The following is a 61,057-nucleotide window of genomic DNA, read 5'->3' as shown; positions in this document are numbered from 1 at the left end:
GCAGAAAGGATGGAAAGTGTTCAGTTTGTTGGCTTCAGTGGAATGTCACACATTCTGTTGCTTTCAGACTGAAGCTGATCATTTCTATGCTTATGTAATCGGTTTTATAAGTCGTTTCTAAGAGACACAAGCTGCTCAAAGATTTCGACCTACTTTCCTCTGAATTAAAGTCTCGCACACGCACCAACCGGCCGCTGTTTGATTGACTGGTCTGGTTGAAACATGAGAAAGAAGCTTCCTTGTACATAAGTTGAATCTACATGTTAGATAGCAGCCTTCTAAAGCCTGAAGGCAGAGGAAATGGATGCATAGTAAACTCATCAAAGCCAGATGGATCAGTGTGTGATCATAAATGCTTCAGTTCTTCTCTGTGATAAATTGGCTAAATAACACCAACTTTTACCGTTTAGTACTTTTAAAATGTTCTAAAACATCCGTACTTTTTTCTTTCCTCTTCTCACTGCTCAGTACGAAATGATGTCACATCCTGTTGGTCTCTGATGATTAAACACATTTTACCCTTGGGGTCAGTCTGACCCCAGGGATAAGATATTGTGTCTGCTACTCTCATTCTCCGCTACGTGACTTTCACTGTGAAAGAGCTGTTCCAAAACCTCATTGACAGTAAATCTTTTCCTGATGGACATTTTCAAAAAAAATAAAGCAATTTTTATTTTTTGAATGATAAACAGTAAATGGGGTCAAATTGATTCCAAGGATAAAAGGGGGGTTAAGAACACTTTGATGAAATACCCCCCAGGTTTAAACTGACGTAGACAGACCGGCCTCGGTTATATCTATTATTACAAATATTTTAACTTACATAAAGGCATACATGACTTTATCGTCATTTCCAAAACTACTGAATGACTTGTGTGTGTTAAAAATGAAAATACATGCACACACACACACGCTCCCGTGCGCGCACACACACTCACGCACACTGAACTTTAACAATCCGCCAGTAAAACACTTTCCCTCAGCACAGATTGTCTTTAGTCGAGATTTGTTTCACTCTGATCTCTCTCTCCATCTGTCCTCCTCTTCTTCTTCCTCCTCCTCTTCCGTGGAGTGAACATCTTGTGTGGAGGTGTGAAACCTTGACACTCAAAAACATTAGAGTAGACTTCTTCTTCCTCTGGGAACACTTTCCTTCCAGTTTATTCACTGGATCGGTTCCCTATTTCTGTGTGTTCCTCCAATCTTTACCAGTAGTTGTTTCTCAATCTTTTAAAACCAAATAAACTCCCACAATCAATAAATGTGTAACAACACGGCAGTAAAAACATGGAAGCATTAACTTAATAGAGATTTGCAGCTAACAGTGCAATCACATTAATATTGTTTACCATTCAATTCCTGGAAATATTGACTTTGATGGGTTTTATGACTTGAGCAGGAAAGTCGAGAATAACTCAGAGTCTCAATAAATTACCAGTCAGTCAGTTTCTACTGGTGACACTCCAATGCAGGTTTTTTCTTTTTTTTTTACAACCAATACCATAATTGATTTGTTTTTTTCTCCTGAGGCCAACAACCAATAAAAAAAAAATGAAAATGAGCTTTAAAAATGTAAAAAAAAAAAAAAAAAAAGAAGCTTTTAAAAGCTAAAAAATAATAGTGATTTTGTGGGTTTTTGGATTGGACAACATTTATCATGCACCCATGGTTTTTTTTTTTTTTTCACTGGGAGCTTAACATTGTTTAACATGAAACGAACACAATCAATAAGATGGAAAATAGAAGACACAACGTCTAATTTTCAAGGCTTCTTCAGATAAAATCAGGTGAATAATCCTGCAGTTACTGCTCAGGAAAACTGGTTTGAGATACCTTAAACTCTCTAAACACCAACTTGGTGAGTCAATCTGACCTTCACGTGACCTCCCAGCTGCAGAAATCCAGCATACAATTTTATTACTTAATTTAAAATACATTTGAAATCTTTTTGACACCTTTTGTTCATTTTCACACCGTTATGAAAGAAGCATGTTCTTCACAGAGAACAACAGACTTTCTAACCAAAAGACTGATCTAAATATGTAGGATTGCTTTTAAGTTAAGGTTTTTATCAATTAAAAACAGCTTTATTATTCACAATGGGCCTGCACTACAAAGATGCCTTTCCTCTTATCACGCTGACTTCCAGGATTTCATCGGTGTGTGTTACACTACAAAGCTGGCTTACGTTTTAAGGGGTTAAATCACCATGGTAACTTAGACTGAACATCTAACCTGGTCAGGAGTAGGTTTTGTTTTGGATAAGATCTGAGTGATTACTAAAGCCCCGCCTCCTGACCAATCAGTTCTCTTGGAAAATGACCTATCCACTGTTGGAAGATCCTTGTTGGTGCAGATCTGACAGCTGCAATGAGGAAATAAAGAATATTAACGAATGAATGAAATCCTTTAATTTACTGATGACATCATTTAGGAAAGATATAAATTTACATCTGATGGACTGATCTACTGTCAGCTGATGAAGCCTGTGTCGGAAACTCTCCGTATATGGGGACAAATTAACTCATTCATTCCTACATGTGCTATAGTGACGCTGACATCATCATCAGGAACATACTACAGTGAAACAATGTGCTCTCATCCCAGTGTGTGTGTGTGATAAATTGAGGAGGTCTACCTGAATAGAAACACATCTGTGTTGTAATAAAGTGAAACTGATCTGAGCGCTGTCCGTTTATCATCCCATGGATTAATATTGTAGAATCTCATTCATTTACGCATCAACAGTGTCAGCTCCTTCCTGCATGCATTCTTTCCTTCCTGCTTTTTCTGCAGCAACATTGTTGTTTTTGGCCTGAATTGTGGATTTTAATGATTCCTATTTTTTGAAGAGTTATTTCTCAATTGTAACATAAGTTGCCCTATAGTTTCTCCATGAATGTGATTGGTCTGACGCTGTAATCTCCCCCTGTCACAGGAGCGCGCACGTAGCCAGGCTGAAATCACCTCACTTAAGTCAACATGTTTACATCCTGCTTTGTAGTACAAGGGCTCATCTGACGGAGAATGTTTGATTAGGTAAAGCTAATGGAGAGATATTCCGGATCCACGTATCCGGCTTTGTAGTACAGGCCCCAAATGCAACAATGATAACAAAAACAGGAATGTAAAGAATACCAACGAGTTTAACATAAAACAAGATGAATATGAAGGAAAAACAAGGACAATAATAAACAGTAATAACGGTGACAAAGTGAGGTGGTTTTGGAGCGCTTTGTGTGTACTGCACAGCTGCAGTGAAAGCCTCTCCTCACGGAACATGATTAATACGTTTGCTTTCTGCTTGTCGTGATGCCACTCGGAGACATTCATCTTGTGTTGGCCGGGGATCTGCTGCCTTTCCTTTCCCTCCACACCTCTCTGTTGTTTCAGCATGAATGAGCTTTTCATTGACAGCTCAGTTGATCCCTGGAGGCAGATCTGCACCTGTAACCAAAGCCTAATTACAGCTTTCAGCTGGCACCTTCTTATCCTCACACGAACCGGAGCAGTACACCATCAGTTTTGATACATACCAACCTATTCAGGAAATAAATTAATACTAAAGAAGTGATAATAATAGTGGAAAGGGAGTTATTTAAAAACAGGCTGTCAATGAATGAAAAGGTTACCTGTCGTGAGTTATCTCAAAAGATTATATATAATACTAAAGCAGCGATTTCCAACCTAGGGTTCACGTCCCCTGCACATTGCAGAAGTCACTGGAACACATTTATCAATTCATTTTAAAATATGAGGAAAAAGTTCCTGGTTCCTTTTTAGACATTTTTTGGTGACATTTACCTCGAACTAACACAACTATTGCTCAATAACATGCCAACTTTACTTGTAATTTACTGAAACACTATCACTTAATGCTCTAGAAGCTACATTTAATCCCACTTTTGACAATAGGAGAAAAGAATTATTTACCTATGTTTTTTTTTTTTTGGTTTTTAAATTACACTTATTGTTTTGAGTTTGTGGATTCTTAGGAAACCAGTATTTGAGACAAAATAAAAAGTTTGGGAGAGCTAGCTGATGCACAAATTAAATTTCAATTTATAGCAAAACAATTCATAAATTGAAGTGATGATCAGAAACAAAACAAGAGCAAAATCTTAAGGGGTAATCGGCCGAATCTAAATACATTTTAACAACAGTAACAACAACAATCGAAATGTAAAAATAAAAAATAAAATGTTTTTTTTAATTCTTCATCTGATGGAAAATGATCAGCAATGAACTGATGTTGATGTTGAAACTTCCTTCCAATGAAGATGATTATTCATTCCTTCATTGTGGCATCTGTAGCAACTGCTGTTTGAAAATGGAGGTTGTGGAGTTCACTGTGAATCTTTGAATTGAATGAGCATTCAGCCTTGGCTGCTTAAATAAAGCTCCCATCCACAATATATCCCATGAATATTTCTGCTCCGAGTGAACACATTGAACTGCAGCAGATGACGCACTCTGCAGAGGTGCACATTGTAATATTTACAGTCAGTGAAGGACAGACTTTCATTAATTCTGCTCCGCTTTCTGCTGAATTCATATGTAAATCTCGATCTTTGTGTGAATAAAAGAGCTTTTTTCTTTTTCTTTCATTTTTTTCTACATAAAATGTCTTGCTTTAGACTTTATTTTATTACCTCCTGTCAAATCTGAACATGAAATCAAAGATACAAGTACAACGAAAGGCTTTCTCTTTTATATCTGAACTCATTTTGGTCAGGGTAATGTTAATGTAAGATTGGTTGTTCTAAGTTTTGCACGTTTAAAAAAAAAAAAAAAAAAGATTTTATTTCATAAATGATTATTTGTTGCACAAAAAGAAGTCACTAGAATGTGTATGGCTCTCTTTAACCAGTGGAGATACTGTAGGTGAAAACAGAAGTTTGCTTATTTTCAATTTTTTTTGCTATTCATGTAATCTATTTGATTTATACAATTTTAAGAAAAAGGTGTCTGAAAAATTTTTTTTGTAAAATGTTTGGAAAAAGTCAATTTTTTTGGAAAGAAATTAAGAAAAGATGAATGGCTCATTTCTGACTTTGATTCTTTGGCTAAAAACACATTTAAATTGTAATTATTCTTGTACCAATGATATTACATGATGTAATATTAAATTGAAATATAATAACTATTAGGATGTAGTACTTAGATTATGTATATCTGACTTTACAAATTCATTCTTAGAAAGAAAATAAGCTATCTGTATTACCTTTAATTTCTTGTTGAATAAAACAACAACCCCAATCTGAATATTCATGATTTGGGGCTTTATCACCCCAAAAAAAAAAAAAAAACAAGAATCCTCCTTAAACATCTATTTCACATCAGTCTTTTCAGGACTCGGCTCATCCTGGTAAATCTATACATCATGTAAACGAGAGGAGCTGCTTTAAAATGACCCTCATTGTAACATAATGCTGTGAAAAAAACAAATACGTCATTTAGTAGCATGAAAACACCAACATGAACGTGTTGAACCTGAAAGTTAAAACCAAAGGAGCAGCAGATGCTAATCCTGGAAGCATCACGTCACCTTGTCCACGTTTAGAAATCACAGCTGAGACTATAACAACAACAGTCTGTCTCCACCACTGTTTCCACTTTGATGATGTTACGTTAGAGACCAAGTCACCGTCACAACTAGTAGAGTTCGTCCCAGTCTTGGGCCGGATTTACAATTTTTTTTTTTTTGTTTTAGTTTCAGTTGGCTTAGCAGTGCTATCAATTTGGTTTCTGTGTTGTTTATCTGAGGTTGTGATTAAAACATTTCTATAGTGGGGTTTGGTTCACCTTCATTCTAGCAGCAGAAACAAGGAGCCCGTCAGCCCCCTGGCTGACATCTTCTAACAGCATCGTCTGATATCCGCTCTAGGATTGACTCGTCTTCCTATACGGCTGACTCTTTTTCATCTGCGGTTGACTCGTCTTCCTCTGAGGCCAACTTTTCCCAATGTGCAATTGACTCCTGACATCCGCAATCTTCTTTTGACACTCACGTGTCTCCGTCTTTGATTAACGTGTCTTCTTCTGAGACTGGCTTTTCTTCTTCTGAGTTCAACTCAACTCAACTCTATCTAAGAGTGAATCGTCTTTGTCCACGGTCAACCCATTTTTCTCTGCGGTGGACTTGTCTTCCTCTGTGGCCGACCTGTCTCCATCTGCGATCAACTCATCTGCTACTGACTCGTCGTCATTTAAGAATAACTCGTCTTTGTCCACAGTCAACTTGTTTTTCTCTGCGATGGACTTGTTTTCCTCAGTGGCCGACTTATCCCCATCTGCGATCAACTCGTCTTCCTCTGAGACTGACTCATCTTCTTCTGAGGCCGACTCGTCTCCATCTAAGACTGAATCGTCTTTGTCTACGGTCAACTCGTTTTTCTCTGCGGTCGCCTCGTCGTCTTCCATCACCGACTTGTCCCCATTTGTGATTGACTCTTTTTTCACAGGAGCTGCTTTTGGAAGGTTTACGCAAAATTTACAGCTACAGGGAAGTCGGATGAAGAGCCCACAAGAGGCTGCACGGGCTGGCCCCCCCAGCTTCTGACAATCTCTTCCTCTTCTCCGCCCCGGACGCCGCCCTCACCCCCTTCCCCCAGATTGACTTGTCTTCGTCTGCGATCAGCTTGTCTTCTTCTGAGGTCAACTCGTCTCCATCGACGGTCACTTAATCATCCTCTGCGGACGACTTGTCTTTGTCTGCGGTAGACTCGACTCATTCTGCGGCCAATGCTCGACCTCCTGATGCCTCTTTGCCAGCAGTCGATTTCTCTTCTTAGCTTTGCTCGTTCTTGTCTGAACCCGGAACAACTCTTCTCCACCGTGCCCATAACACGGCAGGTCCACAAAACTCTGCCCATCGGATCCAAAGTTTCCTGAAAATTTTAACTGTAGAGATTATTTGGTGGAAATTTTAGTGGCAGGTGGAGAGAAAGTTCACTTCTATTATTCAATGTTAAACGGTATTACAATAAAGTTGAACAGTTTGTGCCGTCCTAGTTTGAAACAAAGTTTAAAACCAACGGCTCGCTGATGGTTTCCTAAAACGTTTTTTTTCTCCCAAAGCTTACATAAGTGGCTTTTTGTGCTGGTTATTCACTCAGAAAGCTTTGAATGAGTGTTAATTCTTCAGCAGGAACATTAGCAGCATTAACAGTTGTTTCCCAAAGAACAGCACGTTCTGCTCGCTCACATATTTCATAACATGTTTTATGTGTTTTTAAAAGAAACCCTCTTGTCTTGCTGCCTGATTAGACAGGAGAAACCAGGGATGGAAAGATAATAGATAGACAAAAACAAAGAAAAAAACAAACACATAATAAAATATAATAATAAAATCATGAAAATATATGCGTGTAAAGTAAACACAACCAAAATGAAAAGATGAACACGTTTATATATGTAAATAAATAAATGAAAGGACTTGGATGCTGTGAAGTTACTTGACTAAAAGACGATAAAAATAAATCATGAAAAGATGACATTTGTATTTTTTTTTTTATTATTATTAGAAACAATGTGAAAGCAAAGCAATGAATCAAATCAAATTAGAATAAATAAAAACATATATATTATTCAAAGCAAAACTACAGACTACAATTAAGTTTGACTCTTCATCAAATAAGAAGCTCATTTTTGAATTTTTTACTACAATTCATAGAAATTTTAATTTTGCAGTAAAATAATTAGCTCTAACGCATGTCGGTGTGAAACATTTTTGAAAAAACTATTTAACTTCAAAAACTGTTTGTTAAGTGTCAGAACTCAGGAACTCATTAAGGCTTAAGCAGCTCAGGAAACTAAGAATGAAGAATCAGGCCCAGGCTTCACAATAAAAGCTTAAGTCTGCGTGAGAAAAAACTTTATTTTTAAAGTCTAAACTTTGTGAGATATTCTGAATTTTAAGATTAAAGTCAGAGTTCTTACCAAAAAAAGTCAAAGCTTTGAGAAAAAAGTCAAAATTCTGTGGAAAAACAGTCAGCATAATGAGAAAAATCATTATGAGATTAAAGTTTGGAATTATGAAAATTATTTTGGGTTCAAGAGATTAAATTTAGCATTCTGAGATTTAAGTTTGAATTTTAAGATTAAACGCAAAATTCTAAAAAAAATAAATAGATATAGATTTATTGGATTAAATTTACATTTTTTTTTAGATTATTGTCAGAACTCTGAGATGAAAGCCATATTTCTTCTGAAATTAAAATGTGTGTTTTGAGACTAAAATCTAATAATGAAAACAAAGACAGAATTCTAACATTAAAAGTTGAATTCTGATAATAAAGTCAGAATTTTTCGAATTTAAAGTCTTATTTCTGGAATTGAAGTTATAAAACTGAGATTAAAGTCAGCATTATGAGTTTAAAAAAAAAAAAAAAAATTGAACAGTAAACTCAGGCGGAATTCTGAGATTAAAGTCAGAATTCTGAGAAAAAAAGTCCTTCTATTTAAATTCAATTTGAACTCTGAGATTTAAGTCACAATTTTGATATTAAAATTCAACTTTTGAGATTAAAATATGAATAATTCTTTGATTAAAAGGTAGAACGGTGTCTTCAATTTGGTCTATGCATGTTTATTCCCTAGATTTTGGTATTGTACCATACTTTTTTCAGGTGGACAATTTTTATGAAACAATTTATTAATGGTATTGCAGTACAAACAAATTCGACGTCACACCCTTGAACCAAGCAGCAGCCATGTTGAAAGTCTCAGGTCAGTCTGATCCTGATCTGCAGAGGAACACACAGACAGACAGACAGACAGACAGAGAGAGATTCCTTGCTTTTATAGAGAGATAATGCTAAATATAAGTAACATATTAAAGAGAATCTACTAAAGTGTGAAACATTTTCTCACAAACGTCGATCTGAACTCAATATTCAAAGTATTTCCTTTAACCTTTCAGAATGAAAGCCTCTTAGGAAGGATGGTTCTAAAACCAGCAGTTCACCACAGAACAGGTGACTCAGCTTCCAGTTTTATCCCCCCACTTTGTGACCTTTGACCTGCTAATGGTTTAGCAGTGCTTATGCTGGGAGATCTGCTCCAGGCTATTAGAGAGATTAGTGTCACGCAGGTTTGGTGAAGAGCCAGGCCCTTTATCTGTGCTTCGTGGTATTCTCCGCATTTAACCGAATACGTGATCGTTCCACAGCAGCATGAGGTTGCAATAGATAAATATGTTACATTTAGGGCCTATTTATAAATTCAAGCCTAAGACATCATTGTAGAAACAGTGATCATAGAAAGAGAATGGTTTCAATCAAAAATTACACAAAAATGTAAACCGTTTCCTTGGTGAAGAGGGGACTATTTCAAAACAAAAGGGAGAACTCTGCAAACAGTGATGGGATTTCACTCAAAAATCAAACCGCCTCTCACTGGTGTTAAAAACAAGCACACCTCCTTCAACAAGAACAGGCGCCTGCTCCCAAAGAAGCTGCAACAAAGTAGCGTCAGTGAGCACAGGCTGGAACGGATGCTCAACTGTCCTGACGCCGAATTAAAAGCACAGAAATGACCATAATTAGAAAATATGAGAAGGAAGCAAAACAAACCAAGCAGTGATTATTATCCTACTCCAAAAAAAAAAAAAAAAAAAAAAAAAAAAAAAAAAACAGTCGTTTTTGTTGATATATTTATATCCGATCAAAGTTGGATTTTATTTTTTATTTTTTTAATTAATCTTTCCCCAAGTTTCGCTTCGTTGTTCAATCTGAAATTCTCCAAATTTATCTATCCATGTTTGATTTTTTTTCCTATTCTGTGGAATAATCAGGATTATTTTTTTTATTATTCGGTTCGTCGTACACAGGTTGGGTTTTATTTTGAAAGTCCCCTATACAATCTCTCCCTCCCTCTGCTCATGATCGGGTTGCCGTGACGCCATCTTGAGATCGTCCCGACCGGAGCGGACGGACTCAGGAGAACCTGCTTGTCCATAACTCGACACCTTTCTCTGCTTCGGGGATTAATAACAGCGTTTTCGGCGCTGTGCTGCAATTGCATCGTGTTTTTACGCTGGCCTGTGAGGCTCTGTACTCGAGGGCGTCGTTTATCGGTTGTTTCTGGAGCGGCTGGAGCCGTGTTTGTGGCCAGGAGGCTGGAGCTCCGGACCGACGGGCAAATCCTAAACCTCTACACGGGAATAAGCAACAAATATAATTACTCGAATCCGGCGTGTGTTTACTGTATAACAGCTGGAATGATATTGTTATATATGAAAATATAAATATCCTGAAGCTACGAGATCGAGCTGTAACTGGAGAAGTTTGATCAAACAGCGGAGTGGCCTGGATTTTTAATCCGATGGATGCGCGCATTTCCCGGCTAAAGCAGTGCTCTGCGCCTCGCTTCTGTGGCTCCGGAGGTGCGTTGTGGTTGTAGCGATATAACAGAGCTGGAAGTGGATCTACAATCCCGGCTTTGGTGCCAGCCTGTCGGCCTCCATTCTGTCTTTAACATCGGGAAAACCAGCAGCCTCCCTGTCTGTTTTGGCTCCTTTAATCTGGAATATTTTGGATTTTAAACCTAAAATGCTAATTTTGCAAGGACTGAGCTCCTTGGAGCTGCAGGACGTTTTATAGACTTTTGAGTTTTTTGCATTTTGGAGGTGATTTTTGTGCTGTTTTTTATTGATTTTTAATTGGAGGACCAGCCTCGGATGGAAAATGGGGGGCGCCACCAAACTGGCCTTCGCAGTTTTCCTCATCTCCTGCTCTTCAGGTGGGTGTGAAGGGTCGTCGGTGGGAATCCCATCGTGACCTCTAAGGAGTGCAATGCGTTGTTGATTTGCAGTGTAATGTAATGCAATGCGAGCCTAAAGGGGAGGCGGGGCATCCCATAATGCCGCTGTGCCTCATTAGTGCTGCTGATGTTTGCATGTTGCAGATGTTGGGAAATCTTCCACATCTTTCTTCTTTATTCTGTCCCTAGTTTGTGCTAATTTTATGCTAGTATTTCCAAATATTAACGCAAATTACACCTAACAGATCAAAGGTGGGGCCATCTCTTATAGCTTCCCTGCTCGTTAGTGATGTAGATGTATAAGCAACATAAGGTCTGGTGACTTTTCAGGGTCCATTAGTGAGCTGCTGCCTGGACCCAACAATGCAAACATGCCCAGTTTAACCAGTTTGATGGAAAACATATTTAGCTTATAATCAATATAATGATAATAAACATCTCAATAGACAGTGGCTGATTTATATTCCCACCAAATGCTGTCATTACTTTGGGTTTTGTGGATGTTTTCCACTGGTTTTTGGTAGTTGTATAGAAGTTTTTGATGCTCAATACAACCGACACATAATAGGAGGCTCTGTGCCTATTTAGAAGTTAGGAAATCTGAGGTCTTGGGACTTTGAAAGGGTCCGTCTGTGAGCTTAGCTACCTTCATGTTTAACTGTAAAGAGTTATGTTACTAAATCTGAAAGAAACTGCTTTTCCATTGCACTTTTCTATCTCAAGCTTGTGCCATTTGTAGTCCCCTTTTTTTCCATCTTTTGGTAAATATACAGGGAAGCGTGTTACAAGTGTATTTTGTGGTCTAAATAAACATAAACGGGTCAAATTTGAGGTAGGTTGTTGGAAATGTGTTATTTTTAGGTCGTTTACTTTGATAATACCAGTGAATTTAGCCTTAAATTAATTTTTAACCATACTTTTATAAAACAAGGATGGTATGGTTTCAAACAAGTTTGTGTCAAACTAATTTGTTATTTTAAGACCCGTTTGTACCTTTAAAACACAAGGTAGAAAGATCAAAGTTAAGTTTAAGAAGTAAAAATGTATTTTAATTTATAATATATGTACATTTTAAGCTTGTATCTGTTTGGTTTTGTCTTTTCTTATAAAAGCAAGCTTTAAACTCCTGCTTTTTATCCTTAGATAGTTATAAGTATGTTATTTTCAGTAACTTGCAGCTAAAATAGTGAAATCTTTTTGTATGTCAGTTTTTCTACTCCTTTACTGTCGCGTCCCTTCTGTGTTCACAGGTTTTTGGTAATAATATGAACTAATGTGACACCTTCAAAATAAAAGCTCTAGCTCCTGTTTATCGTTTTGACTTAAAGCCGAATGGAATTTTGCTTTCACTGCTGTGACTTTGTTTTCAACACACGAAAAGGTTGTCCTCTGCAGACAATTGTTGTTTCAGGTTGGGTTGCTTTTTTTTTTTTTTTTTTGTCAGATTAATTCACCATTGAGTTATTTTAAAGGACGAAATCTGTTTGTAGCTCTTGGCTCGATCCTTCGCGGTTAAAAGATTTTCTGGGTGATATGTTCTCCAGATGTCTTCAATGTCAACTAATCCTCGAAGACTGTAAAGGGATTAGGATGCTTACGTTTTAACCACATAAACAGATAAATGGATTTAAAAGCTAAACACATTGTTTAACAGAAGAAGAAAACTGTTTTAAGTTAGGTCGTTTTTAAAGGATTTTATTAAGGCAAAAAAAAAAAAACGGATTAATGATTTAAGCATAAGAATTTAAAATGGCTACATATTGAAACTCAGTTTTTTGCTGATAATGAAAAACTGATCAAATAATGTCAGTTTTGGAACGTCATGACGTGAGCTATAGTTAGCTTGAGCGGGAAAAGGCCTGCGTTTACCATTTCATGACAGTGTACATTTAAAAATAAAAATAAGAAATTCTTGGATTGCTCACAAACACAAGATTGTATATTAGAGACGCACAATATTGTATTTTCTGATTTTTACCGATTTTTTATTTTCTTTCCCCGTGACATCAGTTATTATTCCTTGTAGAAAGTAATAATAATAAAAAAAAACTGCAACTTGCTTTATGTAAAACATGTCATATTTATCCATGATAATCATTTTTAAACAAAGCATTTACTGGTACTATCTACTTACATTCTCTATTTGAGTGGTAAAATTACAAGATCCAAGCATTCTGTCTCTACGTTAGGAAAAAAATCAAACCGCTTTTAAAACTAGTAAATCCAAAAAAATTTGAGATTGTTGATTACGGCTGGGCGATACAAACCAAAACTCATATTTTGATATTTTTTCTCACAACGGCAATATAAGATATTAATCTTGATGTTTTTAATTCAAATGAAGTATTACCAGCAAGACAATTGTTAGGTAAATGTGTTGATGCAAAATTCCACACAGGTACATTTATTAACAAACAGCTGCACAATATGTACCACTTTTGTTTTTTTCTCCTCTAAGGGACAGCACGTGTGAGTGAGTTCTGTAGTGTGGCTTGTTTAGGGTTAGGACACACTCAGTGATCTATCTAACTGTGCTTTTCATGCTGTTACGAGAAGTAGCGAAAGCAGTGACTCCGAAAATTAGTATTCTAATGTAAAATAAGCTATAAAATAAAATATATGTTGATACAGGGCGATATTGTAATTTTCTATATCCCCAAAATAAAATGTTCATATATCTTTAATCTCGATTTAACGACTATATATCTATGCAATGTTCGGTATTTAGCATTTTTGACGTGAATGTACGAGTTTCAAAATTATACATTTTCTTTGCTTGTGACACTTAAATTCGTACGAAGAAAAATTGAGTTTTATCGCAGTCGAATTCTATTTTCGCTCCCCGTCTCCTGCTAGCTTAAAAAGGCCGACGTGTACATTTTGATACATTCAAGCAGCATCTCCTTTGTGCTTTTCACACGTCATGTGACGGTCACATTTGCTTCTAATGAACTCAAATGGGTTAGAGTGGGAACAATAGGAACTCGCCTTGTTCCCTCTGCAGTAAATGTGTCACTTATGTAAGAAGCAGCTGCTGTGCAGGTGACTCGGGGATAGCGTTTAACTTTCTGCAGCCGATGGAGTCTCACTTTGGTGTGTTTGGTCGGTCCACTGCAGCAAGATTCACACAGACATCGATCCTCCCGCTCGGCCGTGTAAGGTTACATCCATGTAAGATGCTCCTCCAGCACATCTGATGATTCAGTTTCAGCTCTGCTACACATCAAACTCCACCTGAAACCCGAGCCGAGGCCCAGAGGTTCTGCGCCGTGAACTGAACACAAATGTTGAAATAATGACAATTGACATTCACGTTTCCACGGCATTCACCTGTTTCCGTTTCATTGGCTCTCCCTAATTTGATGTCATTACTGGCTATTCAATTTCCCCATAATTATGCCATACATTAAAATTAGGGGTGCAACAATTGCAATTTTTTAATCGATTGCTGATTTTTTTTTTTTAAATTTTTTTTTTTCTTCTTTAAAAGCCTGACTTGCCGATCCTGATTTTTTATTTTTTATAGCAGAGCATACACCTTGAATGTTCCTATCCTTTTTTTTTATTGTAAATATTGTACAATATCCACGAAACAGTACAAACTTATTGTTTTTAACTGCTAAATATATATATCTCAAATATAACATTACGTAGCGTGAGATTCTGCGCGCAATTTGACATGTGCTTCACTTTACCTTTTAACGACAAAAAATATCATGGAAATGCGTGACATGTAGGTGAGGGTTAGTCCAGAGTTTCTCCACTTTGGGGTTGTGGCCATATGTGTGGTCGCCTAAAATTTAAGTGGGGTCCCCTGGAATGTTTAAACAAAAAAACAGTTACTTATGAAAAGTTTTAATTAGGGCTGGGCGATATATCGAATATACTCGATATATCGCAGCTTGTAGTCTGTGCGGTGTTGAAAATGACCATACCGTTAAACTCGCGGACTTTTTTTTTTTTTGAAATGTCATCTTAATGACAACATGCACAAAAGGGCACTATTTGTTTTAAAATATTGTAGTGGCATTATGTACAAAAAGTGCACTTTAATTTTGTGTTTTGAAATGCCATGTGAGTTGCATCCTGCACTAATGTCTTGTTTTGAAATGTCTCTGTGACAATTTTGCACAGAACGTGCACTTTCTGTTGACAATTTTATGTTTGAGCCACTCACTGTTTAATAAATACAGTTATGTCAACTTTGACTTAGTTGTGATATCCCCTTTTTTGCATGAAAGTTTAAAATTGGCATATATTAATGCAGTATGATCAAGAATGTTTTAATGTAGACATATAGAATCATCATACTGGTGTGATTTTGTGCATCAAAGTGTTAATTCAAGGGTAATGCAAAATATCGAGATATATATCGTGTATCGTGACATGGCCTAAAAATATCGCGGTATTTATAAAAGGCCATATCGCCCAGCCCTAGTTTTAATTGTTTTTTGTTTTTCAAATGAAAACTCGACACACAATCTTAAAGAACTATATTATATACTTTAACTTTGTCAAATGTTAGTCTTGTTCAAATAAAATGCAGAAAAAAGAAAAAAAGAATACAGTATGTCACTTTGTGTGCTAATCCTGGCTAATCTGTATTTGTTACAAATGTGATCAAAAACGAATTATAGAAAGTAAGAAAAAATTGGCGTCGCCAGAAATTTGTGATATGCAAATGGGGTTGCGATCCAAAAGAGGTTGGGAACCACTGGTTTAGTCGGTGTCAAATTGCGATTTCTGCTTGATTTCATTTTAAAATAAATACATTAAATATAACTATATTATGTTTCCGTTTCGTAAGTAGATTACATAATTTCCGTCAGTTTTCTGCGGTCACTGGAAATCCAAGGCTCTGCTTCCAGATCATAGTGGAGTATTTTATGTTCTAATTAAAACATCTTGTTAAAGATCTCAGTGATTTGACGTCAACAAACAACAAACGTCTGTTTGGAAATCCTGAAGTGAATTGTTTAGTCAGAGCATGCAAACAAAATTGGGAGCATTTAAGGCTGTAAAACCGGCTTACAACCAGTATGAAAACATTAGATTAGTAAAACAAAACAAAAAGAAATCTACTGTTAGAAACAAGTCCAGTTAATAACTTAAGGTTAATGTAAATAATATAATGAATACAACACTTGAAGTCAGACGGACATAGCGATACCAGTGAAATAATATCAGTGGGTGTAACTTTAATTGTACAACCATTTTTTTTGATTGAATGAAAGAAAAACAATACTATCAGTACATAGAGGCGGGATCATAACCAGAGGAAAAGTAAATAACACAATAAACTGTCATTGTAGATGATAGGGAAGAAATGTATTCATTTGCCAATATTTAATTAATAATGATAATAGTAATTTATCATTTCAAAAAGGTGGACCTAAAATTAAAAAAATGAAATATTGAAAACAAAAAAAACTTAAACGTTATTGTAGAATAAAAGGAAATTCATTGAACAATGATACACGTGGTTATTGTTTTTGAAGGACGGAGATTCAAACTGAACTTTTTGTGTTACTGTAGCGTTGGAGGATGCTTCAGACTTCTAGTACTCTGAAGGCTGCGCCGTGCGAACGCTCTCAACACTCAACTGTTACAAAAGAACCATTTTTTTGCGTGCCTACTGCCTAATAAAGAAAGCAGGCTCTTGTTTGACTGTAGGGGAGTTAATATGAATAACCATGACCTTTCTGCAAACAGAAAACTTGCTACACTCGGTAAACCACACTCGGTAAGAATTTGCTTATTATTAAACTTCGCACATGTGACTGAACGGTTCTCCCTAACCGGCTGTAACATCCTGCTGCAAAGTGTCGGTTGTCCCACTTTTCCCTCTTTCCATCCCTAATACTCTCGTTTGAATTATGCATCAGGCTCCAGAAGCACAGGTGTATTTGTTAAAGCCAGATGTAGCCCCGCGTTCCCACTGGGACTAACTAGCCAGACACTCCGTGCGCTAACTCGGTGAAAATGAGGTAAAGCCTCGACCCCTTAAGCACGCGGGGGGGGGGGTGGAATTACAGCCCTCAAGTGACCAGAGTGCTTGTTAAATGTAGCCTGATTTCAGGTGTTTGGCGCCTCGTGCAACAAGAAAGGAGGATTTAACAAGCTAGTAAAGTAAGACCCACGCGTAAAATTGAGCTACAAAGGAAATCGTACAAAAAAGACGAGTCTTTGGGGAGTTTAAAACTTGGATTATGACAAACTGAAGCCTTTTGTTAGGGAGACACAATAAGAATCAGTCAGATAACTTAAAAGCCAATGATGGTATATTTTTAAATATTTCTTCAGCCTTTTTACCTTATTTACTTTTTTAACCCTTTTTTTATCCAATGAGCCTGCTCAGCCAGCGTAGCTACATGCTAAGCTAACCAAAGCATGTAAAGGACCAGTTCCTTTACAGTCTCAGAGGAAGACGGCACATTTACAGTCTGCAATACATGGAATGCAAAGATTCCTCTAAGTTTCCTTATCCTTCACTTTTATTTTGAAGGAATATTAAACAGCCGCTGCACAGACTGACAAAAAAAGCTCTGTTTTATATTTGTCTTGATAAGGTGGCAGTACATTGGTATTTTTACTGAATTACTGTACTTGTGAGTAGGTTCTTCCCATGTAACTATTTAGTTAGATATATTTACTAAAATTCGTTAAGTTACAAAATACACATAGGCCCTCTAAATTTCAGATTTTCCATTTCCAATTTTTTAAAATTCAGTATATTTCCGTTATACTGTTATATTCAATGTATCAAAAATTATGTAAAAAAAAAAAAAAGGTTAAATGGATAGAGGTTTTTGAATGTTGTCATTTCCAATTCTGTTGGAGATTTATTTGCGTTAGCTAATCAGATGTGAATTTTGGCTTTGAAACGTCCTGAAATTGTGTCATATTTCTCTGTTGTATTTGCGCCGAATGCACACAAGATTTGACGTCTGCTCATTTGCTAACACTTGAAAAAATGTGTTCATTAATTCAATATATTTGTCCATGTCATATAGCTATTTCCATTTTAGGAGATAAACTCATATTTTGTGTAAGATTTGAATTGTCTCTTTTCCCCACCCGTTTACGGTGGTAAAGTTTGTATTATATTATATAAATTATATTGTTTTTTAAATTTGTTCTCAGCCATAAAAGAAGGAAATGATCTGTTGGGGAAAAATCCTTCGCTCTAGACCAGATCAAAACCCATAACTCTGTTTATCTAATTCGTGAATGGCCTTAAAGATCACACAGATTATTTAAAGTCCAAAAACAAACCAACCACATTAGTAACTCTCTCAACTTTCACTGTGAACCAAAGCCTGTCATTATCCGAAGCTTTGGAGATCTGTTCCAACCTGCCCCCATTGGACGGGGTGTTCAGGTTAAGTGATTACAGGAAGTTGTTGGTTTATTTCCCAACTGCAGTAAATATTATGTCATGCTGACAGGAGTGAGACATGTCAAACCATGCAAAGGTAGTTGTTCATTTTATTAATTCAAGATTCTTTAAGTTTCTGTACTAAAGTCACATTTTTTTGTTTTTCTTTTATGCAATAGTAAGGCTGATTTTCTGTTATTGCATAAAACCGTAATTGCAAGAAATTCACGGCCTGAAACGAAAATGTCAATATTGTTGTTGTAGTTTAAAAAGAAACTACTAAATTCAGAGAAAATCGCACTTTTCCCATTGAACAGGTGGGCGACGTGATGAAAATTCAAATCAAATGACATGGAAAAGTGTAAATTCTAACGGAATTGGGGGAAATTATAAAACGGAGAATCGGAGGTTCTACTTTCACGGATTTAATGTAAATATTGGCTGTCTTTTGATTGTTTTAACACTATTTAAGTATTACAACGGTAGTTAGTGATTACATAATATCAGAGGTCCTAACTCGTGGTTGTGGACATGCATTTTTTCTGGATAGAAGATTTTTGCATCGGCTAAAAATGTTATGCAAATATTTTTCAATAGTTTGCCTATTTTCAACAGTAGGTCTGATACGTTGACAAAGTACTTTTCTTACACGGAACAGTTTGAACCACTAAAATGGTACCCAGTGGTCGGCCTATGGCTTACTTTGTGCATGTGACTAACCGTCCTTGTTCCAAAGCCTGCTGGGCTCATTGTAAGTCAGGCGGTGCCTTGAGTTAAAAGTTAAAAGCCCAAACGCAGACCAAGCGTAGATCTATAATGGGAAGTGGATGAATCGCTCCTGTAACCATTACCGACTCAAATTAAAACAAATGAGAGGGAGGAAGGTGGAGCGTAGACAACATCACCTCTGGAGAGGAGCCAGGGTTTCCCTTAGTAGATTTTTTCAAGAGTTTTAAGATGTAGATTATCGAAGGACCTCCATTCATAGTTATAACCCAAAAGGGAATTGCAGTATTGGTGATATGGATTGTTTACAAAATCGATCAGAATTGTATGTTACATCCAAACAGTTAATAGATTTTCACATAACAAACAAAATAAATGCTTTAGTCGCCTTAAAAAAAGACTTTCCTTAATGCTAACAGACAGATAAGGAATATATGTTCCTGTCAAGGTAATAATCACAATTACTGAGCCTTTAATAAAAAAGCCCATTAAATGTAACCTTCCTCTTGTGTTAGCTTTCTGTTAGCATCTCTTATGATAACAGGTTGTTGTTTTGCATCTCATTTGATTCTCACCTCTTGGTTTCCTTGTTCGGCTTCCTAATCATTGAAATTATTGGTATTAATATTGTTGATGTGGGCGTCTGAGCCTTTTTTCTGTCAGTATACCATCACCCCTAGATTTCAACTTTTTTTTTTTTAAATGGTATAATAAACGGGTAAACTTGATATGAAACACATTTTAATAATGGTTTACTACATAAGTCTATGTTTAAACCATATAACTATAACAGGGTTCCCTAGGTTTGCATTTAATTACATGTTCATGCCAATTACAAACTACAAATTAGTCAATTATCTGAACTCCATTACGATTTCAACAGCAATAGATTTTTTTTCAGTTACAATTTCAAATATTCTTATGTCATAATTGTAATTAATTACCAACTACACAATTACAATTATAGTTGACTCCAACCCTGGCAGTGGCCGCTTCATATTTCATATTTAATGGGGTCTTCTCAGGTGACCGATAGGGAAGAAGTTTTCGATCCTCTGGGAATCTTTGGCCTCATTTTGTAGTCAATACAACAACGTCCATCCCTATTCTATATAATATAGCTCTTATTTTGAAGTGTTTCTCAATTTCTTAGCCTTAATGGAAATACGCTGCCATGCCAAAATTGAGCTGTTCTTCGCTAGCTTTTAAGATTCAAGTTTTCCTCCTTTTAGTGTTTTTTTTTTTTTGTTTTGTTTGAGTCTAGACCACTTGATGTGTTGGTAGCTCTGAGATGGTCCAGAATGGTGCTTTGCTGTAATTAATGCATCCTGCAGATGCTGCTTTATGTGCTAGGGAGGGTTGGAGTCTAGACAGGCTGGCTGCTGAGACGGAGAGGCCGGGCTTTGATCCTTGATTAAAAACTATGAGCTGTACATTCATCTTGCTCTTGTTTCAGACTATCTCAAGGGTCCCAGCCTTTTTCCTTTCCTTCTACATCCTCATCCATCTTCTGCTCAGATTCCTCACTTTCACTAAGGTCGTTGCAACCTCTTATCACGAAAAATCCCTTATGGGCATTGGCGTGTGGTCAGGAGAGCTAGATATCAATGGGAATTTTTTTTTTTAAATTATGATTTCAACGGCATTTTTCCACTTATCGATTTATTTTTCACAAAATTCCCACAATTTTGATTGGTCCTACCTTCCTCTGTCACAAACTCGTTCCACTACCTGCCTCCTCTCATGCTACATGTATGAATAAAGAAGGATTGTACAGTAAACATGTCAGTTTTTGCTAAAAGAAGCAAAGATTAGAGCCCCCCTATTTTTGTGTCTATTTTACCATTTCAGTTTAATTTTCATTGCACTGGCTTTCTTGAAATAAATGTCATTACTTGCTTTTAAACTTTCCGAAATCATGCCAAACATGCTTCATGCAGTTAATTATTGTTATTGATTTTATATTTTTGCTAAATCACATGAGATTTTGCTGGAGATTTGATGGGTCCATCTGGCCACCCATTTTACAGTGAAAAAATAATCATTGAAATGCACAATATTGTCCCAAAACATGGAGGTAAGGCTCTAGTCTGTCTCATATAGCTATTTCCATTTCAGGAGTTGACGTCCATTATATTAGGAGGTTTCATAGCAAGATTTGTGCACATTTGACTACCCGTTAATGGGGGAAAGTTCTGTGTAAATGTGGGATGTTTTTACAAAAAAGTTGAGGGTTTAGTCCATGTAATGATGATATTTCTCCTTAATTTTGTAAACAATTAAATTCTAAACATTATTTAAAATACATTAATGATTAAAAAAAAACATTGGCTTTTCTGTTTCAGGAAATTAACTGTAAGTCAGAGGCCCTACATAGTGCGCACATCAAACTGATATGTCGTTGTATTGGCTCAGTAGACCATGAGTGATTAATTTTTATTTCCAAAACAACAACAACAGATGCCCAGTGGGAAAGGATTTCACATTGACACGCTCCCAATATATACAGTAAATTAAAAAAAAAAACCCAACATATTTTAGACATTTCGGACTTTTTCTTTGTTTTTTGTAGCTTTACCAATAAATCAAGTTCACAGATTTAGGCAACAACGTGCAGAGTTCATATATTATTAAATCTTAAGGTCACTGCTTTAGGGTAACGCTGTCCCAAATAATGGATTGGTTTAATGAAAGCCAATCATTGGCTTGTCAATCCACCAATACCTTGACTGTCACTTTCGCCCCGCTGTCTAATAAAGCTTAAATGTCATTCAGTATGCACCGAGCTGTAGAAACACCACCATTCATTCATCAGTAATGAACACAAAAACACAGCAGCGTAAATCGAAAGCAATAAGTTAAGAAAGCAGAGCGGAGATCCATCAGGAATGCCTGTTCGATACTTGCCCTGACACGCCGCTTTCTTCTTCATCTTCTTCATCCTCCTAAGATTGTTTGAACTTGATCTGTGCTTTGATACCATAGCATCAATGACAGATTGGTGTTTGTTTGCAAAGATAGTGCTTCTCGGACACTTTCTGTAAATGTGCTCATGCTTGTGTTAGTTACCGACATCCAGGAAACCTGCTCCTACGTCACCCATTTCAGAATGGCAAATTTAAAAAAAAAAGGTTTTTACTAAACAAAAATTTCACATAGCATAAGAGACTTCATTATATTATAATGTATATATAAAGAAAACTATAGTTTATATACTTTTTTCTTTACTTTTTTTTTCAATTTAAAGTTTACTTTTTTTTAGAAAATATAATGCAATACAGAACAAAGTGCATTAGATCGATTGATCTTGTGACATTTGGCTTAATTTCAGTGTATTGTTTTGTTACGCTGATGAAGCATAGAAAAATAAAATTCTTAACATGAGTTTTCTCAATTATTTGCTATACATCTTATGCCATATTTTGGGAAGTTTAGTACATCAGTAATGACATCAAGATTTGGGAAAGTCGATAAAATGTGAAAGAATCGGGATTGGGGAAAATTATCATCATCATTCTCCGCTTGCACTGAAATCATGCGAGGTTACGTAGCACGATTCTTTATATCTCAATTGTTCTTACACTTACTAGACATCAGGCCACCCAATTTACAGCAAAAAATATTGTGGAAATTAGAGGTCGATCAATGATATTAAGGGCTTTTAATATCTGACATATTAGTTGATAACCGATAGATTGGCCGATATATGACAGGAGAACATTGACATGCACAGGATATATACTGTACATGGCACACATTCTTATAATACCGAAAATGTAATTCAAGACAAAGAAGAAGCAGAACGTGCTTCCCATACCATGCATATAAGGGTATATTCCATATCAGTGATGCATTGAAAATTCGGCCACCAAAAAATAGCCCAAATGTGCGTTTTTGGCCGAAACACTTTTTTCATCAAAACAACGCGGCAAAACCAGGATGTTGTGATGTCGCAACAACACCGTATTTCAACACATTTGAGCCCTAAAGCCTCCTTTAAGCAGAGGTTGAGAAGGAGTGAAAACAATGAAAAGTTCATCAACAACTTAAATGCACTTTGTGTTTTCATGAGAGAACATACAGTATTTATTTTTTTCATCTTTCAGCAGCCCAGTCAGTTAAAGGCCTCTACAGTATTATTTAATGTATACATGAATGGGGTCAAGTTAAACATTTTATTTTATATTGTACATTGTTGGAACCTCAGTGCTAAATATACATTTTGATATTTTTTTAAATGGATTTATTCTTTGAAGCAATAATAATTAATGCAATTGCAATGCTTTAATTTTAATGAGGTTAGTACATATCTATAGCCATAAATGCAATGGTACTAATTAATGGCATGATAATTTTATTCGGTGTTTTCTTTTTTGGCCTTGGTTTTCTTATTTTCTGTTTTTGGTTTCGGCCAAGAATTTTCATTTCAGATCATCCCTATTCCATTTGTTATTGCAAAAAAAATATGGCCAGTTCCGTTTCTGGAGGTGACCCCCATAACTTTGTCAGTTTTCCGCTACAATAGAAAATCTGAGGCCCTGAAACACTAAAGGTTGACCCGTATGAACAACTGTGGTGTTTCTATTCATTTCTGATGCAGAACCTACACATTAAAGTACTTTAGACTGCACAAGGCTGCTTCCCTCGATCAGCTCCACTTTGTGATTCGTGCATAAAGCACACAGAGTAGCTTCACAGCAGTGCATTATGGGTAACGTCTCCTACCGAGATGGCCAGGCTTCACAAAGAAGTGGTCCCCTCATGTATAATGGCTTGTCTACAGCCAACTTCCCTCTTTTATTCTGCTCTCATTGATTGCCTGTTTTATAGAAATGAATTGAAACGGTGGTGCTGCAGTGAAGCACACACTTCACATAAATCCACAGAGTGCACGGTAGGGGGAGGGGGCTCTGCATGAGATAACAAGGCACTTTAAGCTGCTCGTCCTGCAAGGAATGTACGGTATGCAGCGGGCTGGCCGGTACGCACTCCTTGTACAGTCGGAGCGGATCGGATCGGAGCCAGGTGCTCCCTGACCTGTCCGACAACTGGTCCCATCAGCACTAATTGAGGCGGAGACCAGTGGGCTCGGACATTCCAGCTGGGATTAAAAGGATTGGATTCAGTTGCTGAGTGCGGTGGTTTTTAAAGTCCCCTCCCCTCCCTGACAGGAAAAAGAGTACAGCCTTTGTGAGGGCCTAACACGAGCCAAGCTAACCAGCCCGTCTCTGTCATGCATCTTCTGATGGAGCGTTAACGTAGATTTGTGTAAAACATTGCATCAGGTCAGACTGTGACGATATTTAGAATTTCTACACCACAACAGAGAACTTAGTTCTTGTTCTCCAAGCGGAAAACACAAGAATTAGGCCTCAACAGTAAATACTTTAAGACCGCCAGCACTAATCTTGCCGTGTAGGGCCTCAAAGTTTTATTATTATTCATTTATTATAAGTTAGAGTAATTAAACCCCAAACCCACTTTTTTCTGCTCAATACATATGTATTTGGATTTTGGCGGCAAGTTTTAGTGTTTTTCTTTTGTTTGTTTTTTAAAAGAATTGTGTATTTTTGTTATCTTTTAGAGTGTGTTGGTCATTTTCTGTGTGCATGTTTGTTTTTATGCTGCTTTTTGTGTATTTTTGTAGTCTCTTTGTGTGTTTTTGGGGTTGCACAAAACCAGTTGCCCGTGTCTGCTTTTGCCAGTGCTGTGCAGTTTGGAAACATAGTGAAACCAGTTTAAAAAAGAACCCAAAAAAGTGGGTAGGCGGTCTGGTAGGTGGCTGGAAATTCTATGAAACATCTGTTATTACAGTCACGAGTAGAAACATAATCCAAACTCAAGCATCCTTTCTCTGTAGTCAATTTTTGAGTCGTTTTGATGACTGTTTCGGATCACGTCGTTCATTCACCTCGCGCACACAGCCTATATTCATTGTTTATTAAAGCAACAACAACCAGTTTGACTTCCCACTTATCAATCCAAACCAGCATCTGTGGGATATGCAGGAAAAAAGGGTTCGACACGGGACTTGAAGGATCTGCTGATAACGTTTTGGAGCAGATACCACAGCTTCTCACATCAGAGACCTCAGTGTTTCCTCACACTCTGCAGTACAATTCAGTACTCGCCGCCAGGCTTTAAAACAGTAGGAACTCCACACACACTCTCAGGCAGTAACCTCTGCGAGCTTCCCTGAGTGTCTCCGATGCTCTCAGCGCTATAAACGGTGGAGAACGTTTTTATCTGAGCTGCGCTCCAGGCAGGCGGTGGGAGGCATTTCCAACTCACCGCGCCCACCATCAGGAGGTGGGAGTTGAGCTGCATACAGTGGTTGTTTTTTCAAATCGTGAGACTTTATCATGAGTGTTGATTTCCCGTACCGTAGAATCATTGAGGGTTCACCCAGTCGCAGCGCGTCAACACACTTAACCTCCAGTTAAGTCTTTGTTTTAACCGGCTTTCTCTAAGAATGAAGGAATCTCATACCAGCCAATATTCCCACATGTTTGGGTTAGCTTAGCATGTAGCGGTGCAGGGTCAAATTATCTTTACCTTAAATGTAAATTCAGTACAGAAAAACATATTTGGATGCTGGACTTGGATAAACTCACTTGTTTCTCATTTTTTTTCTTCTTTATTTTCATTTGTAGTTTTTAAAAAAATCTTATTTCAAAAGTAAATCTTGTGTTTTGCATTTACAGATTTTTTTCTCCCCTATATACATTGTCAAACTTTAAGAACAGCTATTTGTTTTTAATTTTATAATAAAATGGGACAGAATTGACACACATACACCATGAAGAATGTTGCCTTTAAGGTCTGTTGGAGTTTTCACAATCTCAGATAAACCTTTCTCACTTCATACTAAGAGATACGTGTTAATTTTCCAAACGTGAGCTGTAAATAGTCACATCCAGTGTTGGATATTTGACAGAGTAGTATTGAATTGTGTCAGTGGGAATAAATAACCGTGCACTCACAGCCTGAAGCCTGACTCCTTTATTGTAAAGATCGCAGCTCGTAAAGTTTCCCACACCAACCAACGCCTCTTTCAGCCATACATCACCGCAAGCTCCGTTTTATCTCGGCCCCGGAAGCTGATGATTAGTTGATCCTTAGCACAAATTCCATCATAACGAACAATCCCCTCTGCTGGCAGCCTCACAAAAAGCCCTGATGAATGGCTTGTTTACCTACTTCAGTGCACGCAGCACTCGGTTCAGGCGCCAAAACACCACTTCATTAGCAATCTGCCGATCACGGTGAGATCACTGATGGGGAAATGAGTTATTTGCTTTTTGTTTCTGATGAAACATTTCCAGTTGCATTCATTCTATTAAAAATAAGGACTATAATGGCATCTATGACACTATATTGAACATCTCAAATCCAAACTGTCACAGGTTTGTCCAAAGGGAAACAAACAAATAAACACAAACTTAATGATATTTTGGATTAAAATACAGGTGTTTGAAATGATCATGTATGGAATCACCACCAGTCAATGCCCAAAATAATGTAAAAACTCTGAATGTCAGAGTGGATTTAAAGGCTTAGAGTGAAGGATCAGGGAGGGGGAGAAGGTTTATCTTGAAGCTCGAGTGAATTGAGAAATGGGTCAAGAGTTTAGACGCCTTGCAGCGGGAAACGTTGCCAAAAAGTCCTCTGATGTAGGTCACTGTTATCCTCAAAACTGTGCTCCAGAGCTGGGCTGCCTTGTTTTCCTGGCTTTAGGTGATGCATGGACTCCATATACGCTTAAAATCAATATTTTTTTTCTCTTTCCATTTACCCCCCGCGTGAGCTTGGCTATTTAACTGAAGCATATCCTCTCGCTCTGCCATTATTATCAATTAACCAGACATGTTGATTAGGCCTTAATAGCGTGCCGCTGCTTTTAGCGTCTTTATTTTCCCTTCCTCCTTCATTACTTTACTTTTACTTTTTTGTTCCCTTTGTTTTACTCTATTTATTTTGACAGTGACGCTTTCATTCTGTGCGAGATGAATCAAATGTATGTGCATTTCAGTGAGTCCATGACCTCGCGAGTGCTGTTTCTTTCTTGGCTTTAGTTTTTCCATGAAAGCTTTACTACAATCGAAAAAGTTTAACATCAGAGTGAAAAACTAACTCTTTTTCTACTCAAATTGGTTCCTGTAGGCATTTCTATTTGTAATCGTGCAATTGACAATTAATTACAATGATGACGTGATTATAGTTGTAATTGTAATTGAAAAAAATATGTTGCTCTTTGTATTGTAATTAAATTGTAATTGAGTTCAGATATAATTATACACAATTATAATTGTGTAATTGATTAATAATTCCAATTATGGTGTAAATATGATCATAATTGTAATTTTAAGAATCTGTCGCAGTTGTAATCGTAATTGAATTAAGATGATTGACTTTGTAATTGTAATGACCATGTACAATTTAATTAAACACAAAACAGGCCTATGGCTTACACATAAGTAATTAATAAATCTTAAGATATGTTTCATAGGACATAATAGAAGATAGAATGATGTACAGAGTTTATATTTATTGCTAAATTCCAACTCAAATTTAAATGTAAAGATGCTTATAAATGACATTGTGCACACAATCATCACAATGCTATGTGAATAAAAGTTAGTAAAATTGAAATTGAACTTTAGTAATTGAGAATGTAATTGTAATTGACTCCAACCCTGGTGTTGACTCTGCATTTGGTGACATTATCCGCTTTGGTGAACTCTAAACCGGTGCTTTGTCACTAGATTGATTTCTTTACTTTCTATCCGCTTTGCAGCACCTTTTCCGTCTCAGGTCACAGCAGTGATTGATTTGAACTTAACTTACACCTGAGTGCCATTTCTGCAGTTTCCTTTGGAGATTTCCACCTGAATCGTGGATCTGTCGGGGCCACGTCTTAGTCTCAGAGCAAATATTAAAGGCATCCAGACCTGTCATTACTGTAGAATAAAATTTGAGCTGTTGACATTTGTTCTTTCTGAACAAATTCTTAGCAAAAGGAGGATTCTGGGTCAAAGTCGCTGATGAGGAGAATTGTGAAATAGTAGACTGTTGGATGAAACCTTGAAAGATGTGGAGGACACATTTTTCAGTTCTTCATTGCTTTTTTCATCATTACCACTATCTATTACTATCTCATTTTGATCATTTATCGTAGTTTGATGAAAGTGCAGCTAAAGATTCATCAAATGAGCTTCGTCACTGAAAACCATTCTCTTCTCCAACATTTTTTTTCCCTCGTTTAATCACTAAAGGCTCAAACGTACTCAGGTATACTCCACGCACAACGGACTCCACGCGGATTGCCTGCGCTCCTCCGACCTTATATACTCTAGCGCAGTGATTCTCAACTGGTAGGTACCTGTACTGGTTGGGTCACGGACAGCTAGTCAAAAATAAATAAATACTTAACATGCCTTTTATTTTTAAAGAAACTTTTCTTTTGACAGGCATGCTGTAAAATGCATGTTGCACAGGAAAATGTATAGATTTATGTTTTAAAAAAGATTATATATTTGTGTTTTCAACAGCGTTTTTAAAAAAACATTAGGTTGGTTGAATTCTAAAAAAAAATTGGGTCGGGATTTAATGACCGTGGCAAAATGTGGGTCCCAGAGTAAGACCAGTTGAGATCCCCTGCTCTAGCGGACTTTAAGCGGAACGTCACAGTGGTTTTCTGTGAAATCTCCTTAAAATCATACATTTACCAGAATCCTTTCCCCACAAACCTACAGTTCCCACAATCCTTTGCGAGCCATTAACATTTTCAGTCATGGCGTCCTACACTTGTTGCTTGCTTTACAAAAGAGACAAATTCTTACTAATTCTACTTTCAGTCCTCTTTGGCCAGTCTCTCGTCTAAGCTCATCTCCATTTCTCATGTTCTGTTTCTCCACACAGCTTCAATACAAGTCGCTGTTACATTTAATACAGGTCGATACATGCCGAGCATTGTTTTGTGTGACACCAGGTACGCGGACAACTTCCGCGCGGCAGTGAAATCTGATTTGAAAAAGATTTTTCAAATCATGTTTTTTTAACAAAAGAAAAAAAAACATTTCATTGCACTAATGTATGCATAGCACGTAAACGCCCGGTCGTTAGGTGTCAGTGAACCACATCAGACATATCATATTGTGTGGTATCGGGATATGTCTTGTATCGTTATATTCATTACACTGCACACCCTATTAATCAGCAGCTCAGACTGTTTCTCTCTTTCTTTCTTTCTTTCTCTGTATGTGTCCTTGCTCGGCCATTTGCTCTTAGCCATTTGGTCGCCGGCGAACACTCGCACCTGTTGCTGTGAAATAGTTTGAGGCTGGGGTGGGAAATGGATTTGACGAGAGAGAAAAGCTGCTGCTGACCTTGGCTGCCCGTGAGGTTCGCCTCTCTCCGCTCTCACTTCCATCCACAGCTGTTGGCGTCTCTGTAAATGGACCAGTAGCACTTCCATAGCAGATGCAGACGTGAACCAGCTTCACCCGAGCAGCCGTTTTTTAATTTTTTTAACTGAAAATTGCATGATGTCTAAAGTTAACCTCTGTTACTTAAAGTGAGACCTGCTTTCTGCAAGCTCCTTAGACTCCAGACCAAACACGCTGTGTGAAGTCAATGGCTGTGCTGTCTCAGAGTCTTTTTGTTCTTGCAGTCAGGACTGAATAAAAGGGACATGAACCTCAAATGTTAACACACTTTCTTCAGGGTAAAGACGAGGGCAGCTGGCAGTCCTCGGTCTAATTTTATGTAGCCCCCGAAAGTAAACGTACAAAATCACAAAAAAAAAATCGAATTACAACATTGCAGGAAAATGCAATAAAGGACAAGAAAAAACACAGAAAATACTCCAAAAACACACAGAACTGCTAAAAAAAATTGAACAAAACGACAACGGTAATTTACAAAATGACTCCAAAATAACACAAAACAACAAAAATATACAAAATGTCTCAAAAAATAAACAAAATTACAGAAAATTACCACAAAAGTACACAAAAACACAATAAATGACCCTGCAAACCCACAGAACTAACAGACAAGCAAAACAACAACAGAAATACACAATATGACTCCAAAGTATAAAATTAGTACTCAAATACAATTTGTATGTATAGGACCTCCGATTTAGTTGGAAAGTTTCCCAAATACTGTTGAGGTTTTGCCAATTTTTTGCATTATTTCCATTTCATTGTCTTTTCATGATTTTATGTATTTATTGATGTATTAAAGTCCCAAACTCATGGCAAAAAAAGCTTCATAGGGAATGATTAAGTTAAATCTAGTAAATAATTTTATTTCTCAAAGCTTCAGGTTTTATAATGGTTCGTTCAAAATCTAGCGAGATTGAGTGAGTAGCTACACTTAAAAGTGTGAAAAAACGTGTGATATCCTCCCAAAACATGTTGGCGAGGATATTGATTTCATACAGTTATTTCCGTTTTTGGAAGGTAATTCCATTATTTCTGACCATTTTACTTTATCTCGCAATATCTGTATATACGATATGTAATTACAGAACTCTCTCCTGGTCAGACTGCCCTAAACAGGCCAGATACCATCATACACTAATAGCACACACCAAGGCCTCTGCCTGGGGAGGTTCCGCTATGTTTTGACTACTGCTAGCATCATCATACGCAATTGTCCGAATCTGACTGGTCTCTTTTCCTAAAACCCTTTGAAGTAATAAACCCTGTGTCCGCATCTGACCAGCAACCCTAAAGCTTGAATCCGTCTCATTCACTAAAACTGCCACAACAGTATATATATATATATATATATATATATATGATTAAAACTATGACTAAATCCAATGTGGCAGTCCAAATATAAACTGTTCTGGCCACGATAAAAAAATGTGGACAATATTTGGAGACCAAAGTAATGCTTTTGTTGTTCGATGTAATTTAAAACCATTTAGTGGAGCTTCAGCTGCCTTTAAAGTGTGACTGCTCACAGTCTAAACGCTGTGACAGCCGATGAGAGCAGCATCAGTGCTAAACTGACAAGCTGTCATTTCCCAGGACACCACGATGTGAAAACCCAGCTGCTTGTGAAACTGAGACCCTTTTATTTTGGCGGGGACAAAATTCGGCTGCTCGCCCTAAGGATTGGAGTTCCTCCCTTTTTTTCTTTTTTTTTTTTTTCCCTGCGACCTTCTATTTTCACTTTTATATTGCCTTATTGACTCTGAAGCACTTTCGAAAGGCGCTGGAGTGGCTTTTGTTATTACAAAATGTTTTACGGCTCCAGTAAAGAAACGTCCTTCCAACAGTTATTGATAACAAACTAAATTATCTCCTTTGTCAGAAGCCAGGGTGAAAAGAAGAAAAAAAAAACCTTTTCATCTGCGCCCTGCTCTGCTTCTGAATTTCTTTTCAAACGCTGCTTTTTTTAAGCTTTACATTGAAACAAGGTTGTTTATCAACCTCGGGAAAAGTCAACGCTTTATCAAATCTTTCAAAGTACAAAAAAACATAAAGCAGTATATCTCGACTTTTCTGATAACCAGCTTTCACTGATAACAATCGCGTTTTCTGCTGACAGACCCTCATTTTAGGAATGCCGTCTTTTTCAGGTGCCATCCTAGGACGCTCGGAGACGCAGCAGTGTGCGTACTACAACTCCAGCTGGGAGAAGGAGCGGACGAACCGCAGCGGCATCGAGCCATGCCAAGGCGAGAAGGATAAGCGGCGACACTGCTTCGCCACGTGGAAGAACACTTCGGGCACGGTGGAGATCTTCAAGCAGGGCTGCTGGCTGGACGACATCAACTGCCACGACAAGTGGGTGACACACGAATGTCCATAAAAACACACAGATTAGTCTTTATTTTGTAGCAGCTAGATTTCTGTCATTTCCTTTGTAAACTAAAACTAAGGTTTTCCCTCCCTTTTTATTTCTCATTTTTTGTCTGAAATTCCATATATATGGAATTTTACTTTCGCTTAATAAAACAGTAGGTGCTGACACTTTTTTTTAGATCCAGGCATTTCAGTTGGCAAGAAAAGTGAACTATTAATGTTCTCTACCCAACAGTAGATGCTAGGTATATTACGTAAGCGGATTAGGGCCAATTTTGATAGAGAAAATAATTTAAGGCAAATCAAGAATATGATATGTCGAGGAAAAAAGTCCAAATGTCTAGATTAAAGTCAAAATACAATATCGTGATAAAAGTCAAACGTTTGCCAATTAAGACAAATTTACGGAAGCTGACTAGGGCCAATTCACCATATACGACAATCTCCATTAAAACTGGCCCTAATCTGTTTCCGTACAGCTCCACAGGCGGGACTTAATGCTCCACCTCTTTCAAACTTGACTAGTTTTTCCTTCTGAACAGATGACGTTTATGGAAATTTATCTCTTCAAAGTCCTTCAACGCTGTGTTTATGAGCTAAAAAAGAAAGAATCTCTGTTATTAAACCTAACTTTGAAGTATAGTTAAACGCAATCATCAATGCACAGTATTTTACAGACGGCCACGAGCTTCTGTTTGTCTTACGGTGAATTAGCCCTCGTCAGCTTCCGTAGATCAGATTTCATCAGCAGACCTGCAACTTTTGTCACGATATTGTATATTGAGTTCATTTTCGAAATTTCGACTTTAATTTTGTTTTTTGACTTTTAATCTCGACATTAAATTTCTAATTTATTTACGACATTTCGACTTTATTCTTGATTTGCCCAAAATTATTTTATCTATATAGTATTTTTTTCTTTTAAGCAACCATTTTTACCTAATAATTCCCAATAATGGTTTAAAAGACAAAGATTCAGTGAAACGTTTACGTAAAAAAAATAGATTTGAAGACTAAATTTTTTTATTTTTTTATTCTTCTTTTTCACTAAAAACCGTCTCCTGGACATCCGTCGCGACTATTTTTGACGACCTGTGAAGCAGCCGTTTCGAAATGAAAATGAGAAAACAAAGGCCGAACACTGAAACACCCAAAGACATTATCATGCCAATTATTATTACCATTGCATTTATGGCTATGAATGTGTACTAACCTGACTAAAATTAATAAATTGCAATTGTATAAATTAATAATAATGTTGGGCCATTTCCGTACAGAAATTTTGGGTGGCCAAAAGTCCCCTCTCCATCTGTCGCTGCTATTTAGTTTTTTTGACAGTCAGTGCAGTGGCTGGTTCATATTTCCTCCAAACGCCATCACTTTGATGGCTTTTTTTTTTTTCTTCAGGGAACGGATGAGGAACGTTTGAGTGCCCTGATTTTGAGCGACCCAGCCTTTGAAAAGATAGGAGAAAACGATCAGTGTGTTTTGAGCTCCACTGGTTTAAATTTACAGCCTCAGTTTGGGCAGGTCAGCTCAGACGGCGCCGCCTGGCCTCCCCGGAGAGTCCGCTGCACGTCGAGGGCGGCTGCCACTTCCTCTTGCTTTTATCTGATGGCTATGCTAGTTAGTGTGTGTGTATGTGTGCGCGTGTGCGTAGGAGGTGTTTTATAATGTATTGTTTTCATGTCATGAAGGGGAAAGGGTGAAATGTCTGCGAAGAGCACGCGTTTTAACACTAAATTTCTTCCCTGTGCTGTTTGTGTGTGCGTGTGTGTGTGCGTGTTCCACCTCGTGTCCTTCACAGTAACGAGTGTGTAGAGAAAAAGGAGAGCCCCGACATCTTCTTCTGCTGCTGTGATGGAAACATGTGCAACGAGAAGTTTTTCTTCGCTCCGGAGACGCAGCCGCAGAGCGACCAGCACCATTCCACCGCCTACAGTGAGCATGTGCACACACACATGCACACGCAACTTTAGTCCTCTGGGAATCTCTCAAGGATTTTCTTTGGCTCTCCGACTTAATTTTATATTTGGCCCATTTAGTAGACATAAGGCAACACAAAATGTAAAATAAATGTAAAACCACATGCTTAGTATTTAGAAAATAGAATAAAATTAAACATTTTCCTGAAAATTAAATATTGATGAATCAAAACATATTGGTTAAAACGTAAATTTTAGTATGGGGAAAAGATTTGTGTATCAAAAAACAATAAATCACGACAGAAGAAAATCATCTGTCGGTAGATTTAAATATAGGTATTTTTTTAAATAGCCAAAATCGTCTTTTTTTAATCAAATTAATTCAAAATTACATTTTTGCATTTTATTTTCCTAAATAAGCATATTCTTATGAATTAAAATATCCCCAATAATACATCCCTAAAATATATAATAATATTTTAAATCATTATTACATTTTTACCATATAGTACTGATGTGTATATATATATAAAAAGCAGCAAAACATATTCAGACATAAATAGATATAAATGTAGATAATTTCCTATGTTTTTTATTATATCTTTTGTTTATGTAGTTAGATCATGTTTTGTTTACATAGATATCAATATTGCTTTAGTAGTGCCGGTGTGTCTCTAAAGGAGTAAACATGAGCTCCTGCCTTTTAAATGGTCCGTGCAAAGCAGCATTCTTTGACAGATGGCTCCTCCCCATTGGCTCTTATCTCTGTCAATCCCTGCCTCTAGCACGTCAGTGGCCGGTCAGCGTGGCTCGGTGATTGGAGGCCGGCTCCTCCCGTGTGGGTCGGACACAGTTCAGCGCTCCGTTATTTCTGGCAGGAGGATTACGTTATGTCACGAGATGGATTTGTTAATCCCGCTGGGGGTGCATGTGTGCTGGTGTGTGTGTGTGTGTGCTGGTGTGTGCGTGCACTGATGTGATCTCTCTCCCTGTGCTGCTAAGTAGTGACGCACTGATGGGGACTTAATGTTTTCACATGATACGGTATTTTTATAGCTCTGTCAGATCAATGATTCAAAGAAAATTGTCATTTTTAAAGCCACGTAGTCTGTTGTCACAAAACATTTTTACACAACAAACAGATTTATAAAGACTAGATTGGTAGCTTTCCTTTAATACAGATGTATATGTAATAGAGCTGTTCTTGTCCTCTGTTGACAGACGTTATAAAGAATAGATCTGTGCCTGTCCTTTGTTGCAAACGTAGAAAAACAGATTTGTTCCTGTCCTCTATATTGAAAATAGATCTGTTTCTGTCCTCTTTTACAGACCTATGAAGATTAGATCTGTTCCTGTCCTTTATTTCAGACAAATGGATAGCAGATCTGTTCCTGTCCTTTATATTGAAAATAGATCTGTTCCTTCCCTCTTTTACAGACTTATAAAGAATACTGTAGATCTGTTCCTGCCCTTTGTTTCGAATGTATAAAGAATAGATCTGTTCTTGCCCTTAATCATGAAAATAGATCTGCTCCTGTCCTTTGTTTGCGAGCGTATAAAGAATAGATCTGTTCCTGTCCTTTGCTTCAAATGTATGAAGAATAGATCTGTTCCTATCCTTTTACAGACATAAAAAGAGTAGATCTGTTCCTGCCCTTTATTGCAGATGTATAGGATACAGATCTGTTCCTGCCCTTTATTACAGACATATAGTATACAAATATGTTCCTGCCCTTTATTACAGACGTATAGTATACAGATCTGTTCCTGTCCTCTGTTACAGACCTATAAATAATAGATCTGTTCCTGCCCTATGTTACAGCCAAATAGAAAAATTGCGAACAGTAAATGTGCAATCTTCCTCTGAAACTTTGAAGGAACTAAATCGGCGACCAGTTCATGTTTTGGTTAGCTTGGCACACAGTAATGTTGGCTGTGTAGGGTCAAAGTGTAAAGGGGCGGGGCTATGTTATTAGGACTGATAGTTATCAATCATTCCAAGCTATAAGCCTTGGTAAATCTGCTGTCTGTGCAGTTTCTCCCTAAACGTGTTTGTCTTCTCTCCCGATGCAGCCACCTCCAACCCGTTCCCACAGAAGCCCCCGCTCTTCAGCACGCTGCTGTACTCACTGGTGCCCATCATCGGCCTGGCTGCAGTCGTGCTCTTCTCCTTCTGGATGTGGAGGCATCACAAACTGGCCTATCCCGCAGCTCTCGTCCCAACACATGTAAGTCTCACCGCCGTGACCAAACGGTGCATGTTTGTGTTTTCTCTTTGTCTTCATTCATTACGCCTTCACCCGTTGTCTTCATTCCTCCAGGCAGGAGCATTTTCAATTTCATTTTGAATCTACATGCAGAAAACTATCACTATTAGGCTGTTATATGTTCTTTTTGTCCATTTCCATTTCCTTTTTTCACAAATGTGGTTCACCAAATCCTGATTAACTTTCTCTGGAATGGAAAATCCAGAGTACAGTACAAACATCATCCAATATAAGGTTATAAGTTGTTGATATAAAATGGTTTTGAGACACTCAAAACTGTGACCTCACTCAAGTACACAATAACCAGCCGGGACCCTCGAAGGTTCAGTTACCGTGGCAACAGAAACTCTTCTGCCAACAGATTTAGTTTCTCAAGTGACAAACTCTAATGCCAATGGTTTCAGTTACCGTAGTGACAGAAACTCCTATGTTGACAGATTTTGTTCCGGTGGTGACAGAAAATCTGACATCAACAAATTCAGTAAATGTTGTAACTCTGATTCAGTCACTGTGGTAACCGGAACTTTTATTACAATTTATTCAGTCGCCAGGGTAACAGAAACTTTTTGTGTCAATGGATTTATTTACATTGTAAAAGAGGCGTTTATGTGAAGAGATGCAGTTACCGTGGTAACAAACTCCTTCACAGAATCAGGGTGATGCTTTTCCCTTATTCTTAAACTGTTTTTGTTTACTGTGGAAAAGAGTTCTGTGGAACCGGTTGTCCATCTGTGGTATTCCCGAGACTCTGTTACCATGGTAATGAATCAAAAGGCTAAACTAGGCTGTAATTTTGTTTGGTCGTTGTGGTTACGGAATCAAAGCTAAACTTTTTTTTTTACCCCCAAAAAGGTTCCGTTTCCATGGTAACTGACATTTCTGAATGAATACAGTGTTTAATATTGTGTCTGTATTAATCCTTAATGAAGGGATAACACCCTTTAGAGTGTCAAACTGTGTATTAATTAAAGCTCATTCGTGGCTCCCAGCAGAAGGTGTTTGAAGTTGGTTTCATCTCGCTCTGCGCTTAGCATCCATCGTCCCAAATGATTGTCCTAGCCTCGTCCTCTCAGAGCTACAGTCAGTCAGAAGGGACAAATCGTGCGCCTGTGGATGGTCTCCTCATCTGTCAGATTGGCAGTGAAGGATAAAATGAGTCCTGGATCACCTCCTCCTCCTTTGACTCTGCTTTTTTTTTAAAAATTTCTTCTTCTTTGGCTTGTCCGCAGATGGACCGAGCACACGTTGTTCATACAGTGCCGAATGGGCTTTTAATCGCAGGCAGCAATTAGACTTCATGTGGAGAACAGAGTTAATTTAACATTGCGGGAAAAAATGCTTTTACCCACATCTGATTTCAAACTCATTCACCTCCTATTACTCATCCTGTCTTCTCTACACTGTCCTCAGCTGTGCACTTTGTTGCATTATTTTTATAGAAAAACCTCACCATGCCATGTTGGATCTCTAAATTGAATACTCGCAGCGTTTGTGTAAAACCGACTGAAAAGAAAATTAGGACAATTTTTCTCCACTCCTGATTAATTTAGTCTCTGTGATTGTGTGGCTGTTGGGCAGAGCTATAATCTGTGCTGTGTGTCAGCCGGGGGAAAGAAAACCCATGCTGAGCCTCCGCCGTATGGAAGAGGAGTCAGGGGCCTCTGAATTATTGATGAGGCTTTATATAGGCAAACAAAACTAAACACAGAGACGCTTGCAGCTCCGCCTGAGAGGAGAGTGTGGGGGAGGCAGTTAGGACTTATTGTATTTGAACAGGGCCAAAGCACAGCAGGAAGACGATTAAAAAAAAAGAAATAGCGGGAAGAACTGCTGATGTGCATTAAAGGAACATCTTAACCTGGAGTCTGTTTAATCTGCACATCGTGACAGAGAGGAATGGGCAGACGCAGAAGAACGACTGAAAGATTTATCAAAAAAAAAAAAAAAAAAAACGGCACGAGAGAGGAAGTCACGCCCGGGGTGTGTGTGTGTGTGTTTGCGTGCAGAGGTGTGTTTCTTGCATGAATGAGCAGGTGCTGAAGGACAGGTGGAGAGAAAAGGAGTGAATGTTCACACGGATCAGGGTGGATTCCATTACGTGCAATGGCGCTAATTAAACGCACGCAAACTGCTGGAGCAGGCGACAAAAAACACATTACATCCGTTTAGTTATAGCACGTGTTAAAGTTCCAAAGTACCAAATGCCAAATCCGACCTATTGTTTCACCTGATGAAGCCAAGTGCATGGTTTAAGTCGGAGGTTCCCAACCTTTTCCGAGCTGTGACCCCATTTTGATATCACAAATCTTGAAGTATAGGATGTTATATCATATTTGTTGTGATGTGTGATTGAAAAAAAATAATAATTCAAAACATTTTAAAATTTTAATTTACCCCGTTTCAATTCCAGGCGACCCCAAGGTTGAAAAACAGTGGTTTAAGTAGACATGACAGGAAAACAAAGAATATTAAGTGTAAATAGGGGGCAGAATAGTGTTCAAATTACGCTTGAAATAAGGAGAGAAGCTATCCATTACTGTAGTACATGAGTATTCTATTATGCACGTAATCAATTTGAAAAAAAATGGTTTGCCAAATGAAACACGTCCACTTATTTAAGCTATGCTTTTATCACCCCTTCCTGGTTATTTTGAGTCGTGTATTCTGCCACCAGGGGGCAGTGCTGGATTGGCCGTATTGGGTAATAACACTTCACCACGGTAGTTGTAAAAGTGTTGGGCCGAAGAACTGTGAGGCTCATTTGTTGTTTATTTGGCTTTACAAGGAAAATATTTTGCATACGATTATCTAACGACAGAAACTCAAAACCCCCAAAACTGGCTATTTTAATAGATTGGGAGGCTTTTTTAACTTTAAAAATGAAAGGTACTATTGAGCAATACTTTGGGGTTAAGGGTTTTGGACCAACAATAATGGTAGTCCGCTTTCTTAACACCTAGGCCATTGGTCTCCAACCACCGGTTTGGTTAACGGGCCACAAAGAAGAAATTATTTTGTTTTTAACCATCTTTCTAGTCATTTTATTTAGGAAAAAATAAGTGGGTTTTCAAACGTTTGCTATTCTGACGTTTTTAACATTACAATGTGCCACAGTAAATTGTTAAGTAAAAATGTGTGTTTTGTTTTTTCATAAAAATTTGCTAGCCCTGATTAGCATTTTGTTAATTATCTTACGTTGCTGTCACTTCAATTTTCCTTAAAAAACCATTTAGTGGCACCGGCACTGTATCGCCACCTGCAGGTTTAACATGCAATTTTCCCTGCAGAGAACGTTTTCGTGTTTTGTTTTTCCGCCACATACTTGGTTTGGTGTGGGAAAGACCTTTAGGTTGGAGAAGTGTTACTGCAGCAAAATTCCACCCACCTGCTCTCATAAAACAGCCGTTCTGGCAGTCATGAGTGATGTTTTTAAGCCTGATGTTTTAATAGAGGAAGCGGGTGATGGATGCTGAAGGAGGGGATTTATTTCTATCTGTTGTTGTTGAAGAATGTGTTTTTGCTCTTTGCCACAGGCTCCATTTAAAATAAAAATAAAAAAAAAACAGTGGTGACACTGACAATCACTTAAGCCGCTCATTCGCAAAGTCATCAAGGACTGCTTCAAGCAAGAGGAGAGGGAAAAAAACAAAACACCATCAACCAGAAGGAGGGCGAGAAAACCTACACCATCAAAATAAGGCATTCAAGGATGGAAATATCAGATGTCTTCTCAATTTCTATCATCAATCTTACCGAGAGCAAAAAAACAATATGGGATAGCATCTTAAAAACCTGTTAAATAATGAATTGTCTTGTAAACTGATCGACCAGATTGAAAGTCATATTCTGATCATATCTCGTAAGTTTGGATGTACACATTACCAACTGGCTATTTATTCTACTAGCACGGGGCAGTGTTAGTTTGGTTGCATCATGTATTAACGCTGTGCTATTCGGCTTTTCATTAGAAGTGTTCTGAGCTTATACAAGTTTATTTAATTGAGACTGTTTTGATATACAAGGTTCTACCTTAAGAAAATACTTATCAGTGAGGTAAACTGATCAAATAGGATCAATAGATGGAATATTTTGATAGATTCTGCAAGATTGGTCAAGAAAATGGAGCCTTAACGCGGATGATTTACCTCAATTTTAGCAATTAATTACCTTGCATCATTTCGAAACTAGTTTTAAGTTGTTGATGCATCAAAATCATTACGTATGAGTCATGCTATCACACGTAGCATCATAGTTTTACTGTAAGATAAACTCTACAACTTGCATTAGCGTATGTTCCCTTTACTGTATAGTTTCAATAATTTAATAATAAGGCTTTACTTACTGTAAGTAGGTCAATATGTGTTGCATGTAATTTCAGTAAACCTGCGTTATTTTTAGTTACGTTAGCTGCACTCACATTATTAGCATTGTTAATTTGTGTTGCATTAAATTACCTCATTAATATTCCATCTTCTGTACATTTTTTCGTGGGTAACTCGTAGAATACTTGGGACAATCCAGCTAGGGCCCACACTTTGATTAAAAAATTTCCGCAATTATTTTAAGCAGGGTTGATGTAGCGCCCCCTGGTGGCAGGAAAAATAACCCCCACTTTATTTTTAATTCGTCATCTTCTAAAACCCTTCTCCGATTTCTACGCCCTTATAAGAAGTCATAAACAGATTATATCATGGGTTTAGTTAGTTATGCAGCGTGCCAACTGGCAGGACTTTCATTATTGCTTTGTCATGCCACTATAAAACCTTTCACTGCAGCAGCCGGGGCATAATGCTCTGCATGCACTCATGTATTTTTAATGTGGCAGACACAAATTGGACACACTTGTAGGAGGTTGGATATTGCGTGTGTATGTGCGTGTGTGTGTGTGTATCATACCTGTGAAGGTTATTTACCTTCATCGGTTTTGCAAAATGCATTAAATCTTATAATTAAAACAAGCCTCTGCGAGGCAAAGAAGTTGTATTTTTTTATACATTTTTGGCCTTTTTTTTTTTTTTTTTTTTTTTTTGTGGAATAATCAATAGTGTGTTAAAAGAAGGCCAAAGAGAAAATGCATCAGATGGGTCTCATTTATTCTTTAATGGATGTAATCAAACATGCCGTGCTCGTGATACAGGAGTAATCGCTCTTTAATGATCATGACTTTGTTCATTATCGCAGCTTTATTCTCTTAATTTCCTAAAGAAAGATAACAAAGGTCCATCCATTCATCTTCTCCCATCACCGTCATGAAGCTTGGTTAGGCGTTAGTTTGCCTTCAGATTCTATTCTTTATGTTGATGCGGCTTTCGCGTATAAACTTTGGATTAAACTCACGAAATGTTAGTTTTACTTTACATTTTTACTCTTTGATGTTTTTTTTTTTTTTAGGGTATATATTTAGATATTTAGATTTTTTTTTGCTCAGTTTAAGTTGTATAAACCTACTGTATACCACTTTTTTGGCATAAAAGTCACAACTTTTTAAATTTGAAATGGAGAGTTTAAGTTTGACAATGATGATTTGCGTAAAATGCACAGAAATTACTTCCTGAAATGGAAATTGCAATGTCTGTATAATCATTTTTTAAACAAAATCAAGCAAAAATGGTAAAATGACACGGAATAATCCCTCGCATGCATGTTTTGGCACAATGTCATGCATTTCCATGTAATTTATTTATTGTAAAAATTTAAATTAATGGAAGAAAATGGTGAAACTGACCCGGAAATGACAGAAATAGTTTTCTCAATTTTACATAAGAGAAAGTGTGAGTCTGACTCTCACATTAACTTGAAAACCCTGTGACGACATAAGCAGTGAAGCGATGATGTTGAAATGCGTATTTGCCACAGAGGCTGTACTTTTCCCACTCCGGTGTGAAGTGAATGCAAACTGGTATCAGTTTGCTCAGCTTTTATACGAAAATGAATACAGTATGTGGAGTGAACCATTACCAACCTGAGCTGAGCTTCTTTATACTGGTTATTGCTGATTTTCTAAGCCTCTGTTTGTTTTAACTTTTACTCCTCTGGGTGTAACTAAATATATCTGTTCTTCTGAGGTGGTGATTGTTTTTAATTTATTCTGACAGGTGACAAATATTCATCCACAGTGTTCACAATTAAAGGCTGCACCTTGTATCTCCTGTTCAAACAGGGTAATGACTTCCTGTAAGAGTAAATAAAAATGTTGTTGCTACATAAGGCAAACCTAGAGCCTCAGGTTATTCCTTTTAAATGTTCCATTTAGTTTACAATTTATCGTATTTCCCTAATTAGATGTCAATAAAATTATCGAAATCATGCCATTCATGCTTAAAACAGTTACGCAAGAGATTGTGCGCGAGCAGTTGCTACACTTGCTAGACATTTGTTTACCTGTTTTACTAGGGTTGTGCATTGCCATGAATCTGCCGATACGATTCACTATTTGCATGTCACTGTGCAATATATCCTTTTATTAAACAATACGATATGCATTGCGATATATCGCATTATCGGTAATTACAAATTCCTTACCTTTACATGTTAAAAATGTACACTTTCAATAACAAGTAAATGGTAACTAACTGTAATTCAAGTAGCAATATCCAAAATGAGTAGTACATTTATCAAACTGTCAAATTACATTTTACAAAAAAGCTAAACTCTTGATTCTACAACAGATTCTGATTCTGTTAAGTTCTTAAATTCTTGAGGGGTGAGGTAGTTTCACAAGGTCTGATGTGGTTCGCTGACACCTAGTGACCAGGCGTTTACGTGCCAGGCATGTTACCGCAAATAAATATGTTTTTTGTTAGACAACACGATAAAATCATCAATTCAGAAATTTGTTGGATTGATACAATAATAGCACCGTGATATATCGCCAAATACATTTTTTCTTACACTTTTACGTTGTCGAGCAAAAAAATATTGCGGAAATGTGCGATGTTGTCACTAAATGTGAAGGTGGGGGTTTATTCCGTCAAGATTTGACATTTTCGTCCCGTCGCCCATCCGGAAAAAAGGCTTTGTGCTAATGCTTGATATCGTCCCAAAACATTCACGTGAGGGTGTAATCTGTCATATTGCAATTTTTTGCTTGATTTTCTGTAAGATAGTAATGTAGCACACGCGGCACAGTTGCGAATGAACTGTGCACGCCATTGTGGTTAGAAAGAACCACCAACGGTGTGAAACGAGGAAAAACTATATAAATAATATAGAGTTCGGACGAGTGCGTGGACAGATAGTAGTGTAGATATGTATTATATCTTATTCTTTGTTGTTTTCTCCCTGGGAGAGCTTTCTCAAGTTACAGCGCACGTAACTACATCTGATTTTCTGTGCAGTTCGGACAAAATCCACAAGAAATATAACATGCATTTATCTTTCTTAAATGTTTTGTTTTCCCAATTGTTTATTTTGAAATATCCTCAAATGTGGAGAATGTGTCTGTGCGGAACGAGGGATTATGTTTAGCTGCTTTTAACATTCGTGGATCCTGGATATGAAAGGAAGCTTTCTCAGCATCGTTCTACTTCTGCATCTGATTCATCGACTAACTGACCGAACATCTGCTTCCTATGTTCCTTTTTCCAACAAGCACGCCTTTCACATAATGGTGGAGGTAAGAACAGTTTCCCTGAAGTCAGTTTCTGGGTTTAGAGCTTGGTATGAGCCCCACACATCAACCCCCACCCTCCCACCCACCTCCCGGACCACCGCCATCATTTTCTTTCTTATTTCACTTTTGCATCTTGTTCACCCGTTTGTGCCTAATTTGCTGCATGATTAGGTTTCTGTGTGGAAATGTATCGTGCATGGTGGAAACCGCCCAACGCGGCTTTGAATGCAGCCCTGTTCCTTTGAACAATGTCCACCTGTGATGTTTGTGCACTTGATTACACTGTGATTAGTGCTGCGGCTCAGCAATGGGTCGCATTGTTTCCTGCACAAGTGCCTGAATACAAAGTGTCGGATATATTGTGTGCAGACTGTGGATTATTTAAGGATCGTAAATAGTCCAAGTAAGCAATGAAGAAATATGGAAAATTACATTTTAATAGGATCAATGAATTTGATTTTAAGTGTTCTTTTCAGATTGTCAAATATTACTAGTTTCATGTTGTTTTATTAAATAAACAGAAAAAGGCATGTTCCTTATAGAAGGAATTATATTTTTTTTTAAAAAATGTATTTAGTGTCAAGAAAAAATGCTCATTCACAACAAAGTTGGAACATTTTAGTTTATTAAAACATGATGTTCAAAGGGAAATCTTTTTAAAAGCAAACCAAAATCCATACTTTTTTGAATATTTTCTAATCAAAAATTTCAAATTTTTTATGAAATAGAATTTAATTTATTAAAGGAATAAAATGTGAAAATCCACAAATTTAGGGGTTTAAACTAAATAAAAATAATGTAGAAAAGAAATAAAGAAGTACAAAAAGATTTGAATAATATTTAATGGTATCGACTATTTTAAACTATTTTTAATTTCAGTGCAAAAACTAGAGATAAAAGAATTTTTTGGGGGAAAAAACAACCTATTATTATTTTGCTATTTTTTTTATTAAAATAGAGATTTGTACACATTGAAGACTAATGAAGAGAGACTTATTTAAGAACCAAGTGTTTTGGACCTGGAATAGTGTTTGGCTCTGTCCTAGTGTTAATTCTCGGCCCGGCTCTGCTGTAACAGATGAAGGTGTAACCGGATTAGGCCATGTGAGACAGTGGTGGAGCTGCAGATTGTACTTTCCTGCTTCCTGCGCTCTGCTGACCGTGCGTAATGAACCCCGCCTTCGGACGGGAGGATCCGATGACTCCCAACAGAGGCCGAGCCCCCAAGCCCGGAAGACGGGCAAGACTTACCAGACGTGGGGAAAGAAGAGAGGCCAGAGTTTTAAAATCACATCATCATCATCATCACCATCATTAGGAGGATAGTCAGAATCCAGCGGTCAACACAGAAACACCGATCATCTGACAAAAGATATAAAAGAGATTAAAAAAAAAACGATCTTCGTTATGTACCAAGTTTATCACAACTGTTCCGCTAACTGATAGCCTTTAGCTTCTTGAGCCGATTGCGTTTGATATTTAGCTTCCCCATCTGATAACCGTTAACTTTGAACTTCTTTAGCCGATAAAGATATTTAACTTCTTCAGCCAATAACGATATTTAACTTCTTTAGCCGATAAAGATATTTAACTTCTTCAGCCAATAACGATATTTAACTTCTTTAGCCGATAAAGATATTTAACTTCTTCAGCCAATAACGATATTTAACTTCTTTAGCCGATAAAGATATTTAACTTCTTCAGCCAATAACGATATTTAACTTCTTTAGCCGATAAAGATATTTAACTTCTTCAGCCAATAACGATATTTAACTTCTTCAGCCGATAAAGATATTTAACTTCTTCAGCCAATAACGATATTTAACTTCTTTAGCCGATAAAGATATTTAACTTCTTCAGCCAATAACGATATTTAACTTCTTTAGCCGATAACGATATTTAACTTCTTTTAGCCGATAACGATATTTAACTTCTTTAGCCGATAACGATATTTAACTTCTTTTAGCCGATAACGATATTTAACTTCTTCAGCCAATAACGATATTTAACTTCTTTAGCCGATAAAGATATTTAACTTCTTCAGCCAATAACGATATTTAACTTCTTTAGCCGATAACGATATTTAACTTCTTTTAGCCGATAACGATATTTAACTTCTTCAGCCGATAACGATATTTAACTTCTTTAGCCGATAACGATATTTAACTTCTTTTAGCCGATAACGATATTTAACTTCTTCAGCCGATAACGATATTTAACTTCTTTAGCCAATAACAATATTTAACTTCTTTTTAGTTTCTTTAGATGATAATCAATAGATTTTACCTTCTTTAGTCAAGTTAATTGACATTGAACTTATTTAGCTAATAATCAGTAATGTGTAATTAACTTATTTAACCTGTAATGAATTGAATCTTATTTTGCCTTAAACTGATCATTTCTAACTTTCTTTTTGCCGATAACCAATAATTTCTTCAATCAATCATTTTTTCCATCTTTTAGCTCACTGATCAGTACCGGTCCATGAATCATTTGTTGTCAGGCCACAAAGAAAGAATGAAGTTTATAGTTTATAACGCCAATATTAACTTCTTTGGCAGATAGCCTTAATATTAACTTATTTTGCTAATAACTAATAATATTAACTTCCCTGGCCAATAATTAATTTTTTTTTTTTTACATCTATGGCTTATAACGATTAAAATCAATAATTTCTCCAACGTTTTTTGAGATTAGTTGAAAAATGAGAGCCAATAAATCAGAAACTTGGAAGTTCACACAAATATTGCAAAATTTTGCTAAATTAGCGTAGCGTTTTTTTTTTTATCCTAGGCTTGCAATTCATGGGACTGAGTTATTGCTGCGTGCGAAGGATTTCTGCACTTGTGTGTCTCGATGGCGTGAGTATGCTTTGAGTGGTACATTATTTTGAAGGGGTTGTGTGATTTTTACACTTTAACACTACTTTTTATGAAATTATTTCCCAAATCCTCTTTTTCTGCCATGGACGTTGGAACGCTGTTTCCATGAGCACTTCTTGTTTTTTCTGCGAGTCGAAGTCGTTCCCTTTTAATGAAAGAAATATCTTTGACACAAGACAGACCAGTTTGACATTGCCCTTCAATTACAACCTGCAGCGTGGAGCATGGCTTCCTTCTGTCACCTGAAGCTAAAAACTGCTTATTCAGCTTGAATTAGCTTTTCTTTCTGCTCCAAACATCCACCACGATAGAAATCATAAATCCTGCAGAGTGAAAGGTTCAAAAGGGAGAATAAAAAAAAGTGGATTTAATTGAAGTCTATGGAGCATTTTTGGTCTCACAACATAAATAAAATATTCATAAAAATCGACTTCAAATTGCTTCAAAGCCTCATCAGCTAGGTGGTAATTCTATTTATATGAACTCAAACCTCCGAAGAATTAAAGTCCCAAAAACCAGAGAATGATTGATGGTTCAGTTGTTTGAGATGATTTCAGAATAAATGCTCTCAAAGGCAAAAAGACAATATTTGCCTTTGCATTTATTTAATGAAAAGATAAAAACTTCTGCTGATTACATCTGTTTTAATTAGCTTTTAATAATTTGAAAAACTGATTTATGGTTTTTGACTGTAGAAGTTTTTTTTTTTTTTTTTTTTTTTTTAATGCATCTTTATTTTAAAAGTTTTTGATTTTGATGGTATTTTATGTATATTTTCTGTATTTTTTTATTATTGTTCTGAACTTATATTAATTACATTAATTTTCAAATTATATATAATTAAAATTGTGTTTTTAATCCATTATGAATAGAATAAATAAAAAATGTTTTGATTTGTATAAATTCATGCAAAAAGCCTAATTTAAGAGAAAACATATAGGTGTTAAACTTACTTCATAACTATTGCTTTTCAAATATTTAGGTGCAAAATTATTAGGAGTTACAACTTAGTCATTAAGACTGATTGTTGGATTAAATTTGAGTTAGTGAGTTCATGGATGAAACTAATGCAAATGAAATTTAAGGCAATATATTACTCTTTTTTTTCACCTTTTTTATTTTGCAGATGATATAAGAGCCTGTGGTTTAAATATACGCTGTAAAAGTATCTGGATTTTTATAAACTACCTGAAAACAAGTTTTAACGCAGTCGTAAAAAGGAGACGGAGTGGAAGAATGTGCAGAAATGCCTGAGGAGGGCGTGTGTGTGCGTGTGTATGTGTGTGTGTGTGTGAAACCCAAAACCAGCGCTGCAGAGTGTAATTTTCCCCTGCTTTGGCTGAATTCTGTGAGACGCAGAGACAGCAGGTCTGCCTCACAGCTCCCTGTCAGTAAACACAGGCGCTCTTTGCTCTAGTGCTGCTTCCAGAGACCACCAACTTTTATTACAGCGGGGGCCACACATATGTGAAAGTCTGACCCAAGGACCACAAGATTATCAGCATTTAGAATAGAATTGTGTATTTTTGAATATTTGTGTATTTTTATATTTTGTATTTTTGTATATATATTTTGTTCTCATTTTGTGTTTGTGGCGTAATTTTGTGTAGATTTGTTGTCATTTTGTATATTTTGCTGTCATTTTATGTGTTTTTATAGTAATTTTATGTCTATTTGTTGTCATTTTGTATATTTCGCTCTAATTTTTGTGTGTTTTTATGGTAATTTTATGTATATTTGTTGTCATTTTGTATAGTTTGCTGTCATTTTATGTGTTTTTATAGTAATTTTATGTCTATTTGTTGTCATTTTGTATATATTGCTCTAATTTTTGTGTGTTTTTATAGTAATTTTGTGTATATTTGTTGTCATTTTGGATATATTGCTGTCATTTTGTGTGTATATTGTTATTTGAGATATTTTGCTGTGTGTTCTTTGGAGACGTTTGTTAATTTGTCGTTTTGTATATTTTGTTCTAATTTTGTGTGTTTTTGGAGTCATTTTGATTATATTTGTCGTAATTTTGAAAATTTTGCTTTAATTTTGTGTCTTTGGAGATTATTTGTGGATATCTGTTGACATTTTGTGTTTTTTGAGTCATTTTGTGCATTTTTCTGACTTTTCATATGTTTTTGGGGTCATTTTGTATGTGTTTTGAAGTCTTTTCGTAAAATTACTTTAGGAGTCGCACAAAATTAGATTGAGGGCAGCTGTTCTACTCACTTGTTTGCTTCCAAAATCTTTTCAGGATCGAAGAAGTCATTTGTAAAAGTCAGTGAGTTCAGAGACTCAAAAGGGCGTCTTCACGGAGAGAAACTCCTGACGCACAAATAGGGAGTTTTTCCAACTCTTCTCAGAAGCAATTGTATTGAGATTTAATGTAAATAATTACCACAAAGACAATGACTTTCCCCCTGAATTTGTACTTTGAAAACAAATCAAGGAAATGTTTTTACATAAAAGTTAAGAAACCAATTTATTGTGTTTTTGCCCTTAACTCATCAAATGTCAGTGTCATATTTTTTTTGTTTTCTTAGCAATTAGAAGCGCTGGCTTGATAGGGTCAAAGGGTAAAGGGGCGTGGCTGTTCTATAGAGTCAAGTTATTGGTTGGTCGGATGTTTTTTTTTTGTGTGTTGGTAAAGTTCATTTTATCAACATTCATGTCAGTGTTATAATAATGAGCAACCCAAGCATTAATGCTGCAAAAAAGCAAACAGTTTGTTTTTGTGTATATTTTGTCATTGTTTGTGAATTTTTTCATTTCATGCGCGTACTTTTGGGGACGCAAAAAACTCGACTGAAGGCCGACTGTGGTCCCCGTGCCGCCAGTTGCTTACGTCCAAATTACAAAAGTATTTGGTTCCACTTTTCAGGGTTTGTGTTTTTTTCTGCTAGGAAGGCCAATGTTAATGCCAACACATTTTGGACAATGTGATGCTTCCACCTTTGTGGATTGTCATTATACTGCTGTTATAGTGATCTGATGTGTTTTTTTTTTTAGTGTCTCTGCTCTATCCATTAGTCAGCTAATTAAGCTTTGTAATCAATCATGTTTTTTTTTTCCTCTCCGAACAACATCGTGACCAAGGCTTGAACTCATTTCCCTCTCACATACTTGCAGCTTTGTACTTCTTGGCGCCGACTTGGATTTTAGCACCTTTCAAACAGTCGGATGCCAAAAGTGTTACTAAGCCTTAGACGTGTTCTTCTGCTCTGAGAGACAGAGCCGCCTCAGGCTTTTCAAACTGGCACCATCCTTCGGTTCAAGTGAAAACATGAAGAGGGAGAAATTATTTTTCTGCTTGTGAGCGTCGGTGCTGCTGCAGCGAGGTCGGGATTTCACAGCAGCGTATCTGGTTTCATCAAACGCAGCCAGTCTGTGCTGGCGTTTGTGGGAAATGGGACTTCCTCACTGCACGCTGCTTTTATTTTTATAATTCAACACATGGAAGACAGAAAATCAAGCTGATTGGTCAGAAAACCAATAAACTAGTAACTGATGATATTGTTCAGATTATTTTGCATTATTTATTACATTTTAAACAGAGGAAAGGTTAATGCTAAGGGCGTAGTTTATCTAGAGTGTATTTTTCTTCTATCGTATTATTCTTAAATTAAACATAGTTGGTACTATTTGTTAATATGAAAAAACAGGGCAAAATGATTGTATTTATGCTACATTTTAAAGCCTAAAAAATAATAATGCAAATCATTAAATCCCTTCTCTGTTAAAAAATGCATTGTAATATAGTTTTTGTTTTTTTAGCAATTATCTTAATATGTTGCATCAATCATGGTTTCTATAATATCTTATTTTGTGCAGTGCTTAATTTACGCTATCAGTGTTTTATAGCTATAGATTTTGAGAATATTTGTTAATTTTATTTATGTTAAAATAATATTTTGTTTGTTTTTTTTCCACAATCACAGCTGTTAGTTCCATTCAAAATGTCTTTATTTTTTTATTATTTTTGCTGATTTATCCATTAGAGTTAATTAGGTCAGTGGTCCAGAAAAGTATGAAGTGTTCAAACATGTACATAGCTTCAGGTAATTTTATTCTTTTTAAAAAAAGCCCTCTGAATTAAAGTACTAATGATGTGTGGTCCTCTCTTAAATTAGCGTTGCGCTAAGCTAGCGCTAGTTCTATGACGCTAGCACACATTCAAACACATATGGTTTTACTGTTTCTACTTCTCAATGAATATTTCCAGAACACAAGTTGTTTACAGACCGTTTTCCCCTTTAAAAGCATTACCCTTTTAAGAAAAATAAAAATAAAATGTATGTTTATCTTTGGTTTTTGGGACTAGCACCTCTTTACCTCACTCCAACTGTGCTTAAATTGCTGTTTTTAAACTGTTTTGCACTCATTAACCCACTCTTACAAACTGAAGCCTCCTTATTGCTTGAAAATAAAAGGGTTTCATGACTGCAAAGTGCATTAATTGAATAGACCTCATAGTTACTAACCCTTCTCCTCCTCCTGCTGTGTTCAGGATCCTGGACCCTCGCCTCCTTCTCCTCTTTTTGGCCACAAACCTCTGCAGCTCATCGAGGTCAAAGCCAGAGGGCGCTTCGGCTGTGTGTGGAAGGCTCAGATGATCAACGAATATGTGGCTGTAAAGATTTTTCCAATTCAGGTAAGACGGGAGTTAATTCGGTGTTTGCGAGAAAATAAAAGAAACTCATTTGTTCCCTCTGCCTCCCTGTGTGCAGGACAAGCTCTCCTGGCAGAATGAGTACGAGATATACAGCGTGAGCGGCATGAAGCACGAGAACATCCTCCACTTCATCGGCGTGGAGAAGAGAAACAACAACCTGGACTTGGAGCTGTGGCTCATCACCGCCTACCACGACAAGGTAGCAGAAAAAAACACCAAAAGATTGTTTCACTCACTCTTTAAAGACCCAAGTTTGATCTTTGCTTTGAATACGCCTAATGGCAAAAAATGTAAAATATTCATTCATAGGCAAATGAAGCAAGAAACATACATATTTAATGGTTTCTATCTGATTTTAAACATGTTTTAAACTCCTTGGTGCTGCCTGCCCTCCTCTGGTGGCTGTGTGTAACTGCAGCCTCAGATGTGAACTTGTGTTACGCTGATGTACGGTACAAAATGTAAGAACAAAGATGGTGAACCTGACATGGCGGCAAAGACTGACTGGGTTGTTACACTTGAGTTAATTGCTTTTTTTAGGACCAAACACACATTTTCAGTTCATCATTGAGATAAGATGAGGTAAGATAAAATAAGACATGGACAACATAAGATTAGATAAGGTAAAATAAGATTACAATAGTTACTGTAAGATAGGATGAGATACTGTTGGCTAAAAGAAACATTAGGTAGGATTGGATAAGATAATATGGGATAACATTGATATAGCGTAAGGTAAGATAAGGTAGGAAAAGATAAGATTAAACATAGAATAAGGACACTAAGATTAGTTAGATAGGGTGGAATAGGTAGGTTAAGATAAAACAAGGTAGGATTCATTAAGATATGATAGGATAGGATAAGATTAGATAAGATAGGGTAATATATGTAGGATCAGATACGATAATAATATAACATTAAGAAAGGATAGCATGGGTACACGGTGCATAATCATAATAATATCAGAATATGCTTAACAAGGAAGGTTATATTTAAATAAATGATGACTATGTGTTACTACTGCACGCTCTAACAGTAAAGTAATAAAATGCATTGTAAAGAAATGCATAGAAAGCCTGAGATGCTCCTATAGCTAAAAAATAAAAATTCAGTGTTTGGGTAATCAATTCACATTAATGAGCTGAGCCAATTCCAAAGGGGCCTGTCAATGTGAGTCTGGAATAAATCTTCATTATCAGCTTGAAAATAACACACCCATTTACAAAGGTTCATTGTGAGAACAGAACAGTTAAAGGTGCATTCATTAAAGGGTGTGTGTTCTTCAGGGCTCTCTGACCGACTACCTGAAGGCTAACGTGGTTTCCTGGAACGAGTTGTGTCTGATCGCTCAGACGGCGGCTCGAGGTTTGTCTTACCTTCACGAGGACATTCCCGGACACAGAGATGGACACAAACCCTCCATCGCACACAGGTAACGCCGTCCTTTAAACGATCATCAGTCTCCTGTTCATGACATGTTTCTCACCTGGTTCTGTTTGCTATTCAGGGACATAAAGAGTAAGAACGTCCTGTTGAAGAGTAACCTGACGGCCTGTATAGCCGACTTCGGCCTCGCACTCAAGTTTGAGGCGGGGAAGTCAGCCGGAGACACACACGGACAGGTACGGCAACCAGTAGGGACAAATGTATATTGTCTATTTGGGGCCATGTTATTTAAATTTAGTTTAGTTCTTTTTTTTTTTTTTTTTTACAAAACACAAGATATGTCATGATACTGTAATTAAAACTCAAAAGGAACAGAAAAGCCTTTAAGTACATTTTGACATCACACAGTATTATCAAAATATCAATTCACCCTTGGGTAGGCACTGCCTACTTTCCCTACCCTGACGGCACGTCACTGATCTACTATATATATATATTGACTCTTCAGGGTAGTACAAGCATACTGTACCTTCAGATTAAGCGTTCCCCTTAGGTAGTATCTCCCCTCTCTATTAGCGAACTTTTGTTTAATGTTTAGAGGAAGTTATATCTGGCCTTATATATTGATAACTAAGATTTCATTTTTATCAAGTTGTCAGGTTTTAGAGTGTTAGATTTAGAGTCGTGTGGTCCCTGTGCACAATTTAAGATCAACTTAGTCGTTTCAAGTGTCCCGTTCATTGAAACGTGTTTGTTTGCCCTCCTGTGGCGTGCCGTAGGTGGGAACGCGACGCTACATGGCTCCTGAAGTGCTGGAAGGAGCCATCAACTTCCAGCGCGACTCCTTTCTGCGCATCGACATGTACGCCTTCGGCCTGGTGCTGTGGGAGCTGGCGGCTCGCTGCACAGCCGCCGACGGTGAGCGCAACTGCAACTGTCCGTCTGCGACAGCGCATGTGCAGGTTCACCTCAGGCACTGACTCTGTGTGTGTGTGTGTGTGTGTGTGTGTGTGTGTGTGTGTGTGTGTGTGTGTGTGTGTGTGTGTGTGTGTGTGTGTGTGTGTGTGTGTGTGTGTGTGTGTGTGTGTGTGTGTGTGTGTGTGTGTGTGTGTGTGTGTGTGTGTGTGTGTGTGTGTGTGTGTGTGTTTGTAGGGCCCGTGGATGAGTACATGCTGCCCTTTGAGGAGGAGATTGGTCAGCATCCGTCTCTGGAGGACATGCAGGAGGTGGTGGTTCATAAGAAGCTGCGGCCGTGCCTCAGGGACTGCTGGCAGAAACACACGGTGAGACATACTAGCCCTTAGATGTGATAGCAAGGTAGCGATCATGCTCAATACGGGCTCTATTCTCCCATGTGCCGTGTCAGAAAAGCCGTGAAATGTGGGTGTTTCCAGTCAAATCTGGCCTTATGCGTATACTCCCGGTGGCTTAAGTTATTTTCCTTTTAAGCGCTTCTAAACCTGGAATAAGTGGAGCGCCACGATAAGGTGAAACATTATATTGCACGAGAAGTTTGGATGTAGAATTTACGCAACACGCACTCATAATATTGGAAAAGAGACTCCCAGAAAGAATCTGTTCAAACTGACTTTAGCTGCGTTTCCTTTACCCTTGGAAATGCGCAAAATCTAAATAGAGTAAAAAAAAAAAAACTGGTGATGGAAACACCTGAATTTTGATGAGATTTCACTGGCGTTACGAGGCTCCTCCCCAAAACAACCTTCAATGGAAACACGTTCAAAGCGCAATTATACTTTATTGACATTTAGAAATATTGCTTTTATTTTGCAAAAATGTGTAATGGACACCCAGCTACTGTCACAGTAACACAAGCACACCAAAGTATTGACCATCAGTATTACCAATATGTTCACATTTACCAGTTCTAGATTGGACAAAATGTGTTACATTATATTTTACTTAGTGGGAGGACGTTAAAATGAAACTCTGACACACCTCAGACTTCTGTCCAGCTATTTTCATACTATGTACAACGTAAAGCCACAGTTTGATGTGAAACATTGATGACAGATGATGTTGCAGGAAGGTAAGAAGTTGATCAAGTCAGGCTTTCCACACAAACGTCAATCTGTTATTAGTATCATAGGGAAAAAAGAAAGATTTTAACTGTGACTCAGACAGAAGCCAAGACCACTGCAATAATCTGATCAAACCAACTTGTTTTCAATGAAGGCGTTTTAAATTAAAAGTGCGCTTAATGATTTTCATAGATTTTAATGATATTTAACAAATGTTAAGAAAACTCAATGTTCTGTGAGCCTAAAAAAATGACGACATGGCCCATTGCGCCTTTATTCACAGACTTTTGGTCAATTTACGCGTTGTGGTACGTGTCGGGAGCCTGGACCGTAGAATACGGCCCTATATTGGCAACTTGAGCTTAACTTTACGAGATTAGATTAGTAACATATAAACACACAAACAGTGCAATACTAACAGTCTTGATGTGGTTCAGGGTTTGACGATGCTGTGCGAGACCATCGAGGACTGCTGGGACCACGAGGCCGAGGCCCGTCTCTCGGCCGGCTGCGTGGAGGAGCGAATCGGTCAGATGCAGCGCCAAGCGCCGCTCATCGGCCCAGAGGAGATTGTCACCGTCGTCACCATGGTGACCAACGTCGACCTCCCGCCCAAGGAGTCGAGCTTATGATCGGCCTGTCGTCGGACACTCCATCGTCTAGAGACGACGAACACCCCGGCCCTGGTTGGTCGGATTAGCCGTTATTTCATTTTTCTTCTCCTTCACGTGTTTTTCTTCTTCTTTTGAATTTTTTTTGTTCCTTTAAGTGCGGGCCGCTTCAGGAAACACCCGGCGCTCGCCTCACCGCATCAGTACGTTTTGTTTTGATGTGTGTGCCTGAGAATTTGAACCCTTTCCTTTCAAACAATTCCGGATATTTACAAAAGGTGGATGAGGACTTTTCTCAGCGGACCTATTTAATCTCACACAAAAAAAAACACCTTCGGTTTTCTACCACAGAAGATCTTTCACAAAAACTCTTGCTGAATTTTAATGTAAAAACAAAAAAAAGTAGAGCGCTGGGCTCTTGACACAGTTGCTGTTTTCTGGTGTGCGTGGTTTTTTTTTGGGTTTTTTAAGACGACTATCGTTCTGCCAATAAGCAACGGCTTCTGAATGTTCATGGTGTAATGCTGCTGTACATAGTGTAACATGGACCCAGATGACTTGGTAATGGCGCTTGTTTTAAAGGGTGAGGGGAGGGTGGGGGGTGGGTCTCCATTCTCAAGCATTACAATGATGAAAACCATAAACCTCCTTCAACCAGGTATACCTCAGTTCAGATGGACTCCGTTTTAACTAGTTCCTTTCCCTCTTTCACCACCCTTTGGCGTTTCATTGCATCCAAATGTGCTGCTGTGAGCCATGGCGCTCATGGGAAACGTAGTTAGCGAACTCTCTTTATTGGTTTTCCTGTTAGTTTTTGATGAATAACTTGTTTTTTTTCCTTTTATTTTTTTAGTTTTTCTAACAAAATATCAGCTTAGTGACAAACTTAACTACATCTGGATATTCCCGCAAAGGATCTCAAGCTCTCTGGAAAAGCGCTGGATTCCGACCTCTGATGCTTTCGAGGATTCGGGATCAAAACTTGTACAGAGGATTTAATTTTTTTTGAGGGGGTTTTATTTTGCTAAAGGAAGTTTTCTAACTGAAATATTAGTGGATAGTGTCACTTCAGTGGTTTGTCCGTGATGAGTTGTACAGTTTCCGTTGATAACTCAGATTTAGCTGAGCCGGCTTGCTTTTGATTTGATTGCACGCATCTCAGAGTTTCCTCTGCTCTCTTCACCTCAGGAATATTTGCTACTCACCTTCCCGAGTCCCAACCCATCCTCACCCTCGCCTGTCTCGAACTGAAGTACCTCGTCAATGCATCTTGTCTTGCGTCATAACTTCTAAGGGTTGAGCTGTGTCTTCATCCTTCACTAACTCTCAGTTAGCCCCGAAGACTCGGTGTGAAATCATTACGTCCTTGTTAAACCATACATACATCTTTGTATTTGCTGTTTTCACCTTCAAGCCAAATGAGCCCCACCACCATATCTGACTAGCGAGTTGACTCTTGATTGGTAGAAGACCTAAAGGGTATTTCTAGCCCTTGACAACTCTTTGGTCAGTCTTCACTTGTACATGTTTAAAGATACAGACTCTTTAAGGTTAGTTTGATGTTCCTCTTGCAGGAGCCAACCAAACAGTCGCACGGCTAACCGAAGTTCAAAGAACTCATTCTCACCTTCATCCTGGTGCCATTTCTACGTATTAGTTACTCTTGTAGATGTCAGGCAAAACGGATGTATCTGTCGTTGTGAAGGCGGCAACAACGATTTTATTTTTGTTTTCCTCTGAGAAACGTTGATAACCGGCGCTGTCAAACAGGCAGTCTCTCGAGCTTTGGGACGGTTTCACCGGACGCAGTTTAAAATCAAGCCAGCAGCTTTCAGCTGAGTCAATCCCTACACTAAACAAAAGGTTGCAGCAACTGAAACCTAGTATGTTCTGCACAGTTGTTTGATTTTTACAGCTCAGGCCTCCTAGATCTGATCATTGAGTGAAAATATTGAGATGTTTTTTGCAATAAAATCTAAGCCATCATCTTATTTACCAAGTAGCACAAGTTCAATATTTAAATCGGTACTGCTTTGTAATGCTGCTGCTTATTGCTATGCTAAGGCAGCCGTTCTTTCAGAAGCTGTCATCAATAAGCTCTCAAGAACAATCGGTGCAAGTCCCTATCAACCTTAAAAAGTCCTACCTCACTCGCAGGGATTTCTACAGGGTGGAAAATCAGGAAAAGTATGAAAGCAGAACATAATAAACAGGTTTTTGAATTTGTGCAAAAAAACCTCCCATTGGACTTGGCCATACCTCTTAAAATGAATAAATGAATGCAAAGTACATTTTCCCGTTATCTGAAGATGTTGACAATAAAAATTAATGATTTGGTCAAAAGGTCTGCACTGTCACCTAAAACCTACCAATACTTCGGCAATTAATTTGAGTTCTTGAAATAACTTCCTGCTGTGGTAGTCCCTAAAATGACTTAAAAGACCAATCAGTAACTTTACCCTAGGTTTCTCTCCAAGAGCTACCTTAAAGAAATCAGCTTTCCCAACTTGTTTTGGTACTTTGATACAAATAAACAGTTTATCGCTTACATTTGTTGTCAAGTCTCAGACCGAGAACAGAAACCCTTCTAATCCTGTAGGTAGAGAAGATATGGCTGCTTGAGTTTAATCTTTGCCATGGGAAACCGACCCAAACCAACAAATACCATTCAGGGATTCAGTCCTATGCTTTTCTAAGTTTTAGCGAGTTATGCAACCAGTGCTGCAACCTACCCCTACACTTCTGTAGGGTCAGCTGCAGGAGTGACTTTCAGTATACAGATACAAATAATGTGTAGCATTATGGGTTTTTTATATCAGCAACCTTGCATATATTGTATTTATTTTTTAATTTCAAGACCTGAGGTTTAAGGGCATCAGAGTTTTAAGTGCAACTCGGCATTAAGTTGTAAATGTTGGCACGATTCATGAGTGTTTTTTTTTTTGTTTTTTTTTTGGAATGGGGGTGGGTGGGTGGGTGAACAGGTTGTTGTTAATTTTTTAAATTCAAGAAATACTTTAAATAGTACAAAAAGAAAAGATATAAAGTGTAACATATGTCTTTCTATTCAGTCTATGGACTAACGACCGAGAAAGAATGTTCTTCAGATTCCTGGATTCCAGTATTGTGTGTACTTTGATGGATCGAGCCCAGCCCGGTGTACATTTAGGGGGCTACAGCTGGTTTTGTGTGATTGTGCCCTGTCCTGTAGAAACTGGTAAAGCCAACACATCTGGGAATCCACTCATACATTTAACTGACAAAAAGACACGGCAAGACAAGTTTTAAATAAACCTCAGAAGATGTTATGATCGTATACATTCATGGATTGATTAGAGAAAACACAACATTTCTATTTTTGGAGACAGCGTGGCTGCCATTTAGCCAAATATAATAATGGATCCTTGGAAGATTTTTGGCCGGGGCTTTGGGAAGTACCCAATAGGTTTTGACAGACATTCCTTGGATTTTTATGGGTACCCATCAAGCCTTGATTGGTACTCCATGAAATTTACAAAACAAGCATTGATGGTTACCCCTCAGGTCTTAATGAGTATCCCTTTAGGCTTGACAGGTACCCCTTAGGTATTGTCAAGTACTCTGTTAATCCTTGGCAGTCCTAATGTTGATCCTTCTAGCCTTGACAAATAAGGCTAATGGCTGCTCATCAATTCTTCTTTGCAGCCTTGACTGGTCAAAGTTGATGCTCAATGGCTATTAGCTCGGGTCTTGATGATTATCCCTCTGGCCTTGACAGGTTAAAGTCAGACCATTTGGGCTTTGATGGGTCCCCCTCAGACCTTGACATAATGATTAAACAAAATAATGTTATTTAATGATTTTAAAAGGCCACATTATAAGAACTATGCCTTTAGTCTTGACATAAAACAATTTGGCTATGATGGGTGAAAGTCAAACCTTGACAGTTAACCATTAGGTCTTGGCAAGGACTTCTCTGGCCTTGACAAGTTCAATTTAGCTCTTGGAATGTACCCCTTCTTAAGGCCTGACTGATTCCATTTGGGCCTTTACATCTACCTTTTAAATCTTTACAAATATCTCTCTAGCCTTGACATGTACTCCTTAGGTCCTAACGTAAGTGATAAACATCAGGTCTCAACAAATACCAAACACGCCTTGACATTAACTCTTGACGGATACTGCCATCTTTTAACCTTTTGTTCTTGTCTATTTTCTTCGATTATTAGGTACCCAAAGGGATTTCCTCAGTGTTTTGGCTTTACTTTTGTCTATTGAGACATTTTTCCAGCCCAGCACCTTGACATTGCTGTGCATATAAACTCCCAGTGAAATGTGTGTCTTGTTGCCCCACTACTTTAAGCAGCCTAGACTCTGTACAGACATGAAAACTTAAATACTTGTATCAACTATATACTCTTGAGCTGAATCTTTGAGTGCGTGTTGAACTTCAGTGTTTCTTCTACACTCTTCACAGTTTTTACTTTTTCTTGTAACAGCAGGGCCTAGCCTAGCCCAGCCTTGCTGCGTAAAAAAAGTCCTTGGCAAGAAGTCCCTTGAGCTTCGTCTAAGCTAAAAGCAAGAGGCTCATTGGTGTGCTTTGTAAGGCATCAATGAAAGCACTTAAGTGTTCATCAGCAGGAGAAAGAAAACTGCTCAACCATGATGTTTTCAATCTGTTAAAAAAAAAAAAAAAAAAAAAAGAATACCCCAATCTCTTACAGAATACTTGCAATACTTTGTATGTGACGTTACAATTATCCACCGCAGGTATTTCATTCCAGCATCTCTAGCTTCTCCTTTTCCCCACGTGTTGGTAAACCTTTAGAGGAAACTCCAGTGACCTCACCGCTAAGACTGTTAGATACATCTGGTCACCAGGCCAGACATTTCAGCAGAAGAAGAAAAAGAACACTACGAGCAATTTTGACCCCACATTTCTGACAGTTCTGGAGTTGTGGCGCTGATCAAGGATTTGCCTTCTCTACTGGTGAGGATGCTCACGGGGTCTTCTGGGTTGTGATGGAACAATAATAGAATTTTTTTTTTTTAATTGCTTGTAATATCTGCTCATGCTAATGGAAAAATAATGTGAAAACAGAAAGAAATAAGGTCTGCGATTTCCAATTGGAAAGTGTATGAAATGCTCCCTGCTGGGCTCCGACCTCCCAGAGAAGCAACCGTATCGGAATCAGACTCCAAGAAAAAGGGTCATCACTGAGGGGGGACAGCATAAAGGATCAGCGCTGCGACTCTCAGCCTTGGTTTTTATCAGCTGAAGTGATCCATGTATTGTAAATAAATGTGTTTTTAGATTGTGAGTGTTGATGACTTGTTTCTCTGACTATCTCCACCGACACCAACAAGAAGCTCTGGGTTTCAAGTTTAGATGGTTTGATAAAGTGCTGGAACACACATTTAGGATCACCTCAAATAATTGAACCCTTATAACAACATGTACATTTCCTTGACAATTACCTGCTTGGTTACGGTACCAAAGCAAACCTGAAGTTGTGCTTTTGCATAGATGGTAGAATGGATTGAAAACTGGGAATTTGGAGTTGAACTGGTTATCGTTCCTTATACCATTCAAGCTTTGTCAGAGTACATTGTGCACTGTTTCCAGATATAAATATACTAAGAGGCTTTAAACTGTTTTTCATGCCTCAGTATAGACAGACACTAGATTGACTAACAATAGACAGACATATACTAGATAAACAGTGTCTAGTCTGTATGTAGAAAACGCACTCAATTATTCTTACAACTCCAGTCAACCTAAGACATGTTTTTTTTTTTTTATTATTGACAATAGGCCGGAGTACCTGGAGAGAACCCATGCAATCACAGGGAGAACATGAAAAGTTGATGCAGAAGTGCTGCCTAGATTAGTGGTTCTCAAACTTTTTTTGGCTCAAGAACCCCCTTTTGCTTATTTCTTAATCCAAGTACCCCCTTTTCTCTGACTACATTTTGCTCATATCACTGTGAAAAAACA

At 37.5% G+C, this 61,057-nt stretch overlaps 1 protein-coding gene across 1 annotated transcript; it reads left to right on the top strand.

Annotated features, from left to right (window-relative positions):
- Positions 1-9,902: 9,902 nt before the first annotated feature.
- On the top strand, positions 9,903-58,007 carry acvr2ab (activin A receptor type 2Ab). The gene is made up of 11 exons (XM_028464371.1): positions 9,903-10,743; positions 31,467-31,674; positions 33,500-33,633; positions 35,691-35,845; positions 50,880-51,023; positions 51,100-51,243; positions 52,331-52,476; positions 52,552-52,666; positions 53,210-53,348; positions 53,583-53,713; positions 54,907-58,007. The coding sequence occupies exons 1-11, from the start codon at positions 10,689-10,691 to the stop codon at positions 55,099-55,101; spliced, it is 1,566 nt and encodes a 521-aa protein (XP_028320172.1). The 5' UTR covers positions 9,903-10,688; the 3' UTR covers positions 55,102-58,007.
- Positions 58,008-61,057: the final 3,050 nt, after the last annotated feature.

This window comes from Gouania willdenowi, chromosome 2, assembly GCF_900634775.1.
Source record: "Gouania willdenowi chromosome 2, fGouWil2.1, whole genome shotgun sequence".
Taxonomy (NCBI): domain Eukaryota; kingdom Metazoa; phylum Chordata; class Actinopteri; order Blenniiformes; family Gobiesocidae; genus Gouania; species Gouania willdenowi.
The sequence above is the reverse complement of the archived record's forward strand: the minus strand, read 5'-3'. Positions and strand labels throughout refer to the sequence as shown.

Bases quoted from the DNA above. Each gene is read 5' to 3' on its own strand.
- acvr2ab (XM_028464371.1), top strand. From the start codon at position 10,689: ATGGGGGGCGCCACCAAACTGGCCTTCGCAGTTTTCCTCATCTCCTGC. The intron at 35,846-50,879 runs GTAAGTCTCACC...TGCTGTGTTCAG, and splicing joins CAGCTCTCGTCCCAACACAT to GATCCTGGACCCTCGCCTCC. The intron at 51,244-52,330 runs GTAGCAGAAAAA...TGTGTTCTTCAG, and splicing joins TCACCGCCTACCACGACAAG to GGCTCTCTGACCGACTACCT.